Raw genomic sequence first — 70,831 nt, forward strand, 5'->3', positions numbered from 1 at the left:
TCTCCACTCTGCTAGCTCTGCTGGTGGAATTTTCTGCTGGTGTGTCAATTAAGTTCTATCAGTGAATATGTCATACCAGCACTGTTGCTCCAGATCTGCCAAATTCTGCCACTTCCTAAAGCCCCTCAGGCAGGGTAACTGCAGTATAGGGCTGTGTCCTTCGTTTGCTAACAGTTTCTGTCACTACGTTTCTCTCCTGTAAACTCCTAAACAGTAGGTGAGAGATATGTATGCCAGAGAATGATCATTGTCTTAAAACATTGACATATAAATCCCAAATGAAAACAGAATATATACTTTGGGCTGCCTGGCTGTTTTGTGGTGGGAGCTTTCAGATTTTTATACAGCGCATAAAATTAACATGCCACACTTCTCTTCTTCTTTTTTTAGTGCTATTGATTTTTTTTTTCCCTTTTGGAAAACCCACCTACTGACCAGAGCACTGTGTGACATCAGAACAAAGATCCTTCAGGTTTGTGGAAATAAGTTTACTGAGTGATATTCAGCTACTTCGTAGTCAAGGTGGACCAACTGAAACAATGGTTTTGAGTTCAGTTAATGCCACTGATTTCAGTGGGTGTGGTCTGAGTATGATTGACATTGAATAACACTCCATACTTCCCACTTGCAGGTACTTCTAGTGGTTGGCCAGGTTGGGCTCTACCAAGGGGAAGCCAAAATCATGCCTTTCAGCTCTGGTTCTGAGTGGCTAGGAGGCTGCCCACCCATCTGTGCACTCCTCCACTGCTCTGGATAGCCAGGCAAGGCATGCAGGCTGCTCTGGGCACCACCATGGAGGAATTTGGTTGCTGGTGTGGGCCACCACAGTGGGGGGGCCCTCCCCAGTCAGCCAGCTATTAGAAGTGTGAGTGGAGTGCCCAGCAGAGCTTGGGAAGGAAGAAAGACAGGGAGAGCAGGCAAGAGTTGCAGGAGGAAGAAAAAGGAAGGAAGGAGGCAGAAGGGAAAGCTGCGTACAGAGAGAGGCAGGCAGGCAGATGGAAGAGACACAGGAGGGGGAGCAGAGCAGATCCAACCCTGATGGCCACAGAGGAAGTCACTGGCAGAGAGTGGAAGACAATGAAAAGCAACCTTTTTGAGTTTCTGGTCCATGGTGTCACCTGGCTCAAAGGCACTGATACACTTCCTTCTCTATGGTGTCGGGTGGTCGGCGATACAGCTGCTTGCCAAGTGCACAAGTGAGCTCTGGCCACTTGATACAAGTCCTCTTTCCCCACCACCACCAGCATTGGTAGAGTTTGTGGAATTTGTTAGAGTGGTGGCTGCTTAGAAGCTTATCAGGGTTGCTCTCTGAGAAGACTAGTAATGGAAAGCAGGCATTCCCTGAATGACACATTGTCTACCATAATCAATATTTCCCCTGCTGCATAGCTGCAGGAGAGTGTTTGGTATGTTCAGTTCCATGTTTGCAGGTGACGGGTCTGCAGGACCTACCTTGCATTTTACTAGAACTTTGGAGACCACTAACCAGAACCGCGTGTGGAGCCAGATCCAACATAGTGGCTCAGGAGGCAAGGCCAGTTATCTGCTGCACCCTATGTGCAGCACATATATATGGTGACCTAATCTCCCTAAGGTGAAGAAGGGTATTTAAATATAATTAAAGAACAGTTCAAGGATATGAGAGAAAAGCTACTATAGCTGCAATAGTGCAGCTGGTTCCTATAGTAAGCCCCACTGAACTGTTTGAAACTTAATTCCAATTAAGCATAGGATTGCACTGCAAGTAGCTGTTAGACTATTGCTGTTATAATGACCACTTTTTCCAATTAAGAGGTTGTTATCTTTTATCACAGTTTAGCCAGAACCAGAATGTCTTTGTCAACAAGCCAGCATGAAAGGCTCTCTCTTTCCTCATCCTCCCTTTCACAGAGATATTAGGATTTTATGTAGCTATGTCATTCTCAGAGTATGCCAATTGAAATCAATCAACTTGACTTATTTTAGTCCATTGATTTTGTGTGGCTCTACCCTGAGTATGACTTCAGTTGCATATAACCACTAGACTCCTGCACAGGAAATACCATCCTACTTTATGCTATGTTATGAGTGTTTGTTCCTTATCACCAGTGGGGAAAAATATCATGCTAAACCTCCTCTTCATTTAAGCACTTGAAAGCAACAGCTACCTTTCTAAGATAATGACACTGAAGCTAGAACATTTACAAGATTCTATTAGATTCCCTCAAGTCTTTTTCTGGTAGACCAGGGGTAGTCAACTTTTTTAATACCTACTGCCCACTAATGCATCTTTCTTCGTGGTAATATTTCCTTACCGCCCACCAGTGCTCGATGGAAGGAGGATTCAGCTTGTGCCGTAGAATCCCCACTGCCCACCTAGAATCCTGAAACACCCACTAGTGGGTGGTAGGGACCAGGTTGACAAACCCTGAGGTAGACAGTTTGTCTATTGAGCCTAGTGTTGTCTCCTCTGACTAGCAACAGCTCTTCATCATCTCAGGAGGCTACTGTCCCACCACCTGCTACCTAACTGGAGATGCTGGCTAGTATTCAGTTTAACACTAAGTAACCATCCCATCATTTACACTTGCACAGTGATACTTCAACACACACCAATCCCCACCATGCTCTGGGTGGGTTTTCCTAACACTCCAGAATAGATTTGGGGAGGATGCAGGGGAGAAAGAGGGGGCAGAGTCCTGTTGCAAGTGTTAAATCCTTGCACTGATGGGGATGGTTACTTAATGCTGCATTGGATACGAGCCACTGGAACTGGAACTCAAGCCATTGTTCACACATGGAAAGCATGTGCTGTGCTCATTGAGCTATGGTTCCTTGGGAGAAAGTCCTGCCATACTCAATGGAATTTACTCCTTAGTGTGTTGAGGATTGCAGCCGTAGTTGGTTACAAATTCAGATGGGGTATTTGTTTGTATATGTGTTTGGCAAAAAGCATGTGTTTCTTCCCCCTCCCCACCCACCCAGATCTCTCCTAGGAAACATGATTTCCGAAAGCGGCTCATTTGTGAAGGGCATGATGCTTGGAGGGATTTTCTGCGTCTTGGTCACTCTTCTAGGACACATTAAGATGGGCCACAGCACTACGTCTCACGAGCACCGCCATCTCCAGGCTCCCAAAAAGGAGGACGTTTTAAACCTCTCGGAGGACGAGCGCCTGGAATTGAGCCAGAGCATCCGTGTGTATTGCATCATCCTTGTCAAACCAAAGGATCTTGGGCACTGGGCAGCTGTTAAAGATACATGGAGCAAACACTGTGATAAGGCAGAATTCTACAGTTCCGAGAAGGTCAAAGTCTTTGACTCCATCGTGCTAAACACAGATGACATGTGGTCAATGATGAGAAAAGCATACAAATTTGCATATGAAAACTACAAAGATGACTTCAACTGGTTCTTCCTGGCCCACCCTACCACATTCGCAGTTATTGAAAACCTAAAATATTTCTTGCTGAAACAAGACTCATCCCAGCCATTCTACACGGGCAGAACGGAGACATCTGGAGACTTGCAGTATGTGAATGGTGATGGAGGAATCGTCTTAAGCATAGAGTCACTAAGGCGCCTTTACAAAGTTTTTGAGGATCCAGACAAGTGTCCTGAACAAGGGGGCATGATTTGGAAGCTCTCTGAGGATAAGCAGCTAGCTGTCTGCTTGAAGTACACTGGGGTACACGCTGAGAATGCAGAAGACTCTGAAAAGAAGGACATCTTCAACACCAAGTCAGTTGGTTCTCTCATTAAAGAGGCCATGTCAATTCACCCAGATGAGGTGGTGGAAGGCTGTTGTTCAGATATGGCTATCACCTTCAGCGGATTAGCTCCTAATCACATGCATGTTATGATGTATGGAGTTTACAGACTCAGAGCATATGGGCATAGTTTTAACGATGCCTTGGTTTTCTTGCCTCCCCCAGGCTCTGATAATGATTAAGACTTGTTCCTCAGGAGATTGTATGTGAAGGGTGTAAAATGTGTAGTCTTAATGTATAGTATCCTTCAGCAAACAGCATGTACATAAGCTGATCCAAATTTTGTATTTGAAGGTAATGACGTAACTACATGTTTTGCACAAACTGGTTTTATAATCTTTACAAGTGGGGAAAAGGGGTAGGGGCTTAAAAACAACAACTCTCTCTTCTAGAAATTTGAGTTGTTGCCTTCTGAAAAATTGTTCAAGGTTTCCTTGTCAACAAAAATCTCTAGTGGGTATATGAATATTTAAAATGAAAAATCATCCTCAGTCTACTGTAAATTAAATCTATTTTTTGCAGTTTTGGGGTTTGTGTGTCTTCCATCCTTTCATAGTGGCAGCTTTTCATGCTCGAAGGGGATGGAAAGATACAAATAATGCCTTTAAAACAGCCTTCAGTTATTTCCTTTTGACTTGGTGGGATGGGAGATGAGCTCAACCTTATTGTTTGTTTTTAAATAAAACATTTCTGTTCTTGTCATTCATGTAAAAATGTGTTTAAGTACATACTGCATTAGGCACCCTGAGGCTACTACTCCACATCCATACGCCAGTTCTTACTGCTAGACCCTTCAGAGTATATGTGGCAGTGCAGATAGATGCACTGAGGGGGCAGCGGGTAATGAACACTGTAGGTTAGGAGTGTGGGGAAACCTCAAGTGTCGGAGTCAAATGTGGTCCTCTAGCCTAAGGACTCTTCCCAGTCCACAACTCACTTGATCCATCCTTTGAGTATTCTTCCCTGAGTGGGATGCATCCTTGGAACTGTAACAACTTACTTGCCTGGATGGAGGTGGGCAGGGTCAACATCTCTGCCTTGTAACCTACTGAATAGCCATGTATTGCTCTGCCCACTTTTACTTCTGGCCTCACAGGTTGCTGATAAAAGGAATGAAGCTCATGGGCTTTAAAAGTTTATCCACTGCAGTTTCATGTTTCCAAGGACTGCTGCATGCCTAGTAGACTGTTCTTTTTCCTTTTAAACAACAGGCTTAGGGTATCCAGAGCTCCAGTTCCACTAGTGCAAGAGACTTCTGCTTGTGGATCAGAATTTCCCCCTCCTGTCCTCCCCCCTGCAGGGCTGGGGAACCCTCTGGAGCAGATTGTTGGGGCACATAGAGAAAGGAGAGACAGAAGGCCCATTGCATGCATCACTGGATGCAACTTGCAGTTACTATCATTGTTTCTGAAGCTTTTCAGTTTCCAAATAAATTAGGCCTCTGGAGTAACTGCTGCCTCAAAGAAGTCACTCTGAAGTTGTGGGTGTATATTTTGTTGTGGTTCGCAGCCTTTTAAAATTTTTATTTTCATTGTTTATAAACTGCTTTCACCCTAAATGTTCGCAATAATAAATAAAAATACTGATTTGTGTTTTTAAAAGAATAAGGCAAGTTCAAGTTCAATAAGCAGGTGTAATACAAATTACTTAAAATGCCTGCTGAAATAGATAGGATTCTGGCAAGCAGCTGAAATTCAACAGGGAGGGAACCTGTCTAATCTCAGGCAGGAGGGAGTTGGGCAAAATCAGAATCGCACCGCTGAATGTATGGATCCTGGTGGATAAGCCACTAACAGAGGCCCCCTCAAATATCTGAATGACAGGGCAGGGAAATAAGGAATCAGACAGTACTTCAAGTAACCAGGCTTTGTAAATTAATAAAAGAACCTTGAACTTGCCTCAACAAAATATGGGCAAGCAGGGCAAGCTTTTAAGCATCAGGGTTATATCCAGACATTGTGGGCTGCACATTGCCAACTCATTTTGTACATGCTCTGGTTATTTGCAGTAGTCATTTATTACACTAGCTGTTACTGAAACACATAAAAACTTGGTTTGACAATTTCATGGATGTAGGCACCACAGCTCATGAGAGTTAAAACGCCAAAGGACAGGTGTAAAGAAAACCATCTCAGCTGATGATATTTCAGCATTCACTTGATTTATTTAGCATCACCACAAAGTTTACATTTAATCACACATTTTAAAAGAAGAATTAAAAACAGGCCAAGATGAAAGGCAATGGATTCTTCCTGCTGCTTCACTTATACGTCTTCATATGCCAGAGACCATCATTTAAATAGTGGATATTCTCAATGCCAATTCCTTTGTTGACCTTCTCACTGCAGAGAAAAGGAGGGGAAGAGAACAGCAAACATTGATTTCCAGATCTCCAGGATAGGTATTTAGAATGTAAACCGACAGGACTTGCCTTCACACCAACTTGTTAAATTAAGACAAATTTCCATTGATCCTTAATAACAACTCTCAAAACTATGAGCATTTTATTTTGGGGGGAAATGGCTACATTGAGAACTTCTTATAAACACATACACACCTTGGGTGTCTTTTACACTTTTAAAGCATAAGAACTGTGAATCGTCCTCCCTCCTTCCAGCATATTAATCCTGTCTCAGCAGAAATCTTGCTCTTTTTATTATTTATAATTTTGAGTGCATTTTTTCTTGTTCAAACATTCATAATAGTTTATAGGGAAGGATAGTTGATGAGAGGGAAGCAGGGGAGTTAATTTGATCACCATCACACATCAGATTGCATACCGTATTTATGTAAATCTAATGCGCCATTGAATCTAATGCACACCCTAATTTTCATGGTGTGATTTGGCCAAAAAAGGTGCACATTACATTTGAGTAAATACAGTAATTTAAAACTGTCCTATACTAAAACAATTACTTGGTCCATCTTGGCCCATCTTGTCAACGCTGTGTTATACCGAACTACATCATACTTGGAGTAGACCCTTCAAAATTTGTGGACATGACTGACCTATGTATACTATAGCTTAGCTAGCTAAAGCACAGTGACTGACATGGCTCTTAGGTAAAGATTTTCTTCCAACACTATTTCAGATCCTTTAAACAAGATCCTGGGCCCTTCTGCCTAAGAAGCTTAACCACTAAGCTACAGCCCCTCTTATTAAATAATATGGAGTACTGCCACCACTTATTAACAGATGCAAGTGGAAGAAGATTTCGATGAACATCTACTGCTGGTCTGGAAGGCAATTCATTTTGCAAATTTTGCACCTGGGCAAGGGCCTCCAGTTACTGATCTGTGCAAAACCAGCATAGTGTGCTGGTTACTGCCAATATTTGGTCCTGGGAGGCCCAGGTTCAAAACCCCACCAGCCATAAAGTTCACCAGGTGATACTGCCATCTCTCAGCCCAACACACATCATCAGGTTGCTGAGAGGGGGGGGGAATGGAGGGGTGGGGAAGAGAACTATGTACATCACCTTGAGTTCATTGGAAGGGATATAAATGGCACAATCTCATGTAATAATAAAAGATTCCCCAAACACTCTAGCCAGCCACAAAAGATCTATCCATCATCATATTTGTTCAAGGGCTCAGAGAATGCTAGCAGTAAAAGTGCAATAGAATGTTATTAAGGCATATACTTCAAAATCCTGGCTGAGGAAATTTATAGCTGAGGACATTTCCTTTTTGTGGGAAATCTCAAAACTCATAGTTAAACCCACATTCCATGTCTGGATCTTAGTTTTGAATATATGCATCTTTTAGGAAACAGATTGCAAATACACATTTCGTCTAGGAGCTTCATTTCACTATTTAGTTGCCACTTAAAGAAAAAAAGAGGAGAGGAAGTACAGTGAAAAGTGAATAATTTATGGGTTTTCCGAACAATTATGTAAATGGAGAAAAACCTAAAGTCTTCCTTTGGGAAGGAGAGCTTTCAACCTAGATCAGAAAATTAATTTACAGTACTCCTATTACTGATATGCAGTTCAATTACACCCATAAGGAACTACTGCTTTGTTTTGGAGATGAAACCTATAATTCTGCTAGACTTGGAATTCCATGCAATAATTGAATACAGGCAGGCCCCATTTGCATGGGGCTTACATTGTATGGCACCACGCACGTCAGTGAAATCACATATAACAAACCCATTGAAAAAGCCTGAAAATTCCCTGTTCTGCCCCGCCCTTTTAGTGATGTTTCAGTGACAGCTTTATGATGTTTCTGGGTCACTTCCAGGTTTGGCATGATATGCATAAAACATAGAACAGGCGTAAAAAGAAGGCTGCCTGTATGTCTCTGTTTTGGTTATGTTTGGTTTGGTTTTAAGTTGCTTTGTGTTGCCTCGGGCAAGATAAAGTGACAGCATTATCATTATCATCATCATCATGTTGGTAATTTTTCTTTATTAAAATCCAACATTCTATCAGATGAGACTTGTCTGAAATATGACACTAATGCATACTTCTTTCCAATACTTTTGGAAATAGAAGAACAAATTTAATGTGAAACACTGGAGGTGATGGGAAGAGCCTTGTCATTCAGTAATGGAAAAGGACAATGCTAGTTTGTATTTAAGCACTCACCTGGTAGTAGTCATATGTGACATTGACATGGAATTGCATGCAAGCAAGTGGGCTGGCAGAAAGAGAAAGAGAGAGAAAGCATTCCAATGCTCTTCTGCACCCAGAAGAGAAACCAAGCAGGCTGCCCAAGGAAAGACATCTCCTCCTCTGCACCCAAATGCAGACATGGGAGTGGACATACAGGAACTCTTGGTGCCAGCTGTACCAAATTAGTGCAAAAGGTGCAACTTCACAGCTTAGCAACTTTTGTGGGATTTACAAGGCTGGGCCAACACCATCATGAATGATCATCAGACAATATTAGATATTCACAGAGATGTGAAAAACAATGAAAGACCTATTTGAAGGTAGATGCTGTGGATCGCATCAGCTCCTCAAGGGATCACCAACAGCCTGAGAGAATTTTATTCTACATTTTGGACCCTTTGCTTTAGTATTTGAGAACTATAAGCCATCTTGGGTATCTTGGCAGAAAATATATTTATTGTGTTACGTACTGCTACTATTACTGCTTCATTTCCATGTTACTGTGGCAGCTAGATGAGTTTGTGGGTCTGAGTCAAAATAAGTCTGAAGTTTTCAAGCCCTTCATGTTGGCCTGAGCTACCCCACTCTAAAACAGGCAATGACAGTAAAGAGGTACATTATTTTTCTTAGAAAATTAACTCACATATCCTCTGCCGACATCTTCATGACTCCAACACAAAGGGCATGTTGCTTTCCTTCGGCCATTATTGCCTATAATCACCAGCTAAGGAAAACATCTGATATGTAGTATGAAAAAAGACAACAAGAACAGCAGCAGAAAGACTAACAAGGGAAACACTCTTTCAAAATGGTCACAAGAATAGCGTGCTGAAGCAACTAACCTTTCCCTGTAGCTATGGAACATTTAGGTTTATAGTATAGCTAGAGGCACTGAAAAATACAAGACTCTCAATCCCTGAAACCTCAACCCTTTTGCATCCAAGCAACCAACTATGTGCACCCAATTTACTTGTTTTATTTTTAATCACTCTTTTCAGACATAAATATTGTCTCACAAAGCAGCTCACATCAAACTAAGTAGCCAGCTAACAAACTAAGAAGTCAAAGCATGCAAGGGAAAGGTAGAGGAAGGCTTTCACCCAATCCAGTCTCTGGACCCTCTACAATCATCCAATGGTTTGCTGTCCCCCCAAGTTGTGTCAACGTTTATGTGGAAAGATCACCACACTGAACTATAAAACCTAAACATTTAATGCAACTTTTAAAAAAAACCCTAACCCTTTATGTTCAGTACAGCTTGCCCTGTCAGATGCTACAGTGAAAAAGAAATATTGAGCAACACAGGGCAGCTATCCAAGGATACCACGATTGTATCAGCAGCAGATGGATAAAGTTTAGCTCCTGGAGACGTCAGACCAGGGCACATGATATTTGCTCCACTAAGTACAAATTTAATGGCTCCTTTATCAACTTGTTGATGTGGTAGAATGAATGGATCTGAGAAGGGGCAGGGGAAAATTAGAACAGATACAACACTGACTGTTATCTGAACATGTAATACAGTCGTCATTTAGATTATACAAACGTGTACTTTAAAGATACATGAAGTTGTATTGGAAGAAAAATGGTGTCACCGGCAAAATACTCCACCACTTCCATGTATTCTCTAAAAAGTGATCTTACACTTGGTAGGTTTTAGGTATTTATAATCTTAATGCATATTAATGAAATTTAAATCGATTTATTCAAACATTTATTTCAATTAGGTATTTTCAAAGCAGCTTGCATGATCGTTCATGTTAATTCTGTAAACAAATTACGAAATAAATTATGACACTGAGAAAAAGAAGCCATGAAACTGAAAAAAGCAGTCATAAAAAGCCTTCAGCAGAAAAGGAACAATTCATTCACAACTCTGCTGGCTACCAGTTAGTTTCCGTACCCAATTCAAAGTGCTGGTTTTGACCCATAAAGCAACATCTCAGGACCACAATACCTCAAGGACTGCCTCTTTCCATATGAACCAACCCAGACCCAGCAATCGTAATCTGAGGCCCTTCTTTGTGTGCCTCCTCCACAAGAGGTCCGGAGGGTGGTAACCTGAGAATGGGCCTTTTTTGTGATGGCTCCCCGCTTGTGGAATGCTCTTCCCAGGGAGAATTGCCTGGTGCCTTTGTTACATAGCTTTAGGCTCCAGGCAACAACATTCCTCTTCAGCCAGGCCTTTGGCTAATTAAACAACTTATGGCCTTTTAAACTGGGAGGTATTATATTTCTTTGTTACTAACTTATGTATTTTTGTGTTTCTATATTGTAAACCACCTGGTGATCCTCAGATGAAGGCTAATAAGGAAATGTAATAAATAATATAATAGTAAGCACTGCAAACCCTCACTGTTCAAAACCAGCAATTAAAGCAGGCAACGACCATTTTGTACAGGGGTTACATTCCTGACCCCCACAAATGTCAGTGGAGTGAGCATAAGCCCTCTCCACCCCCACCCCTTTTCTGGCCATTTCCGGGTTGTGGCAATTGCACACATATTGAACAGGTAGCAATTCTCTCTTTTTATCCACCTCCATGTTCCTTTACACCATGGGTAGGCAAACTAAGGCCTGGGGGCTGGATCTGGCCCAATCGCCTTCGAAATCCAGCCCGTGGACAGTCTGGGAATCAGCATGTTTTTACATGAGCAGAATGTGTCCTTTTATTTAAAATGCATCTCTGGGTTATTTGTGGGGCCTGCCTGGTGTTTTTACATGAGTAGAATGTGTGCTTTTATTTAAAATGCATCTCTGGGTTATTTGTGGGGCATAGGAATTCGTTCATTCCCCCCCCCCCCCAATATAGTCCACCCTCCCCACAGGGTCTGAGGAACAGTGGACTGGCCCCCTCCTGAAAAAGTTTGCTGACCCCTGCTTTACACTCTCTAACTGTAGTAGCTAACCTTCTGTTCCCCTCAACTTAGTGGATGCACTGGAGGAAGATAACTGAACCAAAAAGGCAAAGTATAAGTTGGAGGCAAGCAAAAGGGAAGTATAAATATGTAATGCAATGGGCAGGCAGCTGTTGCACAATAAACAAAATAAAGGACATAAGCAGAAGAGCACATCAGTGGTATATGAATATACCCATAATGCACAATACAGCAACTGAAAACACTGGAGAATGTACAACTTAATACAGATACAAAGCAGTGAGCCAGTAGGCTTTTCACTTCTCACTTGTAGTTATGAAGCCACCTATTTACGCATATCAGAGTGCAGAAAAAATTGCATGCTTTAATAGTTATGACAACCTCACTGCTGCACTCTTTCAACTGCAACGCAACATGTCTTCTCCAGCACACTTACATTTATGAAGTAATCTGAGCGTGGGATAAAATGGTCCTTCCCTTTGCCTGAAGAACAACAATTCTCCATTTACTGTGAGGATTTCTATATGTTCATGACTGGAAGATACAAAATTTATGAGAAATTTCACAGTTCTGAGCAATAAGGAAGTGAATATTTCAGACTGTACATGCCTACATTATTTCATGTATTCCTCAAAACTAAATGGTTTAACTCTTTCAATATTTACATCCACTCATCTAAATAAAAACCATGACAGAGCAATATTCCAGGATTACTAGATATTATTACTGGCAAACATGAATAGACCAATATTACTTGGGAAACAGTGTGAAAGGAAATACTGACCAACGTACTATCTTCACAGGGTCTTTCTTTGGCATAATTTGGTTTAGCCATGGTTCGATCCCAGGAAACTGGTCTATCAGCTGGTTCTTAATGCCTTTAATAACAGACGTTTTTAGTTGGATGCAGTTGGACACATTCTCCTTTTCATCAAATCTGCCAAAGGGAACAAGATTTTCAGAGGAGACTTCCCGATGTACACAGATACCACTTCGGGCAATAAAAAAAAAACACAGTACATAAAACATTAAGTCACACCCGAGGGTGCGATTGCAGAGTCTGTGGTTTTAAGCAACTTGAGTCCATTTGATTCTGGCAGGTCATACTCCTGAGCATGCTTTATTTAAGGTCATCAGCGTTAAGAATAAAAAAAAGACATGAAATCCTAGGCATATTTTCTTTGAGGAGAACGGTGAGGGAGGGGCTCGATTCTGAACTAGCATGCCCAGGATCCCACTGTGAACAGCCAGAAAGACCCAGGCTGTGAGGCCTTCGGGTGTCAAAATCCTGCCCACGTTTCCTGCCCGCCCCTTACTCACTTTTTGAACATCTTGGCGGGGTTCCCGGGAGAGCACTAAGAACCAAGGACCTGGAAGGCCAGCGACTGACAGCAGCAGCAGCAGCTCCCACACAAGCCCTGTTCCCACCCTCGAGCCCACGCAAGCACGAGGCCTCTCGTGCCTCTTCCTTTATCCCCCGCACCAGCCGCAAAGGAAACCCTCGCGGTTTTACTGCCCCCTAGCGTCGCGGAGGACTGCTTTTTCCGCGGGGCCCTTTTCCGAGAGAACGCAGCAGCAACCGGAAAGCAAAATAAAATGTAGAACTACAACTCCCAGAAGCCCATGCGGTAGCTTGCTTTTTTTTGCCTTCCGGACTTTGGCGCTCCTGTTGCTATGGAGACCAATCAACCACAGTTTAGCGTGCCCTTTTGTTTTTTGTGGCTGGAGATGAAAGCTGCAGGTCTAACCCCACTTACCTGGGGAGTGCAGCCCCACTGAATTCAAGCAGGACTTACTTCTGAGTGGGCACTGTTCAGATTGCAACCTAAGCACCTCTCAAACACACCTATACATAGTGTGTGTGTGTACATTCATTATATATTCATATATATAATTCACTGTACAGTATGTATAATTAAGTGCTTTTGAAAGGTTTTTTTATTAAAAATAATAGAATCACACCCTTGCCTCCTTGTTTTATGGTCATACCTTTATGGTCATCCCACACAGGTTCAACATTTGATCAGAACTGTTGCTTCAACCAAATTACTATACTTATGCTAGTATTTTTGTCACTTGGTATTTCAAGTTATTTTGAAATGCTGATTTGCATTACCAAACTGATGCAGGCTAGAGTTTCAAACTGAATTGCCACCAAAAGCAAAAGGGCCTCCCATATGAATGCTTCTTATTCTGTGAACCGCCCTGAGACTCCAGGTACAGTATAGGGCTGTGCAGGTATATAAATTCAATAAATAATAAATTATGTATATATTCATTAACCAGGCTGGAATCCCCTCTTCCCATACAGCCTGACATCAAGTACACCTTTCAAACATTATTTTACCAAGCTCCTAATAAAACAAGCATGCCATGCTCCCGGGGTTGCAGCCTTAGCCTTAATCTCAAGGAAACATTTGGTTGCGTCCAGCATCAGTCCTCATCAGAGTGGACTCACTCAAAGCCTTAAAACATGATTGACTTAGGCCAATTCATTTCAGCGGGTCTCTTCTGAATTAAAACATAGCTATATTTGCAACCCAGTATTTCCCACATCTGGACTTTTTGCAGTAAACAGACTCCTGCTTTTTAAAGGCTACGCTTGCCAAGTCAGATATGCAAAAGTATGGAGCATCCCAAAGCACATGTTGTGCTGATAGGAAGGTCCATACCCTAGTAGCATCTGAGATAAGAAACAACTATTACTTTATTTGAAGTTGTGGGCTGCTGACCCTTTTAAAAAGAAGGTTTGTGAATCTTTGGAGTTGTGAGGCCCTTTCGCACAACAGAATTAGATAATTCAGGGTTTGGTGAACCTCCACAGTGCTTGGTATGATGAGAAGTAATCTTGAGATAAAATCGCTCATCTGCTGCTCAGGCCATATGCCATGAAAGTGAAGGAAGCATGGCTGGATTGTGTCAGCTAGTCACAAGGAAGGAAGTACATGAGAGCATTTCGCACCATGCTGAAGCCTACTGTCATGTAGCCTGATTGTAGATATGGTAAACTCAATAGCTCACTCGAAGGTAAGTGTGCAGTTCTATTTACTTAGTTGATTACATCCATGTGACATTCTAGGTTTTCTTATAAGTGCTCTTCGTAGGAAGTATTTTCCTTTTAAACTTGGGGTGGGTGTGGGTGGGTGTCAGGTGTAGGCTCAAGTGCAAGAGCAGAAGAAATGCCAGAAACTGATTTGTCTGGTTGAATCTAAGAATCTCTTCTCCAGAACATGAGTAGTGAAGGAGTCTGGCCAATACTTGAGACCACAAGCCACAAGACTTGGTGACTTGTTATGGCTTGAAACCCAAAATCCACCGCCGCTACCATAACTTCTCTGGTTTCATCTTGAATTCCTGCCCTTGACCTGCATCACTTTCTCTCTTATCTAACCCTGTAAATGAGGCTTCATTGACCTGGCGCCTTCCATACTTTAATTCCCATTCATGGGAGACATAGTGTGCATGGCTAAGCTTACACATAAAGGCTGGATTTAGACACATAAAAAGGGGGTTTCAGGAAAACACACTGTAAACCTCAAAGTGGGAAATCATGTTGGCAAAAGATGGAACACACAGTGCTATCTGGTGTCACAGTTTTCTGTACTAATGTAGCTCAGTCCACAGTAACAAGAAGTGTAGGAAGGAAGTGAGATAATATCTTTATGGGGAAAATCATAGGCCTGTAGAGTTGGAAGGGATCGTGAGAGTCATCTAGTCCAAGCCCTACAAAGCAGGAATCTCAGCTAAAGTATCCATTGGTCGTTTTATAATGTACTAGAGCAATAAGGAACAACATAAACTGTTATGTACTGAGTTGAATAGGATCCAAACTGCAGCAGTCTGATTGGTCCTAGAACAATAGGATCCAAAAGGCAGCAGTCTGATTGGTCCTAGAACAATAGGATTCAGAATGCATCAGTCTGATTGGTCCTAGAACAATGCAGCAGTATGATTGGTTGGCAGGAACCACCCAATCATGCTCCAGATAGAAGTGAATCCACAACCTGATTGGCTTACAGTAGAATTCTGGAATTAGCCAATCATGTGCAGCCCGTTGTGTAAATAATGTATATAAAGCAGATACTGTGAGGGGACATTCATTCATTCCTCCTCACCACTATGAGCTGAATAAAGAGCATGAAATCACTTTGCGACTCTGAGTATATTTCATAAACCCTTGCAATAATAATATTTATTCTACTTGATCTTGGCATGGACATTTTCTTCCTCGGTGTTCAGTTCTAGAATGCCCTTTTCATTTTTTATTGTGGCATCTGTTGTTATACTTTCTTAACATTTTATTGAAAATAAATATATGGGGAGTGGGGGGGGGCACCAAGTGATAGAATACAAGCTCCCGCTGCAGTTGGGGGGTGGGGATTAAGCGGGGCCAATCTTCCTACTTGGTACACTAAAGTGTGGTATAGCTAGAAAAACTAAATGATAAGCTGTGTCATACCTGCTTGGTCTGATTTTATTTCACTTCTGAGGAAGAACATGGCTGAGCTCCCCACTCGGCCGAATATGGCTGATGCAGTGACTCAGGGCATTTGAATACTTTAATTCCTTACCTTTGGTATAATAGGGTCCAAGTTTTGTGACCCTGTCTTGCTTAACCATGGACTCGGCTACATTGGTAAAGAAAAAGCATCTTGTACATATTGTATACAGTATATGAAATAATACTGTGACAACAGATGGCGCTGTAGAGTCCCGTCTTTCCCTACCAAATTTCCCTGTCTGAGTTTACAACACGTTTAACTGATCCATCCCATTATGTCTGTGCTGTAAAAGAAATATACAGTGGTACCTCGGGTTAAGTACTTAATTCGTTCCTGAGGTCCATTCTTAACCTGAAACTGTTCTTAACCTGAAGCACCACTTTAGCTAATGGGGCCTTTTGCCGCTGCTGTGCCGCCAGAGCATGATTTCTGTTCTCATCCTGAAGCAAAGTTCTTAACCTGAGGTACTATATCTGGGTTAGCGGAGTCTGTAACCTGAAGCGTATGTAACCCGAGGTACCACTGTATAACACTGGATAGTGGCAACACTCCCAGGGGAGGCTTGCTTGGCACCTTTATTACATATCTTTAGGCACCAGGTGAAAATATTCCTTTTCAACCAGGGTTTTGGGCTACTTAACATCTTATACCTCTTTTTAACGTTTGTGTGAGGGGGTTATTGTTTTGGTTTGTTTTTGTTTTAATTATGTATTTTGTGTTTTTATCTTGTATTTTTTAATGTTGTGAAATGCTCTGAGATCTACGGGTGAAAGGTGGAATACAAATAAATAAATAAACAAACAAACATTATTACAGTTGCATTGTACTGTTCCTACATGGAACTCAAGGTGCTATATATATATGAGTGATGTACCATGCACAGGGACTGATCAGATTCAGATCTGGGCTATGTACACATTACCAGCTTAAAATGTAGCAAGGTTGTTTTCTCAATTTGGATTGAAGCTGTTTTAGGGGGAAATGCATCAAAACACAGTATATCGTAAGAAACATCAGAATTGATACAGGATAGATTTCTGGGAAATAAATTGCTAGCAGGGTAGGAGTTTTGCTCCTCTAACCTGGGCATATTTCTTCCAGTACCTGTGTTTGGGCCAATACAATAAATCTTACCTTCTCCAGTGGAGCATATCTATATTATTATAGGACAGGTGACAAAGGCAGGAGTCTTATGGTTCAAAAACTTCCTGCCCCTTCCTTTCAGGTTGCCTTTTCCAGGCTGCAGTTCCCTTTCTCTAGAAAGTACAGGGAATGGATATCTAACTTTTCATCAGAGGGTGATTATTTTGACAACCTTCTAATTCAAATAACCGCACTCTGTCAGCAAACATGTGTTAGAGACCAAAATTTATCTTATACATCAGGATCCTGAAAGCTTCGATACTGCCTCTCTGGTTACAATTAGGCAGGCATTTATGATGTAAACAATTTCCTACATCCAAGGAAGTCCCAAAAATGGCTTGAATTCCTGCTTGAAGTTCATATTTTGTTTTCATTGTTCTGCTGGATTTCTTCACTGGCCGGTTATGAAGGACAATCTGTCTGAAGGCCTCTTCCTAGAAGAATCATCATTGGAATTTGGACTTTCCCTCTTCTACCTTTCAGAGCATGTTTGTTTATCCATCGTTCGCTGCCTTTTCCTTCCTTCCTGTACAGCAAGAAATGTGGAGAACTGACCTGAAACCTCCCAAATTCCATCAAAAGGCACCACATTGGGTCTTGAACAAATTAGATTAGGTGGAGGGCCAATATAATTTCTTTGGAAGGTAAAAATTGAGTTGTCACCATACTCATCCACTATCAGTAGCCTTGGATCTGAAGGGTTTAGATTAAGAATGGAAAAGAACTCATCTAAGCCCATCTCTTGATCATTCATATTGGTGCAAAAGCAGGTTTCTGAATTCAAGTTCCAATATTTATGGATGTCATTTAATTATTTAGTTACAGACTCTGAAAGGGACTTGGCAAAATCAGACCTATCCCCATCTTGATGTACTTTCAAACCATCACTAACTTCAGTTTCTTTGCTGGTAGATATTTTCTGCAGGGCTAGTCAGAATTCCTGTCTCCACTAACCCGACCAGTGTACCGATTACAGCACACAAAAGTTTTTCCCCCATATCTGTTTAGATAATAAACATTGTTCACATAAAAGTTCCCATGGTGAGGGAATTTTTTGTTGTGGTTGAGCCTACTAGGCAAAGATACTGATTCTGCATTGTTCCCACAGTGAGGGAATTTCATTTTCTTTTGTGGCTGAGCCTACTATGCAAAGATAGTTATTCTGCATTGCTGAGGTTTCGTACTATGAAGAAAGCTGAGGTTGGCTATAGGCATATGTATCAGCTCCTAACAAGTCCAGATCAATTGACCACTTTGCTAAGATTTCATTAGAAGAACAAGTAGCAAAACCTCTAACTTGGGATAAGGCATATCCAGCTCAATTTCTTGCACACATGCCATGTAAAGGACCAGGGCTATCTATACAAGACATATTAACTATATCTTGCTACAGTGTTGAAGCAATGATTCTTCAACATCAACTTCGTTGGACTGGTCATGTTGTGCGGATTCCTGATTATCGTCTTCCAAAGCAACTACTCTATTCCGAACTTTAAAATGGAAAGTGCAATGCTGGTGGTCAACAAAAGAGATTTAAAGACTGTCTCAATGCAAATCTTTAAAAAATGTAGTATAAACACCAAGAATTTGGAAACACTTGCCTGTGAGCACTCCAACTGGAGAACAGCCTTTACCAAAGGTGTCATGGGGTTTGAAGACACTCAAACTCAGGACGAAAGGGAGAAACATGCTAAGAGGAAGGCACGCTTGGCAAATCCATGCTGTGATCCACTCCCGCCAGGAAACCAATGTCCCCACAGTGGAAGGACGTGTGGATCCAGTATTGGCAGACTCATTATTTAAAACCATGTTTATGGAAGACAATCTTACTCAGCTACGAGTAATCGCCAAAGAAGAAGATCTTGCTACAATTTCTTTACAGTTATCTCCATCTCCCTTGCTCCTATTGCTGGGTTACAATTTCTGGACTAAATTTGGCAGTGAAGTTCTGGAGGATTTGTATAAAGCACTGCGGGTCCCTGCTTATGTGGTAACCATCTTAAAACTACAGAGTATCCTTCAGGCAAGTTGGAGTGGGTAAGCATTCCTTATCAGCTAAATGCTGAGCCAAAGCAGCTGCACTCCCAGTGCTTGTCCGCCAATTAAAATATACAGCTTTCAAGCCCACGTAAAAGCAAAACAGATAATACAGATATGCTCCTTGTCTGTATGTTGCAATTAACACCGCTGAGCTAACTGGCTTTAAAACTATTCAAAATAAAAACAAACCAAAGCTAGGACAGTAGAGTTCCCATATTCTATACTTGTGGAAAACAAGACAACTTTCCAGCCCTACCCTCCTTCTCCTGGAGATTTTGCCGGACTCCATTTCACATGATTTTAACACGTGTCTACAAGTGCCACATTCTGAAATGTTATATTTTTATAAGACAAAGTTGACAAACTTCTGAATTGCAGGAAGTCTTCTTCAAACAGAAGTGCTAAAAGTCTGGCTACTATTGAGTTGCATGTATATTTATGATAGCCATGCTGTGTCTCTGAGGTCACATACAGCTTGGAAAGTCCCGTGTTAAATCCCTGGCATCTTTAGATAAGTCATATTAGGAAAGCCCAGAGAGCTACTACCACTCAGGGTAGACCATGGGTGCTGGTGAACTACAACTTCCATAATTCCTGATCACTGAACATGTTGGTTGGGACTGATGGGAGTTGTAGTCCAAGCGTCATCTAGAGCATGGAACCTTTGTTCCTCCTGATGTTGTTGAACTACAACTCCTATCAGCTCAAGGGGCCAATGATTTAACTCAGTTTAATACAGCTTCCAATGTACTCATGAAGATGGCAAATGACATGATTTCCAGGTCTCAAAGTGAGATACAGTGGTGCCTCGCAAGACGAAAAGAATCCGTTCCGCGAGTCTTTTCGTCTTGCGGTTTTTTCGTCTTGCGAAGCAAGCCCATTAGCGGATTAGCGCTATTAGCGCTATTGGCAGTTTAAGGGCTATTAACGGCTTTTTAAGGCTTAAGGGATTAGCGGTTTAGCTGCTAAAAGGCTCTTAGCAGCTTAGCGCTTCAGAAAAAGGGGTTGGGGAGCGGGGGAAAAAACTCAAAAAATTTCGTCAATTTTCGTCTTGCGAAGCAAGCCCATAGGGAAATTCGTCTTTCGAAGCGCCTCTGAAAACGGAAAACCCTTTCGTCTTGCGGGTTTTCCGTCTTGCGAGGCATTCGTCTTGCGGGGCACCACTGTATACGGCAAAACACTGCAGAGCAGAATGCCTTTGATTCAGAGTTCCAATCAGACAATCATAACTTTTCCCAATATACTGTTACATTTCTTCCTCACACTCCCAAGTCAATCAATATTTCACTACCACAGAGCATGCTCTAACCTCATTTTACTATTCTGGTGTGCTCCTTCAGGATATTTATTTTATACTTGTGTAAACTCTATGGTTTTTCTAAGCTTACTAATACCTCACATGTGTGTTTGTCTGGGAGCAGTGCCATTTTGGTGTGTGAAGGTCCACATTGTAGAATGCTGTTATTAATATACAATGTAGCATACTGTGAGTTCATTGTGCTCTACAGCAACAATGATTCCTGCCCTAGTGGAATCATAGAATTGTAGGATTGGTTGACTCTAAGGGTCATCTAGTTGCCTTCTGTAGTAAACAAGAGTGAAATGATAATCATGCTTCCTTTTTTAAAAATCCCTCATTAACTTTATTTCTCAGCATATATGCTGTTGTAAACAAAATCTGCCCTTTTTCCCTTACGGGGAATGTGTGGGTTCCCTATTGGTAGGAGAAAATAACAGAGGCCAACCAGAGCATATTGAGAAGCAAAGCAGGAAAGAGGAGGAACCAAGAACAAATGTGTGCCAGCCCTTATACAGTGGTACCTTGGGTTAAGAACTTAATTCATTCTGGAGGTCCGTTCTTAACCTGAAACTGTTCTTAACCTAAGGTACCACTTTAGCTAATATGGCCTCCCGCTGCCGCCACCGTGCGATTTCTGTTCTTACGCTGAAGCAAAGTTCTTAACCCAAGGTACTATTTCTGGGTTAGCAGAGTCTGTAACCTGAAGCGTATGTAACCCGAGGTACCACTGTATAGACTTTTGAAATTGCCCACCCTCAAACTCAAGACCACCCCCAGAAACATCATACATACATCACAGAAGGGGTGTAGCCCAAGACCACCACCCCAATACATCATACATAAATCACAGAAAGAGGTGGTCTCCAGCAAAATCCTGTCTGGCAAAAAACCATCAATGGTCACTGATTGGATCACATGGGCAGCCTGGCCATTCTTTTGTAATGATAAATACTTAATTCCTGAGCCAGGTCACAGGCTCACCCTATTCACACCTTAAATGTGCCCTTAAGGCAGGATTTGTGAGCACAGAGACAATGAGGAGTTTTTTTTCATTTCCTCCCTCCTTGCAGAGAAACATTTGGTCAGTTTGGTAGTTTCAGGTTTCAGGACTATCTTCCTGTACTGTTTCGGACATGTGGTTTATATATTTATGTACATGTTTGCTTTGTATATTTAATTTACATATCTGAGACCTTAAATTATTGTAACAATGCACAGGTATGATCCATTGTGAAATGATTCCTTGCTCCACAAACTAAGTAAAAGGTAAAGGTACCCCTGCCCATACGGGCCAGTCTTGACAGACTCTAGGGTTGTGCGCTCATCTCACTCTAGAGGCCGGGAGCCAGCGCTGTCCGCAGACACTTTCGGGTCACGTGGCCAGCGTGACAAGCTGCATCTGGTGAGCCAGCGCAGCACACGGAACGCCATTTACCTTCCCGCTAGTAAGCGGTCCCTATTTATCTACTTGCACCAGGGGTGTTTTTGAACTGCTAGGTTGGCAGGCGCTGGGACCGAGCGACAGGAGTGCACCCCGCCGCGGGGATTCGAACCGCCGACCTTTCGATCGGCAAGTCCTAGGTGCTGAGGCTTTTACCCACAGCGCCACTAAACATAACATTAAATATATTTTACCTAAATGTCCCCACTATGGGAATTAAGACTCTACAGAATTATGTGGAAAATTATGTTTGACCCTTTAATTATTTCTATTTTTACTCCTATAAAAACTACAGAAGACACTCCTTGTTTAAAGTTTAAATAACAAATAAGTTTTACTTAGTGCACTTGCAGGTTAAAACTCTGAGGCAAACAGCAGTGCAATACTTCAGCTGCTTTCACACAAAAGGCTGTTCATAACTGTCATAACTGTATCCACTGACATAACTTGCCTCAGATGTATGACATCACAGAGTTCTACTGCCCTTTGATTAGCATCTTGGATGCTTCCATCTCATCCCTCCCCTAATGCAAATACGATCTGTACTTCAGGATGAAAATTATAAAAAACGCAAGCCAGCCAGCCAGCCAGCCAGCAAGGAGAACGAAACTATCTACCAAGTCCAACTTCCCACTCGTCCTGCTCAGGATGATGCTATGTGCATTTATTATTTTATTATTATATTTTTAAAATGTAGGTGAAAAGTGGAGGCGCACTTCACGTCGCTCCTGAACAGCAATAAAAAAAAAGAAAGCATGGAGGCGTGGCGGGAACCGGGACCATCCCCTCAACCAATTTCTGTCCAGGAAATAAAGGGGGTGGGACACGCGCCTCCTCACCCTTTCCCCTGCAAAAAGGCAGAGGAGAGAGCGGTGAGACGGAGAGGTTGTTTCTCAAGGAGCTCCAGCTCCTCCGCTCGCGTGTGCGCGAGGCAACTCCGAAGCCAAGGAAGCCAGAGGGTTTGGGGCGCTGGGAAGGCGAGGCAAAAGAAGGACCACAAGACCAGGAGGACGAAGAGTTGCTGCAAGCAGCAAGAACCAGGACCAGGGCAAGCGGCGTGGTTCGGCAGACCTGCCGACACACTTCGCCGGGGAGATGCAGCACTCCGAAGGCGGCAACCCCGCCTCTTCCCGCGAAGAAACATCACCAGAGCCTGGAGCGCGGGACTCCCCAACCACCCCGCCTGGGCACGAGAAGGACTCGCGCCCCCAGCGCCGTCAGCGGCGCCGCCGCCGCCGCCGCCAGCAGCACCACCACCAGCAGCAGGAGCAGCAGCAGCAGCAGCAGCCGCCCGGCAACATGAGCACTTCCGGTAGGTCAGAGGGCAGGAGGAAAAGCGGGTGCCAGGTAGCCGGGGGGGGGGGGAACGTTGGGGCGCGGGGCCTGGTCGGGGGCGAGCGGGTGAGTGAGAGAAATAGGGCCGGGCGTTCGGGACTGTCCCCCCCCCCCCGCGGGCTCCGCACACCCGGAGCGCGAGTTCCCCTTGCCGAAGAGCCCCCTCAGCCGCCCCTTTCGGAGCTTCCGGGCGGGGTTGGTCTCCCAGCATGCCGAGCGGCCGGATGTACCGCCATGTTTTGGGCTCCCTGCCTCTTGTGCCTGTAGTATTGACAATAACAAGCGGCGCGGCGGCCTCCCTTGTTCGTTTTCCCCCTCTCCCGGCCGCGAAGGAGGTGGCGGGGAAGCGAGAGGGAGAGGGAGCGGGAAAGGGAGCCCGGCTCCCCTCTCCGCCCCTCCTCGGGAGAGAGGTGATCTCGGGGAAAGGAGCGAGGCAGAGAGTGGAAGGGACCCTGGCCGCCTCCGGGAGCTGAGAAAGTGAGGGGACGGGCAGAGTCGCTGAGAGAGGTTCGCGGGAGTCCGGGGCAGGGTGGCCAGGCGGAGCTGCCCTTCCCCTCTCGGGGACCCAGACGCCTTTTCTGAGAGCTCGATCCGAGCGAGAAGGGGTGAAGGGAAGGCCGGCAAGGGCTTCCTTTCCTCCTGAGGGGGAAGAGAAGAGAAGCGAACCGGCTGGCAAGCAGGCACTTGTTCTGCCTGGACGGACGAGGCAGAGATCTTCCACGACTTGCTCTGCGTACCTGTCCCACCAGAAGGATTTGATGCCCTTCAGCCTGCTCACCTCTGTGGTGTTCATGTTTCCCACAGGTTTCACTTCCCCCAACCCCTCAGCAGCAGCAGCTCAGGAGGTCATACCTGCCACTGATGGTAGTAGCAGCAGCAGCAGCAGTGGTGGTGGCGGTGGCAGCGCCTCGTCTTCTTCCAAGAAAAGAAAGCTAAATAGTAATAGCAGCAGCACTGATAGAGAAGAGGTTGAATCCATCACCTCCTGCTCCTCCGTTCTTCCCAGAAATAACTCTTCCACATCCTCTATTGCTGCTACTACTACCACCACCACCATCACCACCACCACCACCACCCCTGCCACCTCTGCCTCCTGTTCCTCCTCATCAGGAGTTGCCTCTTCCAACCATTACCTGCAGAAGAAGTTGCGCTTTGAGGACTCCTTGGATTTTTTTGGACTTGATGCGAAGATGGCTGAAGAGTCTTCCTCCTCCTCTTCCTCCTCGTCACCTGCTGCCTCTTCTCAGCACCAGCAGCAGCAGTTCAAAAACAAAAGCCTCTTAATTTCCTCAGCTGTGGGACACCACGCAAATGGCCTGACCAAAGCTGCCTCTTCCACTGTCTCCAGTTTTGCCAACAGTAAACCTGGGTCAGCCAAGAAGTTAGTGATCAAGAACTTTAAAGGTAACATGGTTATTTCATTCCTTATCTCTGAAATGTGTATCTACATAAAGAGGGATGGCATGTACTTTGCAGAAATCTTTGGTGTGTAGGATCATATTCACCACTCTGCCACGGAATCCCTTGTTAGAGGAAACCAGACCACTTCCCAGGGATCCATTACAATTTTATCCCCAAGTGTAGTGCTTTCTTTTTTGCCAAACAAAAAAAGCGTCAGGTGTTCATTCATATAGCTGTTTGAAAAAGATATGTTTTGTGGAGTTAACTCTCCCTGTAATTGGTGGTTGCAGAGGGGAGGGACAGGAATTTTTCATTCCTTCTCCAATGGCTCTAAAAATGAAACCAGTCCCCCTCAACATATCCCCAGCTCTTCACTATACATCCATGCTCCAGTTTCCCCTTTCTTGCTGCAGTTCTCGAGTTAAATGGAATGTGAAGCTTTTAAAAGTATGACAAAAAGATATAATATTGAAGACAGACTTTTTTTAAGTTGCAGCTTAGAAAAACTTAGATTGATGTATATGCTTCTGTTTCTTAAACATGTTTGTGAAATTACAGCTCTTTTCCATAATCATGTGTTTAGAGATTTTTAAACAAAGTTGTATGCTATTTCCTGCAGCTGCATGTGAGGATCCCTGCTCTGAAGTACTAGTATGCAGTGCTGGTACAGAACAGGGCAGAGCATTCTTGACCTCCTAAAATCATACACTGGGAGTTTTCATTAGAATGAGGTAGCAGCTATTTCATCCTTTCCTTATTTCTCAGTCAGTTTAGGATAAAATTGTAGGGATACAATCATTTCCACAAATATAACGTGAATCCTGTACAGTTGTTTGCCAGAGACATTCATCTTGGATGGTAGGGAAGGAAATGAGAGGATCCTATCATTTCTGGAATTTTGTATTTTCTCGAGGCATGTGTGTCTCCATAGTTTGAGAACCTGTCAAATATTCCCTCTAATGTTTGGTTGAGTCCCAAGTAAAAAGCTTAAAATTATTCTTGTAATCAGCATACATATATTTATTACATGGAGGAGGCTAGATGGAAAATGAGAGGAAGCCAAATAATTTTGCCTGGACACTCAGGTTTTTAAAGCAGCATGTAATGTGGGTGTTAAATTAGGGTTGTAGCACTCCTTAGATAGAATGAGTTCTGTTTGGTTCTGGTTCTGAAAATTTCCTAGGCTCAGAATGTGCTCAGAGGCACCCTGCTCTTTAATTCTAACTGCACCTCCTTTGCACTTGTCTCTTGTTGGCAAATCTTGGGAGTCTAATAAAAATAGTAGATCTGAGCAGTGGGAAGATTGCCCATTCCTAACCAAAAGTCTCAAAGCTAGGTACTGTAACTTCAAATGGAGTAGTAATGTTAATTTGTTGCAGTAAAAAGACAAAAAAGCCATGGGGGGACCTGATGTACCAACCTTAATTCTGTTGTTGTTAGTTTTTTTTAAAACTGTTTCTAATATTATGTTGCAACTGCTGCAACCCACCTTAGGGTGGATGGTGGATATAACATTCTCTAGTGAATTTTGATATCTGTATGCGTAAGGGGGGGGGGAGTTTATGGATATACACATACCAAGAATGATAAAGCAGGCTTTGATGTATTAATCTCTGGCTTTGAAGAGCTTTGTTGTGTCTCTGAAAAAATATATTTTGTTTTTAAATATCTGTCTCAAAACATTTCTGCTTTCTAATCAAGTTAATTAACTGTTGCTTTTTAAAAGGAAGTATCTTACTTCAGGAAATGATAGAGTATATTGGCTGTTTCTTACTTCTAAGTACTTTCCATCACTCTACAAAAGAAAAACAATACAGATGGTCCTTATTTTTGTAATTATAAAAAATATTTTTATAATTTTGGCCTCACCACCATACACACATTCCTGTTTGTCCACCCTTAACATGCAGGTCAAGCTGTCTTTTGTTAAACCGTGTTTGCCTTTCCCAGACACTTTCCACTCATTTCTTTGCTTCTGACTGGTAAATGTGAATCTTGCATTTCCATTTCCTGACTCGCATATAAGTCCAGTTCTCACTGAGCGTCCATTTGACTCTTTTTATGCTTCTTTTGGGCAAATGCCTCACTGACAAATTAATGGTACCAAGCATGTATGTATTGTGAAGAATCTGTATTTCTTTTCCTTTCCTTGCTGTATATATACTATTCTTGCCACAATTGAAGAGTGTAGAAATGTTTGTGGATGAGGATAGGATACATCTTCAGCTGAAATGATAGATCTAGAAAGGGAACATCATCTGCTAGCATATAAACTGTACTGCAAATCTGATGTTCAAGCCACACCACATGAGGAATATGCACAGTGCCTCAAGAGCTGCTTATTAGTAGCCCTGGCTACTAATCAGTTTGATCTTACATTATGTTGAAATGATGCTAAGTCAATAAGAACATTTGTATGGCTTGGTTTTCAAACTCCATACAAATTATATGCTTAAGGGGGCATTTTAAAATTGATCCATGAAACTGTGGCAGCACATGAGGAATGAATCTTATCCACTTCGTAAGTAGGATATAGTATTTAGAACGTGGTAAGATAAAAGCCAGAACCTTGAATCCTGCCTTGAAGACTTGCATATTAGAATACTTGTGTAATGTGCTCCTTGTGATATTTCCGTTTCATAGGGAGGCTGTTGCATTGTCTCTATACTGAAGATTCTGAAAAATAATCAAGAAAGCTTTGCACACAATACATTACAGCAGCTGATTTTTTAAAACATAAATGCTTTTTAGTTCTGAATTACGGGGGCGGAGATTGGCAATCCAAGGCAATCTAGTTTTGTACTGGTCAACTATTGCTTAATAGAACTGTCAAGTTCAGTAGCAAAGTCCCCATGATCTGCTTCTGGGTCATGTGGCCAGCATGACTAAGCCGCTTCTGGCGAACCAGAGCAGAGCATGGAAATGCTGGAGTGGGTACCTATTTATCTGCTTGCACTCTGACGTGCTTTCAAACTGCTAGGAGCAGGGACCGAGCAACAGGAGCTCACCCCGTCGCAGGGATTCAAACCGCCGACCTTCTGATCGACAAGTCCTAGGCTCTGTGGTTTAACCCACAGCGCCACCCGCATCCCGCAGTCCATTTGACTCATCCCAAATTCAACCATTTCACCATTCTGATGGGTCAGTTTAGCAGAAATCTGTATTGTTCAGAGACAATGTCTAGTTTTCATTTGTTTACTTGCAAGTCACTATTGTGACCTGGCTACTGATGGGGCAGAAACTGGTACGTTGAGCATCTTCTAGAGGGATTATTTGTATGTAAGCATAAGTACAAATGCTTCCTTGATTATGAGTTTTGACAAAGAAGTAAATCTTGTGGGTCACTATTGAAAGCTCACTAAATGTCCTTTGGTCTGCTCGAGAAAGGCTGTTCTTACGTTCTTAAATTATATATTTGCTGTAAAAGACACTAATTTTTAATATCTTGCAGATAAACCTAAACTGCCTGAAAATTACACAGATGAAACCTGGCAAAAACTGAAGGAAGCTGTAGAAGCTATTCAGAACAGTACTTCAATTAAGTACAACTTAGAAGAGCTCTATCAGGTAAGTGTCAAAACTTGTAACGTTCAATAACATAGGTAAAGCCGTACTAGACTGTAAACATCCCTGAGGTTTTTAGCCCACTTTCTAGGGCCTCAAACTATCTGGGTTTGAAGTGTGGATAAGGACCCATAATCACTCAGTGGAGACCAGGTTGGACTGATGGTACTTCAGAAAACTAACGAGAGCTCCTTCACAAATTCATCAAGCCAGATATACTTTTTTCCATCAACACAGTAAAATATTCAGATGTTCATCTGAATGGCTTTTTTCTGGTACATTCACTATGGTTCAGGCACTCTAGAATTTGTAGTGGCACTTCAACAAAACAGTGGAGACTGGTCACAATTTTAGGTGTCCTGCACTTCAGAGAGGGACAAACTACAGTTTGAAGTACATCTTCAGGAGTACTATGCTGGCGTGACCAAAGATTCTCTGAATAGATAGGATGATAAGCTTCACAGGGAAACAAAGGTTCTGCTTATTGCTGGGATGACAACTTCCATCCCAGTTTGTTTCTTGTTCCTAGTGTGCTGACACAGACCTATTGTGAGGCCGAAACATCGCAGGCAGGGAGGCTCTTTTAACATGAAATTGAAGTAGAACTTCCCCAGTTTTTTGATATTATTTATTAGTAATATATTATATATTGCACACTTGTTTAAAGTACAGTGGTACCTCGGGTTAAGTACTTAATTCGTTCTGGAGGTCCGTTCTTAACCTGAAACTGTTCTTAACCTGAAGCACCACTTTAGCTTATGGGGCCTCCTGCTGCCGCGCTGCCGGAGCACGATTTCTGTTCTCATCCTGAAGCAAAGTTCTTAACCTGAGGTAATATTTCTGGGTTAGCGGAGTCTGTAACCTGAAGCGTATGTAACCCGAGGTACCACTGTATCAAGATGGTGTTCGGCACATATAATAGAACATAAAAAATACCATAAAACATTAAGAGGAGTTGTTGGTGCTCTGCAGCACTCAAAATACTTTTAATGCTAGTGGGGATGTAAATTAGTGTACTACCATTAGTTTACTCTTCAAATGAGTAGAGTTAAAGTAATCTGAAAAAGCTAGAAAGGCAAGTTGTCATAAGTAGATCCAAGTTACAGTATTGCTAAAAATGGGGAACTTAAGTTGCTTACTGACTTTTTTATTGTGGTATTTACCTACTTCTAGAGAAGCAGGAAGCAATGATGAAATGTTTCAAACTCCAGCCTCAAATACTTGAACACCTGGGATTTTGCTTGTTTTTGTAGGAAGCACACTTAAGATATCAAAAGACTTAACTTCAGTAGTCCTTTTTACTACGAATGCTTGGTATATTCTTTTCTTTGGTGCCTTAAAAGTAACAGATTCCCTTACCTTAAAGAAGCAGCATTTACCGTATTTTTCGCTCTATAGGACACACCTTGTTTTAGAGGGGGAGAACAAGGGGGAATAAATCCCCCTCTCTGCTCAGCACCCCTTCAGCGAAGTGGCAGGAGAAACGGAGCTCCTTCCATTTCTCCTCCCGCTTCGCTGAAGGGGCGCTGCACAGCTCTCCCTCTCCTGAAACCAGGAGAGTCTTACTCTCCTGGCTTCAGCAAAAGGGACCCGCTGCGCTCCAGAGGCTTCAGGCGGAGTCTTGCTCTCCCGGCTTCAGCATAAGGAACCCAAAGCCTCCGGAGCGCGGAGGGAGCTCTCCCTCTGTACTTTGGAGGCTTTGTGTTGCTATCGCTGAAGCCAAGGAGCCTGCATTCTCTCCATAGGATGCACACACACATTTTCTCTTAATTTTTGTAGGGGAAAAAGTGTGTCCTATAGAGTGAAAAATACGGTATATGCAGAGTTAAGCATTTGTATCATTTTCGTGTATATTTTACAGGATTACCTCATATTCTTTATCACTTACCATCCCTTCTTTCCTATCTGTTCCTATATTATCTTGAATGCATGTTTTTTCTCTCTCACTTTAGTTTTGCCAGTTAACTGTTGAGTTTTCTGTAGAACCACAGTATTTCACAGACCCACTATGCCTTTGCTTAAGACTTTATAATCTGATTTATGTGTGCTTCTATGGAATTACTTTGCATCTTCACTGATTTTTGGAAAGATAACCTTTACTTTGGTTTTGTGAATGTCAAAGGAAAGATTCTTAATCTGCATGCAGTTTGTATTCAGTTTGTTCAATACCTGTCTTTCAAAGGTCTTCTTAATGTAGAGTATTCTGTATTCATGTCCGGTTAATAACTGTGTAGGATTTTGAATCTTTGAAACTACTATTTGGATATCACTTGTTAAGTGCACTTTTTATCTAAGGGGGGTATAGAATTATTTCTTAAATTATCACTATTATCACTATTAAGAAGTGAACATTATTCCATAGGATAGTATAACCAAAAGACTGAACAAAAATAATGACCGAAACATTGGCTATTTGTTGTTGCTATTTTAAAATGGGGGTGGGAAGGATCTTGTTAGAGTGCTTCTTGTTGCATGGCTGTTTAGGACAAAAGTTCCTAACATTTAAAATATAAAAACAACACTCAGTTGTCAAAGTTCTCAAAGTGACTTACAAGATTAGATACAGCAGATAAAAGCAATAAAAGCCAGAAAATGTAAAACAATGTATAGTGCAAAATACAGAAAATGCTAATACAGTAACAACATACGAATAAGTCCTATTGCTTGTGATACAAATGTGATACACATACATCTCCTGACATAACTTCCACATGGAGTAAAGTCCAAATTTTACAGTTGCATAGTTGGAGTTGGAATGGCCTTGAGGAGGCAGCCCTTGCTTCTAAGAGCTGTTGTTCTAATTGGCTTGTGGGAATCTCTCTTGCCTCAGAAGACAAAACTAGATTTAATTGGCTTAAGTTACAAGAAGGTAGATTTTGGTTGAACATTCAGAGAAACATCTTAATGCTTGGAGAAATTCAACCATAGAACCAATTACAAGATAGGCTTTCCATTGTTGAAACCCTACAGGCACTGGCTGGGCAGGTCAGCATCTCTCGACAGGGCTGGGAGAGAACGCTGCCAGTCAGTGTAGATGCTACTGTGCTAGATGGGCCAGTGATCTCACTATATACAAGACTGCTTCCTATGTTCCTCTGCATTTTCTGCCTCAAGCAGGGAATAGGACTACGTGGCCTACGAAAACTGTGTCAACTCTTGAATTCACATAGGTAGAATACTGTACTAGGTTGATTAACATATAGCTCATATTCCAAGCTTTGCGGCTGATGGGTGAACCTTCAACATCTTGTCCTCTTGTCTCCTTGGGAGTCCCTTAAAAGAAATAGTAACTAGAAATTGAGTTGTAGGCATACCACGCAAATTGTCTTGTGGCTTGTCCCCGTGCTTCTCTTACCTCACTTTGAGGAGGGTGTCTTGCTACGTTATTGATAATGTTAATGCATTGTGCTTTCTGGCGCACAGCAATTACTGAGAATTAATTATCGAAGCATTCAATTGGCATTCTGCTTTATTATTTATAGCATTTGTACCCTGCTCTTTAGCCAAAAAGGCCTCTAAAATTACTTACATAAAATCAAAATAAGACACTCTCTACCCACAGGTTTACAAACCCCACAACACACAAGGGGAAAAGGATGGAAGAGGAAAATAAAAATAAAAACTCTGGCACCAATTTCTAGTCTGTTTTTCCTATATTGACCTGTTGGCACAGTTCAGAGGCAGATGGTGCCTGATGCTGGGCTTCCAGCAGAGCCGATGGACTGACCCTGCTTCCTCTCCCATTGAGGCAGTCTGGTGGAACGGCTTCCCCCAGAAGACAGTTGAGGGAGAGGAGGCTTGATGGGTCTAGTCAGTGTGTCACAGCAGAGCCTGTGTAATGAGCTCCGCTTCTTAGCTGTACATTAGGAAATAATGGTTATTTAGCAGAGTAATTGACTACCTCAGGAGGTTTTAAGGCAAGAATTGGGTGGTCATCTGTTAGAGATGCAGGAGTTTCATCTTGTATTGTAGATCCTTCAGTGAACAGGGGCTTAGACTAGATAACCGCTCTTTCTTCCACATGCCATAGACGAGCCTTGTGGCTTACCAGTAGAACAACTTTCTGGAAGATAGTTAAAAGCTCATTTAAGGGTTATTTGGGGATAAACTTGCATGTTTTCAACCAGTACTTCTGGCATCTTAGGGTTAAGATATCCTAGTACAGTGGTACCTTTGGGTTAAGTACTTAATTTGTTCCGGAGGTCCGTTCTTAACCTCAAATGGTTCTTAACCTGAAGCACCACTTTAGCTAATGGGGCCTCCCGCCATCGGAGCACGATTTCTGTTCTCATCCTAAAGCAAAGTTCTTAACCTGAAGCACTATTTCTGGGTTAGCGGAGTCTGTAACCTGAAGCATATGTAACCCGAGGTACCACTGTATATATTTATATGTATGTTCTGTGGAAATCTGTCAGCCTCCTAAGGTTAAGGCCTTAGGGGACCCCTCTCTAGTATGTGTTCAAAGTGATCTCTCAGCTAGCACCAGATATTTTTACAGCAAAGTAACTGTATTTTCTATTGACACTATTCGTTTGCATCTATTTTTAACGTGTTAAAAATAGTAATATAAGTTGCTGGTGATGTGAATACTAGATAAAACTGTTCTGCTAAAGAGCAGCTGCCTGGTAAATGTATCCAATTCCAAATGTGCATTTTAATGCACGATTATGTATGCCACAGCATCAAGATATTTTTCTCCCACATTCCTCAAAAAGATTCTTACGACTATTGTTTTGATCAGCAATAAACCTCTTAGTGCACTGCTTCCCCTGCTGGCAAAAATCCTTGTAAAGCAACACTAGATTTTTTAAGTCTCCCACTTCTTCAAACCCCCTTAGTAGAGCTTTGAGGTGAACTTATTCATACCAGTCCCCTTCTCTCAAATGTGCTAAATTTCAGATTAGTGAATAAATTTGGATCTCCTTTTCCAAGATGCTCTCATAGGGCTGTTTCAAGGTTTGTCTTAATTTAGTCCATAATAATTTCTTTAAACTTCTCCATCAGTAGACCTGGTGCTTTTGCAGAAGAAAGGAACAAGTGACATAAACAAAAGAAAGATTTCTGTCCTGAAGTCCTTACAATCAGTAAGCTTTAACATGGGGAGGGTAAGAGGTTAGAATTAATATGAGCAAATACAACTAACGTGTACATAGACTTTGTTTTAGTTGATGAGGGTACTTAGCATTTATAGACAATGTTCACAGAGGTAGCTCTATTACTGTTGCAGCAAAACAAAAGAATCTTGTAGACTTTTGAAGGCTTACAAATGTATTATGGTATAATATTTCTGGTCCACAAAAGATTATGCCACAATAAATTTGTTAGCCTTTAAGGCTAACAAATGGATTATCTGATCCATAATCCCTGACCATTGGCCATGCTGATGTGGATGGAGTCGAACATCTGGAGGAAGGTCACATGTTCTTCATGTATCAGTGTGTTTCAAGGCTTCTTGTAGTATTTACATAGTGTAGTTGAAGTGTTCATAAGTGCTTTGTGTTCTTATTTGATGAGTACTGTCTCCATTTACCAGCAAACAACTGAAATGGCATTTGAATAATTTTAAAATACAGCACCTAAAATAAAACACAACAAATATATTTCTTGTGGTTTCAACAGCCAGTAAAACAGTAAATTCAAGCAGGCTTCAATAGTAACACCCAGCAGATATTTGTTGCATGGAAGCATAACCATATTTACTTTGAAGTAAATTCTGTTGTGGAAAATGCAGTTTAAGTAAAGGTAAAGGGACCCCTGACCATTAGGTCCAGTTGTGACCGACTCTGGGGTTGTGGCGTTCATCTCGCTTTATTGGCTGAGGGAGCTGGTGTACAGCTTCCAGGTCATGTGGCCAGCATGACTAAGCCGCTTCTGGCGAACCAGAGCAGCGCACGGAAACGCCGTTTACCTTCCCGCCAGAGCGGTACCTATTTATCTACTTGCACTTTGACGTGCTTTCGAACTGCTAAGTTGGCAGGAACAGGGAACGAGCAACAGGAGCTCACCCCGTCGCGGGGATTCGAACCGCTGACCTTCTGATCGGCAAGTCCTAGGCTCTGTGGTTTAACCCACAGCGCCACCCGCATCCCTCAAAATGCAGTTTACTTACTAGTAAATGTTCTTAAAATTGCAGCGTTGGTTTTAGAGTAGCGTACAAATAATTTTATGTTTGAACTATAATTGTGAATCTTTGCTAAGCAAATTAAGGCTATGCAGTCTTCATCGCTGGGTCCTGTTTAGGCTGCATGTCCTTTAGGTGTCAAGAGTTCTTTGTCTAAAATGTTGCTCATTTGCTAGTCTGGTATTCCATTGTTTTCTTCAATTTTCTTCTTCACGATGTTACTGTAGTTATGTTAAATGAGCTCAGTCAGCTGAAAGGCACTCTGCCCAGGGGAGCATGAATGCAACTGCAGTGCATTATGGCATGTATTTTTGTTCTGCGAACTAACAGCAAAATTGAGAGCCAGATCTTTGGAGTCCCATTTTAAATGAGTAGTGTTTGTGCAGAAAGTATCCAAAGACTGCAAATGACTTGAGACCTGTGAGCAGACTTCCATTCACATACTGGGGATTTCCCACGCCCATTGTAGTTCTTGGCATCTCCTGAAAAGCCACTCTTGTGGGTTAGTCATATTCATTTAATTGGGTCTAATCAGAGTAGGTCTAGTTTTGAATACCACCCTTAACTTTGATCTCTAATTGTCTAGTGATGCCCCCACATAGGATAGGCATGTTTTTTTTAAAAACTCACTGGGAAGAATCATTTTGACTTGTGTTTTTCTGAGAGCTGGCATGTACAGAAAAAGTTACGAATTGTAGATGGAGTCCTGCAAATGTTGGTGGAGTTTTTTTTCATGTATCCTCCTTTTCCTTTTTTTAGGCTGTTGAAAATCTCTGCTCATATAAGATTTCTGCAAATTTGTACAAGCAGTTAAGACAGATTTGTGAAGACCATATCAAAGCACAGATCCATCAGTTCAGAGAATATCCTTTTTGTGTAGTAAGTCTGTTTGTGGACTTCATTTTTATAATGCCTGAAATCCAGATACATATACACATCTGTGTTCTTCTGTGTTTCCCTCTGAGCATCTTCCCTGTCAAACTTCAGGGTGGATATTTACATCCTTGGAGTCTTAAAAATCAGTTTAGTGTCTAGGATAGAGTCTTTTGAAACAATAAGTACTGGGAAGTAGGTGAGATTTGGTGCTCCTATCCTCTGAGGCTGTGTATATGCTTATGATATTACTAGATTACAATGCTTTGAATATGGGTATTATCAAATGTGGACACCTAACTTGAAAGATAAGGTAAGTTCTTAAAGCTATTGAGTTCAATGGAATTGTGTCATCACAAGTGTTTGATTAACATAGCAGCCCATTAAATTAGAATGGTGGTCTCTTGGCCTTTAGCTGATTTTAAATAAACTTTTTTTCCTCATGATCACATCCTAGCCTAAAACAAAGGCTTTAAAATAGGGCTGGCAGTTTCTTTTGGTTCTATTGAGTTTGCCAGTAATGACGCAGAAGAACAATGTCATCAGGCATTGGTGTTATCCCAGTTGTTGTGTTAAATTTCTTAACTCCTTCATCATGGATTCATTGGACAGTGTTCTTTTTCTCAAGAAAATAGACAAATGTTGGCAAGACCACTGCAGACAAATGGTAAGGCTTGTTTTCCTTCCAAATAATACTTTTGTGAACTTGGATCCCAGATGGTTTCCCCCCACGAACACCTGCAACTTCCTGAAAACTGCCTTGCGAGTTGGAACAGGAACCATCTTGAGTAGCTTTCCAGGGGTCACAGATAGATGTGGAGGCAGGGGAGACCATTAGCCGTGCAGAAAGAGAAGTACTTTCTGCTCACATATATTTTAGGCAAATACAACTTTTTGTTTTATACCAATATTAGGAAATGATGCAAGCAATTATATATTTAGGGCCTATTTTTGTTGTATTGCTTTTGTATCCTGACATCTAGGCATTTAGTTCGCAACTCTTGGCGACAGTTTCTGTCACTTCGAATCTGGTACATTATGCTGCATAATTTTTAGGGGTCCCTTAGGAAGATAACCCTTTTTGCAATGCGCCTCAGTAATTTTAAAAGGGCAGCGCCATAAAACATGCTTAAAGAAGTATTTCATCAGAATATTGTATGAAGAATTAGATTAAAATGTGCCCTCACTTCAGTCTCTGGAGGGAATGAAGTTTCCCCAGGTGACAGGAAGTGCAGCAGCTTTTCAGTGTCTCTTACCCTGTCCTGGTTGTAGAAACCTGCACATTAATGGGGCAAGTAAGAGGATGTGCACCATTCATCTTAAGGAACATGGTAAAGCAAGAGGGAGGATTCGGTCAGTTCATACGTTTGACTTTCTAAAGTTGCAGTCAATAAGGCATATTTAGAAGCAAGGCCTGTTAAAATTGGTGGCCTTTCCAACCAAGTAATCATGTTTAGGATCAGGGCACAAGAATGATCTTGCTTTATGTCAAAATGTTTATGGCTTGATTTTTTTCCCCCTCCCCCTTACAGATAATGATTAGAAGTATCTTTTTGTTCCTGGATCGAACATACGTTCTTCAAAATTCAATGCTGCCATCAATTTGGTGAGAATGAAAAGAGAAGTATTGATTTTAGACTTCCAAATGCTTTGTCAAAAATATAGATTTCAGTTTTTCTTCCCTTCCATTGTGATTGAGAGTCACAGTAAACTGACAGTGAATAGAGAATCTTTGTAGCATGGCTGGTATATACGTTTTCTTTGCTATCCTGACCACCCAGATTTTCACAAGGGGTGTGTGTGTCGCAGTTTAAAGCTAAAGTTAAGCTAAACCAAGTTCATATTTGGAAAGTATCAACTAGCTCCACAACGGTGAACGAGGTCACTGTGCATATTGTTTGGATACCAAGAATGGCAGCAGTGCTATATGTTGGGAACAATTGAGCCATCAGGAACCAGCTTGGCAAAAGGGTCTCTGTCTTCTGGCACCGTGTTCAAACATCACAATAAGCCATACACAAGCCATTTATGCCTGCGTCTTGCCTCTCCACCAGCACTGTGGAGAAACAAAGAACAATTAGCATTGTTTCTTTTGTTCCTGGTTTTTCAATCACTGTTTGCGTGAGCACAACAATTCCTGGTTCAGGTATAATGCTAAGCAGGTGTTATCATGGTTTGTTTCCTCTGCACGCTCACAGTGAGAAGCAAAACAATCCAGGCTGACGCATTCATGGTAAACCATTAATTATGCTTTACTATGAAACGGGCCAGTGGCAAAAGCAAATAGCAATTTAGTCTTGAAATTTTAAAACAGGTGATGCAAAAGTAGAATGCTGCTAGCCTGGAACAATTGACTAGTTGTTTTTGTTTTTAACCATGTAGTTAAGCATGCTTAACAAAATGCAGACCTTTGGGTTATGCCCTCCAGAACTCTACTCATTGTCTGTGTACTTATTTAAAATCTCCTCAGTGACTTTTACAGGAACAAAATGTGTCAGAGTTTGGTTTAGAGCCTTGTGTTCCCAGTGCAATATCAGTGTTATAAGTGGTGCACATTAGGTTGGACCTCAATTTATCATACCATTTATAGAAGGACTCCTTTCGTGAAAGGAGCTATAAGTTTTTTTCCAACCTATTTATTGCTTGTATTAAACTTTCTACTAGTATTAAATTCTGGAAGCACTCCTGTTGTTTTGTCCCCCAGCCAACTGCCTGTTTTTAATCTTTTAAATCCCATTCTCAACTTAACTCTGGAAGAGTTCCTAGTATGTATGTATGTATGTATGTATGTATGTATGTATTTATCCAAATTTCAGGTTATATGAGTAGGTATATCCACTTCATATGAATACATGCCTCTTAAATGCATTTACACACATTTTTTGGTCCTTGGAAAAATGTGCAGGTAAAATGGGCCCATTTCACCCTTGGGGTAAGAGCTTGCTATGGACATTTACACAGATCACTTAAGGCCTGGTCAACTACTAGTTTCTGAACCCTTTATGAGAATCTGGCTTGCTGGGTTAGGTCATATACGCATGAAGGAGCCAAGGACTCACTTTCTCTTGTGCTGTATTCAGAAAGTAATACTTGATCAGGCCTTTAGATTACTTCTGCAGTTGAGCATTTAGATAAAATAAATGTAGAACAAAGCTGCCTCTCTGTGTTGGTCTCTGCTTCCTTATAATGATTTATTCATTTCCAGGGATATGGGGCTAGAATTGTTTAGGACTCATATAATTAGCGATCAGAAGGTCCAAAACAAGACCATTGATGGCATCCTTCTGTTGGTTGAGCGAGAGAGAAGCGGCGAGGCTATTGACAGGAGCCTTCTTCGCAGCCTTCTCAGCATGCTTTCAGATCTTCAGGTAAGGAAGGGATGCCCCATCACATTGAACCTGTACTTGTTGTGTTGTGTTGTGTTGTGTTGTGTTGTGTTGTAAACCGCCCTGTGATCATCTGATGATGGGTGGTATATAAATTTAATTAATAAATAAATTGAATGAATGAATGAATGAATAATGTCAGAGTAAGCTGTGAGAGCATCCTAAGCAAACGACCCATTTCTGTTTTCCACAGATTTATCAGGATTCTTTTGAACATAGATTCTTAGAAGAAACAAATCGCCTATATGCAGCGGAAGGACAGAGGCTTATGCAAGAAAGAGAGGTATTTTATTACCTTATTGCTCATGGGCACCATGGGGACATTAACCTCCTGGTTAATGAGGGCAGAACAGTAGCTCCCAAGACTTGTTTTGCTGTGCTGACACGGGCTACAATTAAGTATTTCAGCAAAAATATGACAAGATATAATGCCCCTCCAATTTGGTTCTCAGACATTTTTTCCCCAATAAAGGATATACCATTCTCATCTTATTTAACTTTTCTCCATAATTTATTCAATCTGTCAGGTTCCAGAGTACCTCCATCATGTCAACAAACGCTTGGAAGAAGAAGCAGACAGGATTATCACCTACTTGGATCAAAGCACTCAGTAAGTGTGTGGACTCCCTCAACCTGGTGTGTTAAACATGTTAAAAATGACCTCCTGGTTTCAGCATTTCGTTTTGCCAAAGTGTGGTTTAATTTCCTAGACATAAAGAATAATGTCTAGCAAGGCCACACTCACATCAGTTGTCAGAAATTACATAGTTTCCAGAAGAAAAGACAAGCGTTGACACCATTAAAACCATGAAAAACTTAAACAAGTTCTGGGAATAAATTGTCAAAGATGAGAGTTGTAGCTCATCAACATCAAGAGGGCATTGCATTGGCTACCTCTGCTCTAGATGATTTATCTGCTTTATATAAAAGACAGGAGAGACCAGAAGCAGTTTTTTATACACACACACACACACACCACACCAATCTGGACCATAAACACATTGTTAGCAAGTAATTGAAATGTTATTGTTTGAAGCATCTAGGTGTTCCAGTTGGGTTGAAAATGGTTAACTGGTAAGCAAAAAGAATGTAATTCTAAACACTTTTTCCTATAGGAAACCACTAATTGCTACTGTAGAAAAGCAGCTGCTAGGTGAACATTTAACAGCCATTCTACAGAAAGGTAACCTATCTTCCTTCATATAAATCTATCTTCTTACTGCTTCTTCAGGGTTTTCAGTTCCCTATACTAAACAGAAACGACCCATTCAGATTCTAAAGTCCCTCTTGCCCACCCAGTTCATGAAATAGCACTGAACAGTATACGAAATAGTGACTTGCAAGCAGTGGCGTAAGCAAGGCCAGGTGGTACACAGTGTGGAATTTTTTTTGTCAACCCCCCCCCCATTTGAAATTATTAAAAGGAAAGATACTTACACAAGTGTTATTTTGTGGTTTATTTACTTAACATTGTGAGCATAAGCACCTAAAATGTTTTTCCCCTAACTTTGTCTCAGAGACTGTATTTTTAATCTCTTTTCAACCATCAAGGCATTCTTAAGTGTTGCCTGCTTCCCACCCCTACCATCCATATCTACCTTATGTGCCTCCTGAGTTTTTTTCATGTTAGTCTCATCCATTTTTCCTAATTTCCTCCTTTCCTTGCTTCAAGACATTCAATTCTTCTGTTATCAATGGTTCTATCTTACTAGTCAGTTCTGACACTATTTCAATATTTTTATCCGTTTGGGCTCGAATCTTGTCTGCTAAATTATCCCAAATTCCCTTCATCTCTTTAATCAATTCTTCTTTCCACACAGAGAAAAGTCCCCTCAATTCCAAGCAAACCTTTTTCCTTGATATGTTTTTAACCTCAGGACCGTGTGGAATTCACATAATCTACTCTGCCTTCCCTGGTTCTCAAAACAGTCAGTTTTACAACAGTACCTTATCACTTTGTCAAGGCTGCTTTCCCAGGAAACACCACTTCCTGTACTTTCCTGTACTCTAGTCTGTTCCAAACTTTAAAATTCCAATTTATCTGTAAGAATTCTTTGAAAACAAACTCAATCTTCTTTAAACCACTCCAGCCAAGGTGTATTCACAATCCAGTCATAAATCCAGTTGAAGGTAATAAAGAATGGGTTTCAGTTAATTTTTAGTCTGAATGTCACATCAACAGGCAAATATATCATTGATGCTTGCCTTGAGCCCCGCCCCCCGCTGCTGGCGACATTGGGCTCCCCATCCCTACTGGACCGATGCTATTGTCCCCAGAAGCGCAGAGCAGGGCACATAGGAGGAGCAGGCAGTGGCACCCCCAGGCAGGACTCTGTGGCATCCCTGCTGCCTCCGCTCTATCGCAGGGGCCCATCCCAGCACATGTTCAGGCAGGGAGAGCAGGGCCTGGCTATGGAGGTGCAAAGGGGATGCAATACAACTCAACCCCGCTCAGTTCCTAGCTGTACGAGGGCGGGGCATGGCCAGGGAGAGCAGGGCCTGGCCTGGCCGACAGCGCCTGATGCAACTCAGTCTCAACCCCACTCGGTTCCTCGAGGTAATTGATTGTGCACCCTTCTCCTCAAGTACAAATTCAGAGATGAGTTCAGCCAGCATTTTGTCACCCGCCCCCTTCCTGATGGTACCCAGGGCAGATTGCATTCACCACACACCCCTTGCTATTCCCCTGCTTGCAAGTCCTGTCCTCATTGCAGGTAAGGAGCCACTGTAGTGCCTTCAGATGTGTTTCAGAATGAAAACATAATATTCCTAGGAACAGAAAAAGAGAAAGTTTGGGTATAGGTTGTCCGATAAGATTTGTCAACCCTATATAGCATTAAGAGTTTCAAGGCAATATGGATGTCAACTTTCAGTGGAAGACAAGGGATAGGTGAGATAAACTAAATGTTTTGCTTTCTTGCCTTTTAAAATGGTCATTATGCTTAAGACACCATGCTTTTCAAAGAGAATGAAATCTGCTTTTCATGAAGGGCAGTTAACATAGGATTGCCAGAGAGCCTGTAACCCATATTGGTGGGAGTTGGGTGCAGACAGAACCATTGTCCACGAGATTCTAGAGCAACATCCAGGAATGCTGCCATTATTGTGCCAAAGCTGATGGAGGGAAAGGGGGTGTTTTTAAATTCACATTTTGCTTACTCTTATGGGGTGTGTGAAAGCACTGAAATGGCTCCCTCTAGCTGTACAGAATGGAAGTGTTTGTTTTGCTTTATCCCATCCTTTATCCTAGGAGTTTGTGAAGGTGTACATTGTTATTCTCCTTGCCACCATTTTTTCAATGTTATCCCATTTTAATGATAAAAAACCCATTCTTCACTAGAAATCATGTGGCAGGAGCAGCAGCCTCAGCAATAGATTTAAGACCTTCACTTCTGAAAACTGTCTCATCCAATGTGGTTTCTCAATTCATCTGTTGTCTCACTTTCAGTCTTCTCCCACCTTTTAGACCTGTAGTTTCTTAAATATTCTCAGTTGCATTTGTTTCATTTGGAGTAATTAGTAACACATTTTTATCTTGCAGGTTTAAATCACCTTTTGGATGAAAATCGAATTCAGGATTTGTCTCTATTGTATCAGTTGTTCAGTAGGGTGAAAAATGGAGTGCAAGCTCTGTTGCAGCAATGGATTGAATATATAAAGGTATCAATATGTGACTTATTTCAAAAAGTTAACTTGGAGGAGCAAGCCTTAAATTTATTGAGGTGGAGAAAGATGTCTGCAAAATCTTGGTTTATAAGCCATATATGACAAATCATGTGGCTAAGCTGTCACCATAGCTTTCTAAAATATAGGCTGAACAAGTTTGCATCAACATTGTTGTGAGCACAGTGGGGAGCCATCATCTCTATTGGATCCATTTCATTCCCTTTCTTGACTTAACATTATGAAAATCTTCATGGGTTAACATAAAGCTTCCCTGGCTGACTTTGTACCAGCTTCATTGAGTTGTTGTGGTAATTAAATGGGGGTGTAGGAACCATGTACACCACCTTGAGCTCTTTGAATAAAGGGCAGGGTGTAATGAAATAGGCAATAAATTGATTAGTGCATACTGCTTTTGTGTAAAGCATGCAATGTGTGTCCTTACGCACTGGATCTTGTTCGAACTATATGTGGCATCCAGCACAAGTGTGTGATAAATAACTTTCCTCCTTCGCAGGCATTCGGCAGCACCATAGTAATCAATCCAGAAAAAGACAAAACCATGGTACAAGAGCTACTAGACTTCAAGGATAAAGTTGATCATATAATTGACATTTGCTTTTTGAAGAATGAGAAGTTTGTTAATGCCATGAAAGAAGCCTTTGAGACCTTCATCAACAAAAGACCAAATAAACCAGCTGAGCTTATAGGTGGTAGTTCTTCTTTTTCTTCTTGTTATTTCAACTTATTAAGACTCCTACTAATAATAGTCTCAAGATGGTAGTGGAAAGCTCAGTGAAGATGCTGAATCACGTAAAAAAGATGAATTGCATGCTAGTAATCATTAGGCATCCAAAACAAAGCTGCTGCTAATACTATAGTGCCGTTACACAAATATATGGAGCAACCACACTTGGAATGCCCTGTGCAATTCTCATTCCCTTGCCTCAAAAAGGATATTGTGAAACCGGAAAGGGTTCAGAAAAGGGTGACCAAGATGATCAAGGGGATGAAGCAACTCCCCTTTGAGAAAAGATTACAACATTTTGGGCTCTTTAGTTTGGAGAAAAGGCAAGTGATAGAATACAGCAACCAACTTGGACAGCAACTCCAGTACTCCTGGAAACATTCATATAATCACAGCTGGCACAATTATAGTCTAGTGAAATACTTATTATAGCTGGCAGATACCTTGTGCAAGGTTGTATTTCTGAGTTTGGTTCTCGGTCAGTCTAGTTCCTCTGATGGAGCTTTGCAGCCCCTTGGCTGTGAGAGGGAATAAGAGGGCTGGCTTCCAATCAGACCTGATATTTAAGAATTGGTCATACAGTCATACCTCGGGTTAAAGTAGCTCCAGGTTGAGCATTTTCGGGTTGCATTCCGCGGTGACCTGGAAGTAACAGAACGGGCTAATTCTGGGTTTCGCCGCTCATGCACAGACGACCCACACAGATGCGGGTTGCATTCTGCTCAGGATGCAAACGGGGCTCCGGAACGGATCCTGTTCGCATTCAGAGGTGCCACTGTACTTAGGAGCAGCAAGGTAGGCTGGAGAAGATGGTGGTTTTGAATGCTCAGAGTTTTTAGTTCCCTTTTGCTTTCCACAGTGATGTCACATTTGGTAGATGCTAAGGCTGTTGCTGGCATGATGCTTCTTTTCTGTTAGAACTGACAATGAGCCAGTAGAGGTTATAGAACACTAGCCTAGTCAAGAATAAACTAAGACTTGATTTAGGAGTTCCTACTCAGATCTATCTCTTCTTTTTTGGTTTTGTGTTTCTTCAGCTAAGTATGTCGATTCAAAGCTTCGTGCAGGTAACAAAGAGGCTACTGATGAAGAGCTCGAAAAGATGTTGGATAAAATTATGATTATATTTAGGTTTATTTATGGTAAGACCTGGTCTTCTTCTTTACATTAGGCACCCATGCATATCAGCAAAAAATATAGGCCCAATAATGCTGACTGAATAAGACTTAATGAATGAGAATAAGTCTGTTATTCTCCCAGCTTGTTTTGGGGTTTAGGTCTGCAGGAATCAGAGTTAATTAAATACTCAAGATTGCATAACTCAGGTTCATTGCCTTAACCCACAGGAACTACGCACATCAGTTTTTAAAAATGAATCTGTAAACTATTTGTGTTGTTAAATTTGGTGGGTCGGAATGCATAGATAGCAACTGGTTCTAGCATAGAGCCACCCTGAGGAAATAATAAGAAGGTTGGGTCAAACCTTCCACTGAATCTCTCTGCCATCTCAAAATAATCTATCAAGCCCCTAGACCTGTTTGGAATGAGGGGAGCTTCAGGGTTCCCCTCTGGAGAACATGTACTTGGAAAGGAGCTTTAAATCTGCTTCTCTTCTACAGGAAAAGATGTTTTTGAGGCCTTTTACAAAAAAGATTTAGCAAAGCGGCTATTAGTCGGCAAAAGTGCATCAGTCGATGCTGAAAAATCTATGCTTTCCAAGCTCAAACATGGTAAGGTTTTTTTGTTTTATCCTCTGCTAATTTCTTCTGTGTATACTTTTCATAGGAAATCCCCAATGTATGTTTTTGTACAATAAGTCACTTGAGTATTCTTTAGCCATTGTGATGTGCATACCTTTTTCCTGCACAGAGCGTATTCCAGTACAGTGGTACCTCAGGTTAAGTACTTAATTTGTTCCGGAGGTCCGTTCTTAACCTGAAGTACCACTTTAGCTAACGGGGCATTGCGCTGCCGCCACGCCCCTGGAGCACAATTTCTGTTCTCATCCTGAAGCAAAGTTCATAACCCGAGGTACTATTTCTGGGTTACCGGGGTCTGTAACCTGAAGTGTATATAACCTGAACCGTATGTAACCCGAGGTACCACTGTATAGAAAAACAATGTCATGTGGAGGATTCCTGAAAGACAGTGTCACTGCTGCTTTACTAGGACAGAGTAGTGAGGGAACACCAGCAGAACCAATCTGCAGCAATGGCCACCAAACCAACCACTCCTGAGCAGCACTGCAATACTGCCCTAATCTTCAACTTGAACTGAAACAGAAAATATATCTCTGCCCTCTCGTTAATGATGCGCTCGTAGTCACTTGTTGACGGTGACAAAATTCCTAACTGCAACTTCAATACACAACTGTCCTTTTGTAGAATGTGGAGCTGCTTTCACCAGTAAACTTGAAGGAATGTTTAAAGACATGGAGCTTTCTAAAGACATCATGATACAGTTTAAGCAGGTATGGGTACAAAGTGGCCATTCTTATTTCATCATTATCCGCTTGTGTTCAGTTACATCTGAAAAGGACATTGCAAGGACTCCCTCTTACTTTGCTTTCTCACAACACACATACCTGCCTGTCATAGAATTGTAGAGATGGAAGGGGCCACAAGGGTCATGTAGTCCAACCCCCCTTCAATCCAGGAATCTTTTGCCCAATGTGGGACTTGAACGCACAATCCTGGGATTAAGAGTCTCATTCTGTACCAACTGAACTACTCATACTTTAGTTCCATCAACACATTTTGGCTTCTGCATGCCAAATTTGTAATGCTGTTAAGGATTTTTGTTTTTTGTTGGAGCTAGTATGATGTAGCAGTAGGTAAGGAAATTCAGCTTGAAAAATCTGGGTTTCAATTTCATGAAATTTACAGGGTGACCTATGCCCAGTTTCCATCTCTCTGTTAGTTTCAAGGTGATTGAGTGGGGAGGTGGGAGTTGATTTCTGCCACTCTGAGCTCCTTGGAGAAAGGATAGGATCTAAATATGGAGTGGGTGAATGGCTAATAATGCCTGTAGCTTGTTTGTAGTTCTGTATGGCAATTCTGTTCCATTTGATTCTGTTGTAGTATATGCAAAATCAGAATGTACCTGGTAACATTGAACTCACCGTGAACATCTTGACTATGGGTTATTGGCCAACCTATGTGCCTATGGAGGTGCACTTGCCACCAGAGGTAAGATAGCTGAACAACACTTCCAAAATGAAATAAATTTACTGCCCTTCTTTGATGCTGATGACTATAAACTACTGATTAAAATTAAACATTAGTTACCAAACATTAGTAAAAAGCTGGAAGATGGCCAAGAAACGTCTGAGATTGCATCAAGCTTTAGATTGGATATTTTGAGGGGTGATTATTTAAATTAAGTAGGTTAAGTAAGTAGTTTGGGAGCCTCTCCCTTTGTAGCAGCAAAAATAAATGTACAAAACTTTGAGAAGAGTTGAAGCTTCTTGCACTTTTTTAAAAAAGTATATTTTAAACAATTTGGGATAGAGGTGACTATTAAATCTCTTAAGAAGCTGTGGCACAATAAAGATTTACTTAGTTGAAACTAGCAGTTCTTAATTGAAGATTAGAAACTAATTCTAATCTTAAACCCTTTTGGTTGTAAAATACTGGTATTAAAATGACTTGAGTATAAAGTTTCATGGTACAAATATAATAGTGATAGAGCCTTTTCAGATAAGCAGTCAAAAAGTAGAGGGGGGGAAGGGCAGAAATAAGGAAATAGTAGTTGATCATTTCAACTTTAAGCTCATATTTCTCTTCTCTTCAGATGGTGAAACTGCAAGAGATATTCAAGACATTTTACCTCGGAAAGCACAGTGGCAGAAAACTTCAGTGGCAATCAACATTAGGACACTGTGTACTCAAAGCAGAATTTAAAGAGGTAATGTTTTCTTACCAGTATAGTGGTAATCACTCATTGAAATAATTTAGTAAATGTGGAATGTAACAGGTCTTTTTAAGTGATCAATCCCATTTTTTAAAAATTGGTTTCTGGCTTTTGTTCAGCTTTATTGAACCATTTCTGCCTTATTTCATTTAATGTGCTTTCGTTTCTTCATCAGTTTTGCCACCAACATCCTGTGCCATCATTGGATGAAATGCCCATCTTTTGGTGAATACCCACAAGAACAAGGCTTTCCATGATCCATCAAAAGTATTCAATTAGGGTCATTTCCCCCCAAATATGAATATATTTGTGGGGGGTTGAACCCTGGATGAGCATAGACTTGTATTGGTTTCCAAGTTGTAAAAGGACTTTATAGGTTGAAACCAGCACTTTGAATTAAGCCTGGAAACAGGGAAACATTAGGAAGACAGAATAGCTGGAGAATCGGGAAAACTGTCCTAACGAGGGTTTGTTCGGTATAGATTTCAGCATTGTTAATTCAGACTGTCTGCAATTTCAGAACCACATTCATAGCCAATCCTAAACTGGTCTAAGTGTTTCAGATACATAGTTAAGGAAGGCAAACCATAGTTACACATTATGTCTTCATAGGGCATAAGTACTCTGCTCTAAAGACAACACAGTTGTCCCGTGGATAATATTTCCTTTTCTGCAGAATGGATGTTATTTCTGCAAGCTGTAGGACTTCCCTCTGCATGCATATAGAACTATCATTAAACAAATTTCTTAAGTTTTCTAAGGAAATGCAGAAATGTTTTTATCATTCTTTTTTTCTGACAGGGGAAAAAGGAGCTGCAGGTTTCATTATTCCAGACTTTAGTGCTGCTTATGTTTAACGAAGGTGAAGAATTCAGTTTAGAGGAGATAAAACAAGCTACTGGAATAGGTTAGTATTGGGTGCTCCTTGTTGTGTCTGAGTACTAGTGGCTAAAAAACTAAACCATCTCCTTTCTATTCTAGAGGATGGAGAGCTCCGACGAACCCTCCAGTCATTAGCCTGTGGCAAGGCCAGAGTGCTAACAAAAAGCCCCAAAGGCAAAGATGTGGAAGATGGTGACAAATTTACCTGCAATGATGACTTCAGGCATAAGCTATTCAGGATAAAAATCAATCAGATCCAGATGAAAGAAACGGTACCTGTTTCCCCCCACCCCCAGATTACTGTCATATGTTTTCTGGTCGCCTGATCAGTGGCCTAAATCACCCAGAAGCAGATCAGTGGCAGCTATGTTGACTCCAGATTTCCATTTATGCTGCTGGAGTCATCAGGAGCTATTTGATATGCCAGAGGGAGGGGTTACACAAACTTCTTTTTTCTGAGCTTGGGACATCAAGACACTTGCTCTTGACTCATTACAAACAAAAGCTGTCTTTTACATTAAATTAGATTTTCATTTTCTTAGCGTTTGGCAAAGCATCTATTTACATTGCATGCTTACTGGTTGAATTATTCATGGCCATCAGTTCCTTGCTGGGTGGCTTCCTAGCTATAGCTTATTCTTATAAAATACAGTAGCACCTCGGCTTACATTACCCTCAGGTAATGTAAACTTGAGGTTGCAAAAGCGGCAAACCTGGAAGTGTTTCTCGCACGCGCATGCGTAGAAGTGGTCTGCCGCCATGCGTGCACGCATGTGCAGAAGCGGTCCCTCCGGAAGCGGAAACCTCGGGGTCTGACCAAAGTTCTGGAACGGATTCCGTCTGCAACCGGAGGTACCACTGTACTGGTTTATTTTCATTTCCTTCCTGCCGCTAAACGCCCTCTAAAAGATGACCAGGAAGAGGGTGGAAATCATGTTTCATTGCAAATGTTTAAATCAGAGCTTCCTCTGAGTCACCAGGTCTTATACCCCACACAGTTTTTCAGTTGCTGTTGGCGTTACAAAATGTGCATCCTTCTCATTGACACTGCCCGCGCTCCAGCAAAAAGACTTAATATTTATTTAATGGGAAAAATAAATAAATCACTTTCCATGCAGCTTTACCATTTAAAAATGAAAACAAACAAGACAGTTGTTGTTTTTTTAAAGCTATAAAAGTCATAAAACACTAAAACATCATTTGAATCAATGTAGCGGTAGTCACCAGTTTGGATGGCTTTAAAGAGGGGTTAGACAAATCAATGGAGGAATAGGTTATCAATGGCTATTAGTAATGATGGCGAAGTACCCGTTCCAGTATTGTAGAGAGGATGCCACTGAACACCAGATGTTGGACTATGAATGGCCGAGGGCTGTTGTGCTCATGCCCTGCTATAAGCTTCTCAGCGGTGTCCAGTTCAAGAACAGATTGCTGGGTCAGCTAGACCTTGGGTATGATCTAGCAGGACTCCTGTTTGTTCTTAGTCAGATATACAATAATCAGCCTTTAAATACTATTGCAAAGGCCTGAACAAATAACAGCTTTTCAAACTGGTGCTTAAAATGCATGATAGTAGGCATATACAGTTGTGGGAAAGGTATTTCAAAGGCAGGGTTCTCCTCCTGACAGATCCTAATTATTAGTCATTGCTTGCCTGCCTGCCTGACTTCTAAATGGTGACACCCAAATAATTAACTTGATGAACAGAGATGGCTTGTGTAGAAGCAGGTGACTTAGAATACAAAGATATATTTAGGATATTCAGGTTTAGGGGGGTGGCCTTTCTTATCGGAAGTAGTACCTGGTGGAACACCAACGTAATTTCATCCACCCATCCCAAATTAATAGCTGATTTAAATTAATCCATTCACACTTTAGAGTTGACATAGTTAAAAAACTTTTTCCATTTCTGATATTCTTTCCCCCCCCCAAATGTCCTGCTCCTGTAGGTGGAAGAACAAGCAAGCACTACAGAGAGAGTCTTTCAGGATCGCCAGTACCAAATTGATGCTGCAATTGTGAGAATCATGAAAATGCGCAAGACTTTGAGCCACAATCTGCTCGTATCTGAAGTATACAACCAGCTTAAATTCCCAGTAAAGGTAGAGTATGGGTGTTCTTGCTTAAACTATCGTGAAAAATAGTTTTGTTTTTGAGAATGTCCAGTGTAGCAAAAAGGGATGCAGGTGGTGCTGTGGGTTAAACCACAAAGCCTAGGGCTTGTCAATCAAAAGGTCGCAGTTCGAATCCCCGCGATGGGGTGAGCTCCCGTTGCTGGGTCCCTGCTCCTGCCAACCTAGCAGTTCGAAAGCACAAAGTGCAAGAAGATAAATAGGTACCACTCCAGCGGGAAGGTAAACGGCGTTTCCATGCGCTGCTCTGGTTCACCAAAAGCGGCTTAGTCATGCTGTCCACACGACCCGGAAGCTGTACGCCGGCTCCCTCAGCCAGTAAAGCGAGATGAGCGCCGCAACCCCAGAGTTGTCCGTGACTGGACCTAATGGTCAGGGGTCCCTTTACCTTTACCTTTAGTCAGCAGAAGATTTAGTCAGCAAATGATAATGAATTCCAATATAGGATAAGTTAGGAAGGCTGTGAGCTTTCAGCACTCAGAACATATGCCTATATGCTATGTGTTGTTAGAATAGGAAGATTTTGTAGATGCAGTAAAGTGCATGTCCAAAGTCCACCTGTGTCGTGAATCTTAATTTATTTCTGTTTATAAACCTTTGCACCTATGTGAAGGAATTGAGTTGAACCAGTACACTAATATGTAAAAACTGAATAATCATTATATACATATTTTAATACAAACATGATTAAAAAATGGTTGCTGACTTCCTGAATTGCTTTCACAGCCCGCGGACCTTAAGAAGAGAATAGAGTCGTTGATTGACAGAGACTACATGGAAAGAGACAAGGAGAACCCGAACCAGTACAACTACATTGCATAAACACACAATGGGCCTTTCTTTCTTTCCTTTTCTGCACACTTGGTGTTCTACTTGGTTGCTGATGGATAAGCAAACCTGTTGATCCCATTAAATTAACTTTTTCTACTACCAGTGGCTGAATGGAAGCAACATAAGGGGTGGGGTGGGGGTATAGTAAAGTGGGCATTTCAATTGATTTTCACATGCCCATTTTGGTATTTACATTTTCAGAAGAATGCTGTTGAACTCTTCGCATGATATTCAGTATGGTGTGCAGAAAACTGTATGGAAGTATCTGGTCTTTGTGGTTCCATTGGGTCCTTGGTCTAAAGGGAAGCCCTTTTTAAGGGTTTGATAATAAGCAGCCAAAGTATTGATTTCACTATCACTCTGAATAACAAAGGCCAATCTCACGTTCACCCAAGCTTTTATTTCTTTGGAAATAAAATTACACTCCTGTGAATGCACTTGTAAGGCTGATACTGTTCGTTGTTGTGGCACCCCACGCTTGGATTTGTGCAACCTTGAAAGTGCAGGGGTTAAAACTACTGATGCTCCCTTTGCTCGTTGCCTTCAAACAAATAAAAAACCATTATTAATGTATTTTAGTATTAGTAAAATACATTTTTTTTAGTATTGCAAAGAAGAAAATGTTAACACTGTATACTCAGAAATTAATAATACCACAGTTGTTGGTTTGGGATTCCCTCTGTCTTTACGTAAGCACTACAAGAACAAAAAGCAGGGGGTTTCATCCTTTGCAGAATCCTATGGGGCTTCCTATTGGGCCAGGAATCTAGATGGCTTTTTTGTAGAGATGCATCTAATGTCAGCTGCACTGTGCCTTGAATCAATCTGCCAGGCTTCCCAGGCTCTCCTTAACTGTATAGCTGCAAAGAATCTAGAAAGCTAGTCTTCTTCAAGTATTGCACAACCCTCAGAAGATACCAGGAAGTTGGGAAAGGCAACAAGGGCATTGAAGCCTCTTTCTGACTTTGGAACAAACTTCACTCCCCCCCCAAAAAAAACCTTTATACCCACGAATGGGTCGACATTAGCTTGGCTGCAGGGGTGGGGGAATAATCATATCCTCAACCTTCTTTTGTGTGTTACATTGTTTTCGAAGCTCAACGTTTCTGAATGTTGTTTGTTAAATTCGTTTCTGTTCTCATGGTTTCTCTTCAGGCTTCTGTTGGAGTGCTCCTGTTTAACAAAAGCTGAGCAATTCTATACTGAGCATGACACAGTATTGATAACAGTTACTACAGCTCACCAGAGCTGACTTCCCAAAGCTCCCCACAACTAAAGCCAGAAAATCTTTTGATGGCTTATCTTCAGATTCTGCCCTGGTCACCTAGGAAAGGGCAATGCTTGCAGCAAAACAGACCCATTTCAAGTATGAGAGCCTGCCATTTACAGAGTAATATTGCTAGATCAAGTGAGGTTTGGGAAATCTTGGGGAGGCGGTAACTAAGAATTCATCACAGGATGTGCTTTTAAAGATTGTTCTGCGTCAGCTGCAGAATGCCTCTTCTGCTGTTGCCATCCTTGCTCCACTTATATTGTGATGTTTCTCAAAAGTGTCCCCCAGAATGAGCATTATTTATAGAAAATAAACTTAGGAGGGGTTCACAATGGGGGATGGATGGAAATGAAAGCTGCTGTACAATTTGGTGTGCCTGATACAAATTTGTGATTTGAATGCCTTTTGGGGAAGGAAATAATTCCTTTTAAAAGATGAATTTCAACTAGAGCAAACTCTTATCTGGGGTAAGTTCTTTGGAAACTGCACCTTAATCCTATTCTGAAATGTGCCCACAATTGTGATTGTGATCCATTCAATTGTCACATTTCTGCAAAAACATTTTCCAGAAGCAGTGTGTTAAAATATGAACAAATAAGAAAACTAACAAACTATGCCTTTGCTTCACATTTTTTCCCCCAGTGAGCATTACTAAATTACTAAGTCACTTTCCCTATCTTCCTGTAATTGATATTGAGCTATGGCAAAAACTACTTTCCAGCCATATTCTCCAGCAACTTTTTCCTTTTTCCTGTTTTTTGCTGGAATCATGTGCCTGCTTTATTGAGCCATAAAGATATTTATAATAGATATATATAAATACATTTTCTTGCAGTGGGGTTAGACTGCGACCCAAACAGTCTGTCTGGCCAGACATTTTCAGATCTTCCTCTGTTGTGTGCAGTTCAAAGCAGTTGCATTTCTTTTAAAAACTGCAAATTTATTCTGACAAATATTTTTGTTTGGGGGATTTGTAAAAAAAAAAAAAACTTTATACCCTACAAAATGAATTATTTTTTTCTTTCTTTCTGATTTAAATACATTTTAAAGAAAACCGTGACCATTTTGTTTCAAAACTAATGGCAAATGTGTTGTAAAGATTGTTTTGTTCTTTAGCTTACAAAAAGGTGCCAAAGTATATATGGTAAACTTTTTAAAAAGTAGAATTAAAAAAAACTTACATTAGCTATGGTTTTACTTTCCTGATCTCTTTCAGATGCTTATTTTTCTGTTTGTGTGTATATATATGTGTGTGTCCTGGTCTCTTAACTTTTCCAAAGCAGAGCATCTGTTGTAACTTTCTTTTTAAGACAAAATGTTTTTGGTTTTGTGCATTCTTAAAGTATCACTTTCATTTTTGAGCATTTCCTCCTTTTAAACACACTTTAAAGTTCTAAGAGTACAGCAGCATTCAAAAATGTAATATACTTTTTTTATAAAGAAGTTATTCAGAAGAATACCTTTGGAGTTGGGTTGTGGAAGGAGGCACACATTTGTGGGAGGGAGAAATAGCCTGTTCCTTCAAAAAAAATGTTCTACATACACAGGTCTGCAAATGGGGCATTGCATCCTTCAGTGCAAAAAAAAAGGAGAAAATTTCAAAGTCAGTGGATGGGTACAGCAAGTCTTTCCTTTGGTAAATAATGTAAATATGTGTCCTTTAAAAAGAGTGAGTCTGTTATCTAGGTATTTTGTGTCATTTAATAAATAATAAACAGTTTTGTGTTGCTAAACTCTTAATTTTGTCATGTGGTATGGAATGTGTGCCATGTACATTTGGGAGTGTTAAAATGTGTTGTTTTCTCTTGACCGCTTACAAATTCATAAGAATTCTCACAGCCGAAAAAGTTGCACCTGAACCAACCCAAAGAAAGCACTTAAACTAGTTTGGCATTACACGTAAGTTTCAGCTTCATGCACACTTTCCTGCCCTCTTCCCCTGTACTTCCCTCTTCAGAGCAAACCATAGTTTGCTGCTCAATCCAAGCCACCAAATTATGGTTTGTGCTTCCTTCCCACCAAACCAGAATTGCAAGCCAAAATTTGATACTTTACCACTTTGGGAAGTACAGTGGTGCCTCGCAAGATTAAAAGAATCCGTTCCGTGAGTCTCTTCGTCTAGCGGTTTTTTCGTCTTGCGAAGCAACCCCATTAGCGCTATTAGCGGTTTAGCAGCGATTAGCGGCTATTAAAGGCTTAAGGGATTAGCGGATTAGCTGCTAAAAGGCTATCAGCAGCTTAGCGCCTTAGAAAAAGGAGGTGGGGAGCGGAAAAAAAAACCCAGGAATCGCAAGACATTTTCTTCTTGCGAAGCAAGCCCATAGCAAATTTGTCCTGCGAAGCACCTCCAAAACGGAAAACCCTTTCGTCTAGTGGGTTTTCCGTCTTGGGAGGCATTCGTCTTGCGGGGCACCACTGTAATGTCAGACAGCTTTGTTGCAGAAGGAATTGGAAAGGGGGGCACTCACATTCCAGAGTTGCTTGTGCCATGCACATGTGGCTCAAGTTTTTGTCTTATTCTTAGAACTTGTATAGCCTTGTAAAATTGCCCTTCTTTCTTGGCTGCTGGACACAAGGAGGTCTGTATCAAAAACTGTTGCAGTGCCATTGTGCAGCTGTACATACCACATTGATGCTGTCTTTAGGCCTGCTTGCCCACTCCTTGGTGGTTCTTAAGAAGGTTGCTTTAGTGTGGGTAAACATCTGGCAAAACTTAATTTTATTTTAGATACGGCTGTTTTCAAAGCCAAAAGCCCAATAAAATAGCATTTTCACATAGCATTTCTAGCCATTAGTAATTCTTAGATGACAGAAGAGACATGGGGTTGGCTCCCTAGGTCTATAAGAACCCCCTGAGGCTGGTTCCTTTGTATTTCCAGGAAGATCAACTACAGATGGAAATCAATGAATGTGGGTAAAGCAAATGACCTGGGCTCCTTGTCCTGGCATAGTATGCACTCATTGTATATTTTGGATATAACATACAGAGAAGACTTTTAAATGAACTTCAAAAAGCTGCACAGATGCCTGTGCCAGGAAAAACCTGGTTCCATCGTCACCCACCTGCTTAAAGTTAGCCAGCCATATGGGCCCACAACTGCTGACCTAGCCAAGATTTGTTAAGCCCAGGGACCAAATGTGATCCTCGAGGTGTCAGAAGCCACAGTTGGGCAGGTCAGCAGTAAAACACCCAGTGTCAGTGAAGCTAATTCATTATTCCAGGGGTTGGCAACCTAAGGCCCATGAGCCACAAGCAACCCATGGGGGGTTGTTTAACCAGCCCACAAGCCACCCGCTTGGCAAGTCCCTGCACTAAACCGGCACGGCGTGGCATGGGGACTCGCTTCTGCGGCGCCAGAAATCGCAGATGTGCACGCTCACAATCCAGCCCACGGAGGGGACTGCTGGAGTGAACTGGTCCAGGCAAGATAAACCTTGCCAACCCCTGCATTATTCAAAGAAATCAAAACAATGCAGTGATAACAGCAACTTTTATCAGTAGGTAAGTGAGGCAGTGCGAGGGACGCGGGTGGCGCTGTGGGTAAAACCTCAGCACCTAGGACTTGCCAATCGCATGGTCGGCGGTTCAAATCCCCGCGGCGGGGTGCGCTCCCGTCGTTCGGTCCCAGCGCCTGCCAACCTAGCAGTTCAAAAGCACCCCCGGGTGCAAGTAGATAAATAGGGACCGCTTACCAGCGGGAAGGTAAACGGCGCTGTGTGCTGCGCTGGCTCTCCAGATGCAGCTTGTCACGCTGGCCATGTGACCCGGAAGTGTCTTCGGACAGCGCTGGCTCCCGGCCTCTAGAGTGAGATGAGTGCACAACCCTAGAGTCTGTCAAGACTGGCCCGTATGGGCAGGGGTACCTTTACTAAGTGAGGCAGTGCCCACTGAGTCCCAGTGAGGCAGTTGCGAGGACTGAAGGTCCCTGGCTTCTAATGCTCCTTCACCTGGTCCCTCTTGCACCACCCTCTTCATTTCTCTGCATGTTCTGAGAGACCGGGGGGAAGAGGAGCTGGTTTCATTAGGATGAGATTCCCTTCTTCAGCAACCTGACTCCACTCTGCCTGTTGGCCCCACACCACCTGCCTCTGAACCCCTCTGTGCCCCAGCCTCTTCCTCTTCACAAAACCCTGTTGCCTCTTCAGGTTACGGCACTTCCTCCCAATCTGCTCCCTCTTCTCCCTCTGACCACTGATCTTCCCACCTCACACCCCTGGCTCTGAGCCTTCTTCCCCTGCCTCCCACCACTCCTCTGCATCCAGCCAGCCCACCATGGGCATCACCAGGATTTTTGTTAAGGGGGGGGGGTACAGTCAAAGTTGTTGAGCTTTTTTCTTTCCTTTTAAGGAAATGGGACATGCAGCCCATGACACCAGGTCTCTGCCCATTGACTAGTTGTTTTCTTTGTCCTGTTTAATGCCCTCTTGCGTGGTTGAACAGAGGATGCTTGCCACTTCTTCCCCCCCCCCCAAGACTTGTGCAGGAGAAATTGACAGGAACCACCACCAGCAGTCTTTTGTGACACTGGCTGGCTTGGAGTATTGAGGTCACAGAGCTGAGCAAAGCACAGCTGCTTGGTAATCATCCTGAAAGGCAGACCATGCCGCCTAAGAGGATCAAGTCGACTGGAAAGTGGTTCTGAATGACACTTCTGATGAGTTTCAGCATAGCCATGAATCACAAATTCTAGAGGGAATAAAATGATCACAGGCAACTAGCTAGAACCCATTGGTGGTTATAGTCCTTTTACATGGCTGAAGGCATGCACAGTACTGCATGCAATGAAGTCACAAAGTCTCACCTTGTCATTTGCAGGGGACGAGCCTTGGTTCTTCCATTGCAAGGGAAGTTGTTCAGTGATCAGAATAAATGCCTTGCACGCAGGAAGCCCTGAGTTCAATCTCCAGGTAGTGCTAGGAAAACTCCCTGAATGAAACCCTGGAGAACATTCCTAGATAAAATAATTAGTCTGCCTTGGCAGCTTCCTATGCTCCTAAGAATTTGTTCCTGTGACATCTGCTAATTTATATATATATGCCTTCCTATAGTATGTCAACCCAAAAGTAGTTCACAATGGATGAAAAGGAGCCACAAAATCACCATAGTAGCAGTTTCAGTAAATCATAGTAGCCAAAATGCAATAGAAGAGAGTATATTTAAAAGTGTGATGAAATAGGATTGTGTTGGACTGCAGTGTGGTGAAGGAGCCAAGTGAAGGAGAAACTGCCACACTGGCGTGTCCCAGCAGAGAAGGCTCTGTTATCCCTCATCCATCATGCCTCAGGCAGTAACTCTGATGGTGTGTAGCCTGCAGAGAGTCCACACAGGCCTGCAAGGTTGCATTGAGCCTGTGGTCCTGAGGTTCCCCACCCTGGTGTAGAAGTATAAGAAACTGCCAGCCCTTAAGATCCTCATGACGATCCCTGCTCCATGTCCTACAAGCAAGTCCCACCCACCTACACCCACTGTCCCCACGTGACTGCAGCAACTTCTAACAAGATCTTGCAGAGCTCTCGCAATATCTCACTGGAAGCCACCACAACCATGCGACCTCAGTAACAGCAGCATGGCGCAGGGTTCCTGTTGGGGCAGGATTCCACTACTTGAGGTGGCTGCTATAGTCTGCTTCATGGGTGAACTGGCCCTGCTGCATGTGCAATTTTTGTGGTTGTTGTTGTTGTTGAATACTGCCCATTTCTTGACAGAAGACCTGGGTTGATGCTTGCCTGGCACAGCAAAAGTAGGGGGTAGGGATTGTTGCCAAATACCTGGTGCATCACAAGTCAATCTATTATGGTGCTAACAGACAAGGAACGTCTGGAGTGGGGAGTTATCTCAGTGGCGTAGCGGGGGTGCAGGGGGGCCGGCCGCACCGGGCGCAACATCGGGGGGGGCACTCGCACTCGCAGCTCTCTGCCACTACCTGGCTCACTCACTCTCTCTCACTGCAGTGCTGGCTGTGCGAATCCGATCCAAGCCGCCGGGTCGCCGCCCACTGTGGAGGGGAGGGTGCCAGGCGTGTGGTGCGGAGAGAGAGCGAGGGACTATCTGGGGGAGGGACAGTGCAGCGGGGGGCGCAAATTACTTGCCTTGCCCCGGGTGCTGACAACCCACGCTACGCCACTGAGTTATCTATTGTCAAAAGTACACTTACAAGTTAGGGAAAAGCAAGTCCATCAGTAGCATGTCTTTCAGTTACTTCTAGGTGTGCACCCAGTGAGGCAGTTTCTACAACAGAGGCCCCACCACAGTTCTCAGCTTATGTATCCCCTCCCCCGCCCTCCCCCAAAGCTGCATGCAAGCTTTTGCTCCTCCCGCTTCAATCCTCTTCTGGCCCTGGGGGAGAGTGGAGCAGGAGAGGTGGGAGCAGGAGGAAGAGGTGTGGGAGCCCTGGACTCTACACCAGCTGGACCTCTCTCTCTCTCTCCTTCCTGCACCTGTTCTTCACCTGCCAATCCTTCAGCTGCTTCTGCCTCTGATTCTCATCTCTTAGCTGTTACAGGTCGCCTCAGTTCACCGATCCTTCCTTCCAAGTGAGCCTCCAACCCCCACTTCTCCTGGTGCACACTTATCAAAATCCAGCCACAGCTCCTCAGTGTCCACCCAGGCTCTGACAGAAGACTTGCTCCCTGCCTTGCAGGCCTCTTCCCACCTGGGAAGACAGGACGCTGACTGACTCCAGCTGCAAAAGCTGAGGCTGGACGCTGACTGACTCCAGCTGCAAAAGCTGAGGCTGCTGAACTATGACTGGGAGGGCTTGGTATTGATCACAGTGGCATTCTCAAGGAGGGAGAGAGGGCAGGAATGGGTGCTGCGGTGGCAGCACTAATCCAAGGTAAGGTTCAGAAGATGTTGAAGGGCCTTCAGAGATTGCACTGAGCACAGCCAAGTTTAGAAAGATCAGGTGGTGGGAAAGTCCTTTGTTTGAGAGGCTGGAAATCTGCGGCCAGTCAGATGAGATACTACTAGCCTTGATCATCCCCCACATCTGTAATATTTGGACATAATATTCCTGAATTGACTTCCAGGGTTGCTGCAAGGAGCATAATGCACACAAAATGTATTAAACACTTGAAAGCACAATACAAATATTAAGTACAATCTGACCTGGTATAGGGAAAATTCCTGTGATGTGATCCACCAGTTGTTATTAATACAGGGGCATATGGGGTGTTAGGGGAGGAGGGGTAGCTCTGGTGGGGGACACAGTGTGCTCCTTCCAGGGTAGCTTGGTCCTCACCCTGCACTCAGCTCTCACCTGTGGCTCCTAGAAACCGTCAGCATGCGACAGCGGCCATACCCAAGGAATAATTAGGGATGTGTGCCAAGAAGCCACATTAAAAGGCTTCAGGAAGGACCACAAACCAGCAAGCATCTCTCCCTCACCACACCTCTGCCTCTTCTGATTACTCTCTGTCTCCATGCCTACAGCCTCACATTCACCAAGCATGGTTAGACACTGACCTCCAGTGGCGAAAAAGAGAATATCACAGGCATGTAACCCCATAGTCGCCTTTGACCATCCAGGGGGTCCTTTACCTTTTTTTACCCTTTTTACAGAGCTGATTCACTGTGCAGTAGCCAGTGCTAGGAGCATTTTATCTGGTGAAGTTAGAATTTCAGCAACAGTACAGTTCCACATGAGTATTTTATTTTATTTTATTATTATCCCTAGATGCTACCAATCAAGCCTGGCATGGATAATTCTTTCCATTTCTGCAATGCATTTCTGAGCATGCTGGTCCCCAAATAAGAGTTCAATGGACAAATATGTGTGCTTAGGATTGCCGCTTTCATATGCTTGGTGTAAACCGCATGGATCTCAGCTGGACCTACTCAGTAAACATGCATAAAATTGGACTTTATCCTTTATGCAAGTACTGTATTATCACCACGAAGGTGGTTCCAACAAATTGGAAGTTTCCCTTTGTCTCTACCTTGGTCTTCCATCTGTGAAAGTAGGATCATGATACTCTTGAAGAGAAAATAGAGATGAACACTTTAAGTCCTGTATATAATTGTTGATTTATATGAGCATCTTCTCCTTTTTACTGTCATGGTGGTTGTTTACTCTCAAATGTAATAAATGTGTTTCATAATATCAACCTGAATTCCTCGGTATCTGAATAAATGCCAGAGTGCATCCTAAAGCAAAAAATGATTACTTAAAATAAATTACAGCATATTTGTTAGTGTGTAAAAGCACAAAAACAAAGGCCCATTGTCTGTCCACCTGGGAATTCAGGTTTCACATAAACTGCTTTTTGTATACACCTCACTCCTGATCTGCTAAGGGTGTGAAAGTGCCGGAGCCCATCAGCAGTGCTGCCGACCTTTATAATTTCAAATACTGTGTACAAAACATACACTGCAAACACACACACACACACACACACAAGAAGCACTTTCTCGTGATGTGAGTTGCAAACTGCAGCCTGAAATCTATTTTTTGCTGTTGTTGACGCCTGATCTCGTTACCCCCGCACAACAACATCAGCCCCTTTATTTGCAGTTATTACAGAAGCTGCACGTGACGGGACAGTGGGCAGCAGGATGTGTCTTATAACTCAGCATTTTCTCTCTGTGGTTTGTTTGGTTTAATTGTTTGGTTGACTTTCTTTCAAAGCACCACTCTTGGTTCTTGTTATCACCGTGCTGTTTAGGCGTAGCATGTCATCCATACTCGGGAGAACCACTCAAATTAGAAATAGCGCGACTTACTCAGGTTTGCTCTGAGTAGAATTTAGCTCAGGGGTGAGCAAACTTTTTCAGCAGGTGGCCAGTCCACCATCCCTCAGACCATGTGGGGGGCCAGACTATATTTTGAAGGGGGAAAATGTATATATGCATGCTTCTACTTCTCAGAGGTCCAATATTGCTCTATTTGCAGTCCTTGTTTTGTAGATTTCATTTAATATTCTAATTTTCTGAGATTCTTAATTTGGGGTTTTCATCAGCTGTATGCCATGACCATCATAATTATAAAAAATAAAGTCTTGACATATCTCGCTTTGCATGTCATGAGTCCATCTCATATGTTAGTTTCACCTTTTAAATTGAATTACTGAAACAAATGAACTTTTCCATGATATTCTAATTTTTTTTTTTAGTTTCACCTGTATACACGCATTATGGCTCTGGGAATGTCATGGGATAGCCTTGGTGAAACTGCCAGAGCTAACTGGGGTTTTTTGTGTATACTTTTTAGTATCTCTTGCAAACCACTTGGTTTTACTACAATCAAGTGATATACAGATTTTATTAAATAAAATAAATGAGAGGTTAGGTGTATTTAATATGCCTATAATATTTCTTTTGCCTAACCTAAGAGGAAAAGGTCCCTGCCCCCAGGCGCTTCCAGTGTAAAATACAGGAAAGCGGTACCAACCTAGAGTTACAGGTGCGTGTTGTTGCTTTATCATTTAAAACAAAACCGATCTCTGTGTCTTACCCTTTTTATAGCGCTTCCCCTTCCCTTTTATAAGCCCCTCAAAAAAAGCTTTTAACAACGTGAAAGAGGAGATAGGGCGGGCTTGGTACAGGGCTTAATGAATGGGCTGGTTTTATTAAAATTATTTTACGTTGTAAACAGATTTTATATCCGTATGTACCGTCTTAATTCTATTAAGAACCGTTAGCGGTTCTTTTTTTTTAATCAGTAAGTCGCCTCGAGTCCCGTCAGGCGGAGTTTAATAAACAAAGACACTCTTAACAGCAACAGTGAGGAAGAGAAGAGGATGACAGCCTGTAAACAATCACGCGCAGCCCAACGTCACCCTCCCTTGCTGGTTGCCGGAGAAGCGGCTGAGGCTGTGAACCACAAAGACGGTGGCGGGGCGGGGTCGGCGTCGTGATTGGCTGCCGCCGCGAGGCCACGCCCAGCGACTCCTCCTCCTCCCTCCCCCGCCCCGTTCGCTCGCTCTACTCAGGTGACTGGCATCGAGGTCGCCGTCGCCACCTGCGCCTGCCCGCTCGTTTCTTCCGGCTCCGAGGAAGCCGCTTCTCCGCCGCCGGCATGGAGACGCAGAGCTCAGCCGCCGGTCGCCTCCCGCGCCCTCTCTTCTGCGCCCTCGTCCTCTTCTTGCTCGAGGGATCAGGTGAGCGCCGGCTCTGGGAGGAAAGCGGGGCTGAAACGGCTGCGGGGGGGGGGAGGGGCAGTGGGATTGGATAGACAACCCGCCCCACCAAAAAAAGAGCTGGAAGGGACCCGCAAGGGCCATCTAGTCCAACCACCTTGCAATATGCGGGAATCCCGCCCACAGATGCCCCTGGGTGGTTTCGAACCAGCAGCCTTCTGGTGTTTACAACCAGACGCGCGCACACTGCACCGCAGAGAACCCAGACTGAAGCCCGGAGGGTGCTTGTTGGGCTTCTTTGTGAGTCACCAGACTGCTTTGTGTCCATCGCCATTGTGTTGATACAATAACAACAACAACAACAACAACAACAACAACAATAATAATACTGTGTTGATAGAAGTAGCATCTGGGTTTTTTGAGCTGCTGGAGAACTCTTGAAAGCTCTTGAAATGACTTGCGAGCCTCAAGCTGGGAGGGTGCCTGTTGGCCCCCTTCAGGAATCTTAATATTGGAATTGTTAGAGTTGGAAGGGGCCCCGAGGGTCATCTAGTCCAACCCCTTTCAGTGCAGGAAGCAATGAATTAATGATAGAATTGTAGAGTTGGGAGGGACCATGAAAGTAATCTAGTCCAATCTCCTGCAGTGCTAGAATCCTTTGCCCAACATGGGGCTTGAACCTCAGGTGGAATCTACACACATATTAAAAAAACTCTGTGAAGATGCATTTTTTAATAACAATTATTATTTTTTGAAAAATACACTGAATTTTGCATAGCTTGTTGTTGCCATGTAGTATCACATTTGTATATTGCACTTTCAACACATCGTTCTGCCCGGATACTGAGGTCCAGCTCCGAGGGCCTTCTGGCGGTTCCCTCACTGCGAGAGGCCAAGTTACAGGGAACCAGGCAGAGGGCCTTCTCGGTAGTGGCGCCCGCCCTGTGGAACGCCCTCCCATCAGATGTCAAAGAGAAAAACAACTACCTGACATTCAGAAGACATCTGAAGGCAGCCCTGTTCAGGGAAGTTTTTAATGTGACATTTTAGTGTATTTTTTATCTTTGTTGGAAGCCGCCCAGAGTGGCTGGGGAAACCCAGCCAGATGGGCGGGGTACAAATAATAAATTATTATTTATTATTTTATTTGCAGCTGCGTAGATAAGTTAAGATCTTCATGCTCTACCTCCTGGGCTATCTCAGCTGTCCAGCCTTCCTCTCTGCAACTAGTGCATCCTGGATATTCAGCTGCTGAATTTAGCAGAATGGGCTGTCTTCAGAGGAGACTCACCTGTTACACCCTTGCTTGAGTGGGTGTTCCAGGCTTACTTGCTTCCCTCAGTTGTTCATTATTGGGGATGTGGGGTTTGGTCTATCTATGCCAGGGGTCTGCAACCCGCGGCTCCGGAGCCGCATGTGGCTCTTTTACACCTTTGCCGCGGCTCCGGGGTGGATACTAGCGAGGGGAGGAGGCGCATTGTGCGCCCTGACACTCCCCACTGTGGCGGGTGCTGTACTTGCTGTGACGTCGCATGGGGGTGGTGCGTGCGTTAGTCACGCACCGTCCCGACGTCACCTTCCTGCACACTGTCAGATTGCGGCTCCGGAGATATAGTTGTTTTAAATGTCGCAATGGTTTTGCGGCTCCCAGTTTTTTTTTCTCTTCGGAAATGGGTCCAAGTGGCTCTTTTTGTCTTAAAGGTTGCAGACCCCTGATCTATGCTCTATATTGAACAGGAATGGACCACTGCTGCTAGTGATGCTGAGGTGCACATCAACATTGGCTACTCCAGGGAAGGAGATGGCCTGTGTTGTATGTCTCTGCATTACCTGGCAGGGCTTGTTAGCCTCCCAGGAGAACTCTGCTGGTGTGTGCCCTGTACCTTGAGGGCAGCTGAGTGATTCAGTTGTCAGTTGCCTTCTTCCATCTCTCTATTGGGAGGGTATTCAGTCATTTGATTTGTGTGGATGCTCATCAAGATCAGTTGTTGCGTCCTCTGCCTAAGTTGAGACTTGCCTCTTTCCCGTGGGAGATGTGCTCAGCACAGTGGGGTGTGCAGAAATGCAGGAAATTGGGTAACTGCTGTTCTTCCTTGCTAAAAGTGAACTTTGGGATCAGGAGTGAACTGTGCCAGGAGTCAAAAAGTTGGGGTGTATTCGGGATGGGGAGAGCTGGAGCATGGGGCAGAGGAATATCTGAAAGGTAAAGGTCAGGTAAGGAGCCATTTTGGAAATAGGTTGACGTATTATATCTTCCTAGCCCTTTGAAAATTCTAACCTGCTTCTCAGGCAAGTAAGGCTCCAGAGGTGGCTCCAGCTAATTAAAAAATAGAAACCTTGGAATTATAACTTCTAAAGCATATTCTTAAAAGCACTGAAGAAAAACTGAAGATAAGTATTTATTTTCTTTTCAAATAACGACAGGGCAGCAAAGCTAACTCCGAAATGCTAAGATTGTAGTCCTAAGCGTTATTGCCCCCAAGAAGTAAGCCTTGCTGAATTTGCTCTCCAGTAAACATGATTAAATGTTAGTCAGGCTGTGAACGTCTGAACAGTCCATAGCTTGCCCAATTAAAAGCATGGTTACCTGGATGCAGATTTTGAGATGGGCCCGTGAAGTGCTCCTCTCAAATGGTAAACTAAAAAAGTGGGGGTATTGCACTTTGCTACCTTAATGAGAGTGCAGAAAACAATGTTTTGTTATATGTGTAGATGTTCTTTAAACACTTGACATGGCACTAAGGCATTGCTGTCTGCTAAGAGCAGGACATAGTCTTCAGGGGGTCATAGCTTGGGGGTTAGAGCATCTGCAATGTATGCACAGAGATTCCTCACAAATCCAGTTTAAAGGCTCTTGAGAAAGAGTCTGAAGAGCTGTTGCCAGAAAAGGCAACTACTGTGATGGATAGACCATTGTTCTAATTTGGCTTAAGGCAGCAACATGTCCTAGTTTAAGAAGCGAAACGTGAAGCTTTCCCATACCTACATATGAGTTAAACATGGCTTGAGTATGTTGCAGCAATGTTTTATCAGTCAAGATCTCTTACAAAAGAGTTAGCTGGTTGAAATACAGTGACTTCAGAAGAACCTTGGGGTTCTATGTTGATGCTCTTGCATTTGGTGAACCAAAGTCCCCAGTCATTCCCAGGCTCCCAAGACATGCGGGAACAGGACTAAGGTTTACTCACTGTAAAGATCCAGAAGCAAACATACTCTCATGCGTCACTCACTTTGTGGTTTTCTCTTAAGCAAAAGAGAAAGCTGGTTTCTTTGGAGACCGCTTACCAGAAAGTTAAACTCATAGCACAGAGAAACAGTTTCAATGACAAATGGCCCCTCTTCAGATGACCAGCTGAAATGCATACCTATTGCCTTCTTTAAAAGATCATGTACTGTAGTGTCATTATTCCGCCCTAAAGATCTGGCATACTCTGTGTCTTCCATCAACAGTAGGAAGTCACAGTTGCAAGTCACAGTTACAAATGCTAAGCTTGTAGCCATGGAAAGAATAACAGTGGGTATTACAAATGTAGTGATCATTCTTCCAGAATAAATTTTGATGTGGGTGTTGGCAGCTGGGAAAGGGGAGGAGAGAAAGCATGCTTGTGAACAAATGGTTGTAAAATTGAAATCCGTGCTTCTACAACAGCCTTCTCAACCTGTTGACCTCCAGATGTTTTGCACTACAGATCCCATCATTCCTGACCATGGCCCATGCTGGCTGGGGCTGATGGGAATCAGAGTCCAGCAGGATCTGAAGGCTGTTGGAATGGGGAAAGCTGCAGAAGAACTGTTTCTTCCACTTTAGTTACCTTTAAAAACGCTTGATATAAATACTGCCTGCAGGTGTGTTTTGTTTTGTTTAAATGTGGTGATTCAGACCTTTGTTTAAATATCACCATGTCCAGATATCTGGTAGACGGCTTCAGACAAGCAACCATCCCTTGACACACATTTCATAACACTAACCTACACTTCCTGTTCTGTAAGAATGTATGATGTGCCTTGGTTGGGATTAGATAGGGAATGTGTTTTTATTTAAAGTTGATGGGCATGTTATCATGCCTTATAATAATGGCTTTAGCAGGTAATATTATTTTGCAAGCTTAATGTAGTTAATAAGACTTCTCAGGCTGCCCTGTACTTGGCAAGAAAACAGAATGAATACTTCTAAGTTCACTTAAATGGTGAACCCCAATGTGTTGCCTTTTTGGATAGGTGATTGGGATAGGTGAGTGGACCTAGGTCTATGCATTGGGTTTCCAACAAAATCCCCTTGTATCTACGGCTCTTATCCTACACTCATCCACTCTTTGGGTACTTGAGCTACTTTCTCCCAAGAAGGCTTCTTTAATCCCTTCTCCTACTCGTTCTCCTGGAGTAAAGGACCATCTACTCACTGCTGTATACAAGCAAGCATTGAGGTTAACAGCTGGGAGTGCTCTAAAGCTCTTTGGAAGCCTCTTTGGGGCAAGGTGGAAAAGCATTTCATATTTCCCACCCCTTAATTGACCACATCTCTCCTTGCTCCCCTTTCCTTCTAATTATATCTGCACATCATTAATGAATAAAGAATGGACAAATGAAAGGGACAGATGGACAAATGCAAACCGTAGAAATGGGTTCTGCTTTGTAATGCTGCAAGTGCAAATGTAATGTATCCAGTGTTAGTCCTACACAGAGCAGACCCATCGAAAATGAACATGACTAATCTAGGTCCGCTAATTTCAGTCTGTCTGCTTTTGAAACCCAGTTTTCCCTTTCTGCTAGCACAAGAGGCTCTGTGTCTCTAAAGAAGTGGCTCACACAAAATGCTACCCAAAAGCACTGAGGTCCCACAGAGGCATTTTGGAGTTCCCCCAGTAAGATCAGTGATGGTGTTCCTCTGAAAGACAGCTTGCTTACCACTGCTAATGTCCCTCTGTCATGTGCTGCTGCAGAGGATTATTCAGGACCATTTTATTGTGTAAAAATGTAAGCCTGTCAAAGTGTAAGCCTGAATGCAAAGTGTGAGTTTCTAGAGATGATTATAACACATTGTCTAATGAGCAAACAATATTCTAGTTGTTTACCAGGCTTATGCTGTGGATGTAGAAGTGAAAGATGCATCCAATGAGACATGCCTATTTGGAAAATGGATTATGAACATCTCTATAACATATGAAACTGAACACAATGAATATGTAAGTATCTAACCTGTTATTGAAACTTTCAAAATCTAGTGTATGTGTGTGTAAACATATGTTTCCATATTAAGTATGTGCCATGAATAGTTCCTATTTGGGTATCTTAATGCTAAAATATATTAGCAATCCACTTTAATTCCTAATTAAGATGCTATTTCAGCACGAGCAAGATATACCTACTAGTGTTAAAAAAATTCTTGCTAAATTTAATATCCCACTCTTCTCTTAGGTGATGGTGACTGACCCAAAGTCATCTAGGGAGCTTCATAACTGGTCATAGGGTTTCAGCCTGGTTCTTTCCAGTCTCAGTACAGCAGACCTGGGTTCTACAATCCTGATGGTAGTGTTTGTTGCAGCTTTAGGGTTTGATTGAAGCTTGGCCAACCCTCAACGTCTCCCTCCCCCCAAATACATGTACTTCTACCTCCCCCAGGCACCTGCATCAAGCATTCAGGGCCCACCCCCCTATACATACACTTTCTCATAGGCAAGCAAACAAATGCATACATGCAGCCACAACCGGTAATTTTAGCCTCCCCCACTCCAACACTGGGGTGGAGGTGACAAGAGACATCCCTGTTTAGACAAGATCTCTAAAGAGAGAGAGGGATTTTATCTCCCCATCTAGCACTAAGCATCATAGCGCTAAATTCCGAGATAAGCCCCTATACTTGCTCATGAATTGTAAAAGGCAGCATTTCTACCTACCCCAGTGCTGGGGTGGGGAAAATGCTGTCATTTAGTCTCAGAAGAACAGGCAGAGAGCTTATATAAGAGACAAGAGAGATTGCTTTAGTTGTTCTACATTGATGCTGGGTGATTGGCAGATAGGTGTGGTTTCCCTCCCCAAATGCCCTACAGGCCAAATGCGAGGAATCTGGTGGGCCTAGGTAGGTCCACTCACTGGCCAGAGGTTCCCCACAACTGCACAGCACCATTCTTAGCAACACCCTGGAAGAAAAATCCCTTTAAAATCGGCTTAAAACCAATGCAGTAAATGGGTTGCATTTAAATGGATGTACCAAATCTAACAAAAGGGATTATCTTGGATATAGGTAGGAGAACTTGAATTCTCTTCCAAAACTCAAGTACAATACAGTCGTACCTTGGAAGTCGAATGGAATCCGTTCCAGTTGTCCATTCGACTTTCACAATGTTCAGAAACCAAAGCATGGGTTCTGATTGGCTGCAAGAGTAGCCAATCAGAAGCCCTGTAGGATGTTCCGGGTTTGTGACGTTCGGGAGCCAAAATGTTCAGGAACTAAGCTGTTCAAAAACCAAGGTATGACTGTATATAGATGGCGCTTTCTAGAAAAAAGACAAAAGTCCTCCTGCTGATACTGGGAGTACTGGTCAGTGACTGCTGTCTGTTTTCTTCAAAATGTTTCAGAAAAACACAGTTCTTACGTTCCCTGAACATGTAAGGTATGATGGAAGCAGTTGTGACAACGAAATATCTGGCCCTGTGCTAGCAATAGAGTTTGGAGAAGGTCATTCTTGGAATATCAGCTTCACGAAAACAAACGACACCTATCAAGGGATCATCTCCTTCACCTACAACACCAATGATACAGCACTGTTTCCAGATGCTAAAATGAAAGGTAAGGTGGCATTCCAAGTTACCCTGCAATAGTTCTTGCAGCTCTTAACAGGGTGAACTCCTCACTTTAGAAAGAAAGGCCTTTTTTAAAATTCAGAGGCTGAATAATTCAAGTTTACAGCAAAATTGATTCATTACTTGAAAAAATTGCACAACTTTATATTTGCGAAAGTTCCATGGATGAGGATATTACATAGTAAGCGTTATATTGCAAAGCTTTGTAGAATTCCAGCCTATAATTGCTGCTCCTTTCCACCATGTGGCCCAGAAGTCCCTGTGGTGGCACCTGGGCAAGGGCAGAGATTTTCTATAATAAAAAAAGTATCAAAAGTGGCACTCTGTTTCCATGATCCCAGTCCTAAGCCCACTGCTATTCTTGCTCCCCTCCAACAATTGCCACCTCCCTGCAACTCTAGCTAGGATGGTCTTGCTGCCTTGACGTCTCTGTTTTAAAGAGGTGTGATGATGATATTATGGCTTATGCCATATTGGTTAGCCTTCAATTTAACCACAGAGCTTTTTGTAGCCAAAATTACAACTATGTACCTGAGACACACAAAGACCTGCTTGCTTGGCTTTAATGTTCATAATATCAGTTGTCTTAAAAGCATCTGTTCTTTTTCTTTTTAATAGGACTAATCACCACCTCTACAAACTATCCTTTGCATCCAGTTAATCTAGACACAGTTTTCATTTGTCAAAATGTGGACTTCGTTGAATCTGGCAGTGTTATACAGAACTTCCAGAATGTCGTTCTCGAGGCTTTTCTTCCGTCTGGCAACCTAAGTGACCAAAGTTAGTAGTTTATAGTCTTGTGCAAACATTTTTCCCCCTCTACCTAGGGGTTGGGGAACCTGTGGCCCTCCCGATGTTGTTGCACCACCACTCCCATCAGCTTCAGCCTTCATGGCCAGTGGTTGCAATCATGGGAGTTGTAGTCCGGCAGCGTTTGAAAGACTCCTATTCTAGCAGTTTTACAAAGCTTCTGATGAACTTTGCCAGTTTATCTAGTCAGCATATGTATTTGATTAGCTGCAGGTTCCCTATCTGAGTTTACAGATCTGACGTGGGGACTGCTAAGGTTTTTTTGAGGCTTGTTGCTTCTTCTAGAAATGCATTTTTATTTTCATTTACTTTTCACTTCCAGAAAATAGGTTCTGTTGCTGTGGTTCCAGAGCGTTACTCTTTGGCAGTCCTCTAGTTTAAAAAGTTGCTAGTTGGCCTTTACTGGTTGTCTCCTGTTTTGTGTGCACAAGCTATAAGAACATAGGAGACTGCCGTAAACAGAGGAAGACCATTGGGTCCATCAGCTCACTATTGTCTACACTGGCAGGCAGCAGCTCTCTGTAATTTCAGGCAGCATCCTCTTCCAGCTGTACCAGGAGATGCTGGAGATTGAACCCAAGAACCTTCTGCATGCAAGGCAGGTGTTCTGCCACTGAGTTCTGGCCCTTTGATAGTCTTCATAGTTTGCTAGTATCTTCATAGCTGGAAATAGGTGAACAGTTTGATGTTCTTCAGGGTCTGTGAATTTAGTTCTGTGCTGCTAGGGTATATATTTCTATTTTTCAGAGACCGTGTGCGATAAAGATGCTGTAGTCACCCCTGAGCCTGCTGTTCCTGATACCAGCTCCACTGATACCACCTCCATCACCAATACCACCTTCATCATCAATACCACCTCCATCACCAATACCAATACTAATACCAATACCAATATCACCTCCATCACCAATGACACCACAGAGGAGGCTAACACAACAATTTTATCATCACGTTCCATCAGCCAACCAGATGAGATACCTGCCACAGGAACCTACTCTGTTAAAAATGACACCGAGGTCTGTCTTCTGGCAACCATGGGGCTGCAGCTGAACATGACAAAGGTAATTATTTCAGCCAGTGCTTTATCTATTGGGCACATAAGCTCTGGTTTCAGGGCATCTAGCAAAGTTAAACATAAATCGCTAACAAATACATTTATTTATTTATCTTTAAAAAATCCATCAGCAGCAGATAAAACAGCAAAAAGACAGATGAAAGCCATAGAAAACGCAACAACATGTAAGGTGTTGCATAAATCAAAAGGTGGATGATCCTCTTCCCACCCCACACCTTTAGCTCTGCAACTGCTGGCTTGTATAGTTGTATGCTTGGTGAAAGGAATGCAGTTT

General features: G+C 42.6%; 4 protein-coding genes across 10 annotated transcripts in view; 3 read left to right on the forward strand and 1 right to left on the reverse strand.

The window, feature by feature from the left end:
* C1GALT1C1 (C1GALT1 specific chaperone 1) overlaps nt 1-4,451 on the forward strand; it is a 7,912-nt gene extending 3,461 nt beyond the window's left edge. Inside the window, exons 2-3 of one of the 4 annotated variants that reach the window (XM_083422356.1) lie at nt 391-1,430; nt 1,519-4,451. In XM_083422356.1, coding sequence (XP_083278482.1) covers nt 2,897-3,931 — 1,035 coding nt within the window. In that variant the 5' untranslated portion in view covers nt 391-1,430; nt 1,519-2,896 and the 3' untranslated portion in view covers nt 3,932-4,451. Of the gene's footprint in view, nt 1,431-1,518 lie in introns of all 4 variants that reach the window. The other 3 variants (XM_083422354.1, XM_083422355.1, XM_083422357.1) reach the window with 3 other exon arrangements.
* Nucleotides 4,452-5,888: 1,437 nt separating this feature from the next.
* MCTS1 (MCTS1 re-initiation and release factor) lies at nt 5,889-12,766 on the reverse strand. The gene is made up of 6 exons (XM_083422370.1): nt 12,568-12,766; nt 12,032-12,184; nt 11,684-11,781; nt 9,693-9,826; nt 9,012-9,079; nt 5,889-6,091 (listed from the first exon to the last, which is right to left on the reverse strand). Exons 1-6 carry the CDS (start codon nt 12,576-12,578, stop codon nt 6,010-6,012), a joined length of 546 nt encoding a protein of 181 aa, XP_083278496.1. The 5' UTR covers nt 12,579-12,766; the 3' UTR covers nt 5,889-6,009.
* A 9,713-nt stretch (nt 12,767-22,479) lies between these two features.
* CUL4B (cullin 4B) lies at nt 22,480-53,527 on the forward strand. 2 transcript variants are annotated; one of them, XM_083422291.1, is made up of 21 exons: nt 22,480-22,985; nt 23,813-24,412; nt 27,861-27,976; nt 34,854-34,957; nt 35,565-35,634; nt 36,500-36,573; nt 38,173-38,335; nt 38,547-38,636; nt 38,881-38,963; nt 39,469-39,536; nt 41,895-42,013; nt 42,534-42,726; nt 43,802-43,906; nt 44,384-44,494; nt 45,149-45,234; nt 45,845-45,952; nt 46,557-46,670; nt 47,478-47,583; nt 47,658-47,830; nt 49,508-49,660; nt 50,417-53,527. In XM_083422291.1, exons 1-21 carry the CDS (start codon nt 22,769-22,771, stop codon nt 50,510-50,512), a joined length of 2,949 nt encoding a protein of 982 aa, XP_083278417.1. In that variant the 5' UTR covers nt 22,480-22,768; the 3' UTR covers nt 50,513-53,527. The 2 variants fall into 2 exon arrangements, with proteins under 2 accessions (XP_083278417.1, XP_083278418.1); XM_083422292.1 differs by lacking the exons at nt 43,802-43,906; nt 44,384-44,494.
* An 8,169-nt stretch (nt 53,528-61,696) lies between these two features.
* The window catches only part of LAMP2 (lysosomal associated membrane protein 2), a 30,494-nt gene continuing 21,359 nt past the window's right edge, over nt 61,697-70,831 (forward strand). For 2 of the 3 annotated variants that reach the window (XM_083422334.1, XM_083422333.1), the window contains exons 1-5: nt 61,699-61,892; nt 66,936-67,054; nt 68,448-68,658; nt 69,291-69,452; nt 70,230-70,543. In XM_083422334.1, coding sequence (XP_083278460.1) covers nt 61,811-61,892; nt 66,936-67,054; nt 68,448-68,658; nt 69,291-69,452; nt 70,230-70,543 — 888 coding nt within the window. In that variant the 5' untranslated portion in view covers nt 61,699-61,810. Of the gene's footprint in view, nt 61,893-66,935; nt 67,055-68,447; nt 68,659-69,290; nt 69,453-70,229; nt 70,544-70,831 lie in introns of all 3 variants that reach the window. The other variant, XR_014506939.1, reaches the window with a different exon arrangement.

Source organism: Podarcis tiliguerta (genome assembly GCF_965153285.1).
Source record: "Podarcis tiliguerta genome assembly, chromosome: Z".
NCBI classification, from domain to species: Eukaryota; Metazoa; Chordata; class Lepidosauria; order Squamata; family Lacertidae; genus Podarcis; species Podarcis tiliguerta.

What these genes read in the sequence shown, in the direction of transcription:
- MCTS1 (XM_083422370.1), bottom strand. An exon ending in GCTCAGATTACTTCATAAAT is followed by an intron (nt 9,827 to 11,683) that starts GTAAGTGTGCTG and finishes GCCCCTTCTCAG; the next exon opens with ATCCATTCATTCTACCACAT. An exon ending in AAGATGTCGGCAGAGGATAT is followed by an intron (nt 6,092 to 9,011) that starts GTGAGTTAATTT and finishes TTTTCTCTGCAG; the next exon opens with TGAGAAGGTCAACAAAGGAA.
- CUL4B (XM_083422291.1), top strand. Translation starts at nt 22,769, where the DNA reads ATGCAGCACTCCGAAGGCGGCAACCCCGCCTCTTCCCGCGAAGAAACA. An exon ending in ACTTAGAAGAGCTCTATCAG is followed by an intron (nt 27,977 to 34,853) that starts GTAAGTGTCAAA and finishes TCCTTTTTTTAG; the next exon opens with GCTGTTGAAAATCTCTGCTC. An exon ending in TCAAAGCAGAATTTAAAGAG is followed by an intron (nt 46,671 to 47,477) that starts GTAATGTTTTCT and finishes TTTTTCTGACAG; the next exon opens with GGGAAAAAGGAGCTGCAGGT.